This window comes from Otolemur garnettii, unplaced genomic scaffold (assembly GCF_000181295.1).
Source record: "Otolemur garnettii isolate 467f Iridium unplaced genomic scaffold, OtoGar3 scaffold00021, whole genome shotgun sequence".
Taxonomy (NCBI): domain Eukaryota; kingdom Metazoa; phylum Chordata; class Mammalia; order Primates; family Galagidae; genus Otolemur; species Otolemur garnettii.
In genome coordinates, this window is record NW_003852416.1 from 25,525,318 (window position 1) to 25,589,898 (window position 64,581).

Below are 64,581 nucleotides of genomic sequence, written 5' to 3' on the forward strand. Positions count from 1 at the left end.
ATGGCCAAAGTACTACCATACCTATCAATACTCTGAATTAATATGAATGGTTTAAATTGTCCTCTAAAGAGGCACAGGTTGAATGACTGGATACAAAAACTCAGACCAGGTATCTGTGCATAAAGAGATTAATCTTACCCTACAGGATAAAAAAAAGACTCAGGGTGAAAGTATGGACATCTATAATACAGGCAAATGGAAATCAGGAAAAAAGCAACAGTTGCAATTTTATTTCCAGGTACAATAGGATTTAAACCAGCAAAGATAAGGAAAGATAAGGATGGACACTACATATTTGTCAAGGGAAACACTCAAAATGAAGAGATTTCAATAATTAACATTTTGCAATCTACCTAAATGCTCCTCAGTTTTTAAAGCAAACCCTCACATAGGGTTGAGTTCTCCATAACTTATACAAACAATTTGATATCTTCCTGCACAATAAGAGTTGAAGATTTAAACACCCCTTAGTCTGCTCTGGATAGATCCTCCAAGAGGAAAATAAATAAAGAAATAATAGACTTCAACTAGACCCTAGAACAAGTGGACTTAACAGACATCTACAGAACATTTCATCTTACTAAAACTGAATACACATTCTTCTCATCAGTCCCCAGACCATACTCCAAAAATGATCATATCTTTGGACACAAGTCTAATCTCTACAAATTTAAAAGAATAGAAATTATTCCTTGTATATTCTTGGACCATCATGGAATAAAAGTTGAACTCAACAGCACCAGAAATCTTCATACCCAAACAAAGTCATGGAAACTAAATAACTTTAAGCTGAATGATAGCTGGGTCAAAGATGAGATTAAGAAGGAAATCATCAAATTTTTGGAACAAAATGGTAATGAAGACACAAATTATTAAAACCTGTGGGATATGCAAAGGTTGTCCTATGAGGGAAATTTATAGCTTTAGAATTCTTCATCAAGAAAACAGAAAAAGAAGAAGTCAGCAAACTAATGTGTCAACTCGAGCAACGGGAACTTTCTTTCTTTTTTTTTTTGTAGAGACAGAGTCTCACTTTGTGGCCCTTGGTAGAGTGCCATGGCGTCACACAGCTCACAGCAACCCCCAACTCCTGGGCTTAAGCGATTCTCTTGCCTCAGCCTCCAGAGTAGCTGGGACTACAGGCGCCCGCCACAACGCCCAGCTATTTTTTGGTTGCAGTTCAGCCAGGGCCGGGTTTGAACCCACCACCCTTGGTATATGGGGCCAGCACCCTACTCACTGAGCCATAGGCACTGCCCACCAAGACAGTTTCTTGAGAACAGGTGGTCCATACCAGCCTGAGCATAGCCAGACTTTTCCTCTGCCAAAACTAGAAAAGAAGGAAAAGAGCTAAAACCAAAAAAAAAAAAAAAAAAAAAAAAAAAAAAGAAAAAGAAAAAATTAAATAAGAATGAAAATGAAATAGAAAAGTTCTGCAGCGTGGTCTTGCCAATACTATCTTCCTAGACACAGAAGTATAAAGGACTCATAGTCCCTGTGAGCCATATCACTGCTGTGGCCTATCTGCCAGACCACAGCTGTGTCCCCCCAGCTCTCAGAAATATATATATATATATATAAAAGAAAAAAGAAATTATATTAAGATAAGAATAGATAAAGGAAATTAAAAATACCTTTGTCTCTAATACAGAAGAGAGAGGGAAATGGAGTGAAAAAAGAGAAAGATAAGAAAAAGGGAGGGGATAATTTAGCTGTTGCAGAGCTGATTAGCGTGGGAGAGATGAGAAAGGGAGAAGAGTCTCTATCCAAAGAGAGAACGTACTGCAGTGAAATATGGAGAGAGAAATGAGGATAAAATACTGTAACCAAAAAATACAGGAGCCCTTGCTCTTGTTGAAAGTGAAAATAGAAGTTAAGAAAAGAACCAACCATACAAATAAGCAGGAAACAAAACACATCAATATAAAATATTGAAAAGCTCTAAATAACCAAAAATAAGCAATCTCCATAACAAATAAATGAAAAACCAAAAAAAAAAAAAAGAAAGAAAGAAAATAAATGAAGAAAGAAAACAGAAAAGGAAAATACTAACAACAAGAAGAAAAAAATAAAATAAAAAAGTAATTATAGGGCAGCCCCAATGGCTCAGTGGTGGGGCATTAACCGCATATGTCAAGGATGGCCATTTCAAACCCAGCTCCAGCCAAACTGCAACAAAAAACAGCTGAGTGCTGTGGCCAGTGCCTATAGTCCCAACTACATGGCTGAGGCAAGAGAATCACCTAAGCTCAGGAGTTGGAGGTTGCCATGAGCTGTGATGCCACAGCACTCAACCAAGGGTGACAAAGTAAAACTCTCTCTCAAAAAAAAAAAGTTATAAATATGTATACATAAAGGCAAAAAAGTTTATATATATGTGTGTGTATATATATACATAAAAGCAAATGTATATATGATGGAAGAGTACAACTTTAGTAGAAATATATTTATGTTGAAATATTTTGCCGGAACATCAGGGGATGCTGTAGTTTTAGGAAGTGGACGACACAGCTGATAACCTCACTCTAGAACCCAGGTGTAAACCAGATCCCCAACTTAATTATCCACAGTGATCACCTGATTATTTCTTCAGCATTCAGGATCTGCCAGATTGGGAACTCAGATCTCTCCTGAATCCTTCAGATGCAGGGCTCACCATGCCTCTAGACAACAGTTCTCATGGGGTGCTGGAGTCCCTGAGCATATCACTACTAGAGGACAAATCCTAGCAGGTGGAGCTAAAATGGCTATGTTCCTGGAGGGAAGCTGGTCTCACAATCTTGCCATAATAGCTAACCCCTTCCTACTAGGACCTCCTAGGACGGCTGTGTCTATCGCTACCAAACAGTGGCAAATCTGCTTTATCCAGCCTTCAAGTCTGGCTGCTATATACTGTTCTGGTTTGCCCTCTCTTCCAGGCAATCCACTCAAGGCACTTCCCCTGAAAACACAAAACTGTAAAAAGGCTTCCTAGCATACCGTACCTCTATAGCTCCCAGTGGCAGCTGTGTCTCCACAGCTCCTGCCACTGGCCTGCACAAGACTTGCCTAGTATATCAGCCTTCCAGCAAACTGATCCAGTTCTTGTACAGCAACCAGCACCCTGCTGCCTTGCAGTACACCCTAAACTACAGCTCCAGGCAAAATCTCTTCTCCAAACATCACCCAACTAACTCTCGTTTTCAGTTGCTCTAGGAGAGCTCAGTTTGACAGTCTTCTTAATTTGCCATCTTGCTCCTCCGCTTCAGATGGGACATTTCTTAAACTGATAGAGGCCATCTACAGCAAACCTTCAACCAATAACATATTGAATGAAGTAAAATTGAAAACATTTCCACTCAGATCTGGAACTAGACAAGGATGCCCACTGTCTCCACTGCTATTCAACATAGTACTGGAAGTCCTAGCCATTGCAATCAGGCAAGAAATGGGAATCAAGAGCATTCAAATGGGGTCAGAGGAGGTCAAACTCTCATTGTTCATGGATGACATGGTTTTATATCTGAAAACCTTAGGGACTCAACTACACAGCTCTCAGAAGTGATCAAGTAATATAGCAGTGTCTCAGAATAAAAAAACAATACTTACAAATCAGTATCTTTTATATATGCCAACAATAGTCAAGCTGAAAATATAGTGAAGGACTCTATTCCTTTTACAGTAGTGCCAAAGAAGATGAAATACTAAAGAAATTATCTAACAAAGGAAGTGAAAGATCTCTATAATGAGAACTATGAAACTCTGAGAAAAGAAATAACTGAATATGTTAGCAAATAGAAAAACATACTACGCTCCATGGCTAGGAAGGATCAACATTGTTAAAATGTCTATGCTACCCAAAGCAATCTAAAGATTTAATGCAATCCCTATCAAAGCACTGTTGTCATACTTTAAAGAATTTGAAAAAATTTACTTCATTTTTTTGAGAATCAGAAAAAATCTTGAATAGACAATATATTACTTAGAAGTAAAAACAAATCAGGAGGCACCATGTTACCAGACTTCAGATTATACTATAAATCTATAGTGATTAGATTTGGTACTGACAGCATAGTACTGGCACAAAAATAGAGATGTGGATAAATGGAACAGAATAGAGAACCTAGAGATGCACCCAAGGACATATCATTATTTGATATTTGATAAGCCTAACCAAAACACACACTGGGGAAAAGATTCCTTATTTAACAAATCATGCTAGGTGAACTGGCTAGTGATGTGTAGAAGACTGAAACTGGAACCTCACCTTTCACTACTAACGAAGATTGATTCTCATTGGATAAAAGATTTAAACTTAAGACATGAAACTATAAAAATAGTAGAAGAGACTACAGGGAAAACACTTGAAGATACTGGCCTGGGAGAATATTGTATGAAGAGGACCTCCAGGCAATTGAAGCAACACCAAAAATGTATTACTGGCATCTGAGCAAGCTTTTGCACAGCTAAGGGCCCTGTAAGTAAGGCAAAGAGACAGCCTTCAGAATGGGAGAAGATTTTTACAGGATATGATTCCAACAAAGGTATGATTCCAACAGAGGCATGGTAACTAGAATCTACAGAGAACTGAACCTAATCAATGAGAAAAGAACAAACAACCCCATTTCTTTGTGGGCAAGAGACTTGAACAGAAACTTCTATGAAGACAACAGGCACATGGCCTACAAAAACATGAAATAATTTCCATCATCTTTAATCACCAGAGAAATGCAAAACAAAACCACTTTGAGATATCATCTAACTCCAGTAATACTAGCCCACATCACAAAATCCCGAAACTACAGATGCTGGCATAGATGCAGAGAGAAGGGAGCACTTCTACACTGCTGGTGGGAATGCAACCTAATACGACCTTTTTGGAAAGAAGTTTTTGGAAAGAAGTTTATTGCAGCTCAATTCACAATTCACAATAGCCAACTCATGGAAGCAGCCTAAATGCCCACCAAACCAGGAATGGATTAACCGATTGTGGTATAACATGGAATACTATGCAGACATAAAAAGAGGTAGATTTTACATCTTTTATATTTACCTGAATGGAGCTGGAACACACTCTTCTTAGTAAAGTATCTCAACAATGGAAAAAAATATCCAATGTATTGAATATCCAATAAATTAACACAATTTCACATGAATGATAAAAAGCAAAGATAGTCCAGAAAATGGAAAGAAGAGGGTGCAGGGAGGTGAAGAAGGAGGGCAAGTGGGAGGAAGGTATTTGGAGGGACATTACCTATTGAACACAATGCAAGGGTACATTTCAAAACAACTAAGAGTATATTATAAATGCCTTACCACAAAAGTAAGTGAGATGGCTATGTTAATTAGTTTGATTTAAGCATTCCACATTGTATATCAAATTATCATATTGTAGTCTATAAATGTATGCAGTTATGATTTAATAAAAATTAGGAAAAAAAGGAACAAAGACAAAAATAAAATTTGAGTAAGGTGAAGTGAAAATAAAAATAATGTGGAAAAAGAAAAATAAACTCAGTGGCTTGGTGCCTGTGGCTCAAGTGGCTAAGGTGCCAGCCACATACACCTAAGGTGGTGGGTGCGAATCCAGCCCGGGCCCGGCAAACAACAATGATGGCTGCAACCAAAAATTGGCCAGGCATTGTGGCAGGCACCTGTGGTCCCAGCTACTTGGGAGACTGAGGCAAGAGACTTGCTTGAACCCAGGAGTTGGAGGTTGCTGTGAGCTGTGATGCAACTGCACTCTACCCAGGGGGACAGCTTGAGGCTCTGTCTCAAAAATAAATAAATAAATATATATATAAAAATAAACTGAGCTTTGCGGCAGCTTAATAGAATGTATTTTCTTTTTTTTAGGACTATAAAGCTTTTTAAGAGGTCTTGATATCTGGCAGTGTGTGTTTTCCAAGTTGATTCTACTTCATTAATATTATTTTGTCTACTCTTAGGTGTTTATATTTTCAAATAAATATTAAAGGTATAATTTTTATCAATTTTCCGAAACACTCCTCTGGATTTTTTATTAGGGTAACATTAAATCTATAGTCAATTTGGAAAGAATTAACATCTTGAGGTGATGAATCTTTCAATTAATGCATATGGTCATACTCACATCTATTTGGATTTTCTCCTATTTTCTCAGTACTGATGTGTTTCCAGTGGAATGATTTGCAACCTCTTGCCAGGTTTTTCCTGGATAATTAATATTTTGTTGGTGCTGTACATTTTTTAAATGCCTTTCTCATTTCTTTACACCTGATAAATGGAAATATAATTGGTTTTGTCATTCTGATGCCCTTGTATCTACTAATCTTTGTAATCATTGCTAATAATTTGTTGGTAGATTCATTTGGAATTTCCATGTACATTATCCTGTTATGTGGGTTAACCTTTGTTCTATTTTTACCAAATACTACATTTTTATGGGGAAAGAATTAATGATATTGGGAATTTTGTGATTACTAATGGCATCTTCAGGAGGCAGAACTGAGAACTTTACCCAGAGATTATGAGGCTCACCCTGACCACTAATTTGGTGCAAGGATTAGGACTTCAATCCACTCTGTTCCACCAAAGACACAGCTTTTGTGTTTCAATTCTTGGGTCTAAGAATAATATTCATGAAACGTGTCCTTTCCCCGTACCTGTCTAAATGGGAAATAGAAAAATCAGACAGAGATTGTCAGTCTCCCCCATCCACTGCATCAGCTTTGGGATCCTCGCTGAGGGAAGCACTACATCTGTGGAGATCACCCATTTGCTATGCCTTAGGGTGGCTCATGCTGAGTTTTTTGGGTTTTTTTTTTAGAGACAGAGTCTCACTTTATTGCCCTTGGTAGAGTGCTGTGGAGTCACAGCTCACAGCAACCTCCAACTCTTGGGCTTAGGTGATTCTCCTGCCTCAGCCTCCCGAGTTGCTAGGACTACTGGTGTCCACAATGCCTGGCTATTTTTTTTTTTTGCAGTTTGGCCGGGGCTGGATTTGAACCCACCACCCTCAGTAGATGGGGCCGGTGCCCTACTCACTGAGCCACAATAGAGCCCAGATCTCCCTATTGACCTATTCACTCCTTTCTGCAAGGGATATGTAGCATATGAGGTGCTACACGGCAGATAAGTTTTCTCTTTGTCCCAGGCTGAAGCCATTGATCCAGAGGGGAGATAATGATCTAAGACCAGAGTTGGCAAACTTCTTCTGTAATGGGACTGAGAGTAAATATTTTAGACTTTGTAGGCTCAGGGTTTTGTGCTGCTCTCCTGAGCTCTGCCATTGTATCATGGAAGTAGTCAAAGATAACGTGTGAAAGAAGGAGGATGGATATGTGTCAATTTTTATGGAGAATGTGATTTAAATTTCATAATTTTTCATGTGTGAAAAATATTATTCCTTTCCATTTTCTCAACTTAAACATTCTTAGTTACTGGGATATGCAAAAGCAGCTGGTTGGCTGGCTGTATGCATGGGCTATTGTTTGTTCATGCCCAGTAGAAGACTTTTCTGTTCAAAGTTTAGGCATGGATGGGAGGTTGATTTGTGGTTTTTGTGCCTTATGTGTGAAGAATATTTGCCACAAAGTGGTCCAAAGGTATACCCTTTCCTTTCTGTAGAAGCTTTATTTTGTTTAACACTCTCATTAAGATATCGACACATTTCAAGTTAATTTTTATGTATGATTTATAATAATAGTCATGTTTCAATTTTTTCCTAAAGAATTTCCTATTGTTCGAGTTCCAGGGTTGAAAATAGATCTGCTTTATGTCTTATAAAAGCATTTTCTTGTTTTACTGACTTAAAATCCAGGGAAATAATCTTAAAATCAGAATTATAGGCATTTAATATTAAATATTTAGAGGATAGAGTTTTTCCCCATCATTATGTTTTTAAATAATTAAATCTAAATAAAAATAAAACACATTTATGTATATATATGCTTTTATATCTTTCCATACATCTGTCTACATTTTAGTACTCTCATATGTATGCCCCAGGAACAAAGATTTTTCTCCTCCATAATAAAAGTACTACCCATACTCTGGAAGTTATTGAATGTGAATACACACAGCCTATATACAAATTTTCCCAATTTTACTAAAACTTTTGAAGTTTTTATTTCTTTGCAATTTACTACCCAGTCAAGGAACACACAGTCTAATTATAGATTAGATTAGATTGCTGTTATGATTTTGGCAAGAATAAGGCATAGGTTCTTTGAATATCCCACAGAATCTCAGTGGTGAGACAGAAGCACCTGTATCACTTATGCTAGTATTGGTTACGTTAAGTTCCTCAGTAATAGGGTGTTATCTTGTGAGGATTTTGGTTTTTATATATAAGTAATAAAAATTCATGGCATGGTACTTTAAGACTGCATTAAAATCCTCTTTCCCAAATCACACACTGAACAGCTTTAGCATTAATTGATAATCCTTGTCTGAACTGATAATCCCGACTTAACTAGTCCCACTACAGTGATTTTTCTACTGTTATCATCCCTTCTGTCATTTTACTTTAGGGTTAATCTCTAATGGATATCTCCCTAACAATTTTAAATGAAGACAAACAAAGTGCATGGCAATGAAAAACACACTCTCTGGTTTTGTACTTGTTACTGACATTTTTGTTCTCATCTTAGACAACACCATTTTAAACTAGATAGTATGTTTATTTTAAAAAATCTTATGACACTGAATGTGTCACGTGCCAACAGAAATTTTTATTTTGCACCGTAATCTATACATAGCATTTGTGAAATCTAGCTGATGAAATAGAGCAGCCAATGGGCACAAACCCTGGTGTCCAAGCCTGATGATAAGGAGAACAGATTCAGAAGGTTTATCACGGGAGTAACCAAGTACTCAGGATTTCAAATGTGATTGGAGACCACTTTAGTAAGATCATTGCCATGGCCTTGAACTCATCTTGTTTTTAATTGGGTATGTCTATGGAAATATGACCTGTGTTTCTCATCTGTTAATAAAAAGATTTTTAGCTAGGTATTTACTATATTTTCTTCCAAATATATATCTTCTTTATAACTTGGTTTACCTATGTCTGTTGTCTCCAGGGAACAATGATAATGACATCCCTGACATCGGTGCTACATTATGACAATGAGTTCCCTGACCCAGAGACATTCAACCCTGCTCACTTTCTGGATGAAAGTGGCAACTTTAAGAAAAGTGACTTTTTCATGCCTTTCTCAACAGGTAATAGAAATTAATTTGACTTTTTATTTATGGACAAGATCACTTTGGGAGATTAGTTGGAACTCCTCGGGGCCTGGTAGAATGCTCCCTGGATATGATCTGGAACCCCACCACCAATGCCCCTGAGCTTCCTCCATCATTACCCATCCTTGCTATTGGATAGACTAGTGGTCTCTGGGGAGATGAAACAGATCTTTATGATTAGGAAAGCTGACGTATGGGTAAGTTGAATTCTGCCCTGGATACACCAGTGAGGAGCTTAAGAACTCTTCCTGGAAGGAAAAACTTATTTAGAAGTTTCTCGTCTGCCACTACAAATGTTTCTCACTCTCCAGTTTCACTGAGTATCTTTCACTTGGTGTCCTCACCGCCCAGATAAATTTTGGGAATTCACATATAAACAAGAAAGAATGGACGCCACAGTGTCTCACCCACAGTTGGAAAGGCAGATGTATAAACAGCCCATTGTAACTCAGTAAGACGGGGCTGTGAAGGAGGAAAGCAAGGTTGCTGAGTGTAGGGCACATGGGGAGCAGCAGCCTGCTTCTCACACTCTCATTCCCAACACTGAGACATAAGCTGGTGTAAGCAACATTCAAAGAGGACCTGCCTGAAAGGAGACAGAACATGGAATAAAGAGAAAGCAAGACATTTTTAAGGAGGTAATGAACCATGGGAGCAGAACATTTGCTCTAAATTGAGGATGTTTGAATCTTTGCCAACTAAGCATGGGGTCAGGGAAAACACTGGGAAGGAGGCCAGATCCTCTGCAACAATTCCACAACATCCTGCTCTTCTAGTCATCGCCAAACATCTTGGATATTGGCTCTCTGCTCTTGCAATGTGTGTGCTGAGTTTCTGGCCATGCCGTCTCCTTCCTCTATTCTGTGACCTTTTATGGCTCTTTTAAATTCTGGCCCTGTAGAGAGCAAGATGAAAAGGATAACCCTCTCTTCAAGAAGTCACATTTTAGCACAATAGAAAAATCAATAAATGAAATAATTAATAAATAGGCAATATTGATTCTATGTGATCCATGCTTGATTGAAAGTATGAATACGATGTTGAGGAAACCCAGAGGGCAAGATTTTATTACTTGAGGGGATGACAAAGAGAGCAAAGAGGAAATAAAATTTGACCTATATCCTGAAAAGTGCATCTTGGTCAAAAAGAACAGCTTAATACCTAAAAAACTTGAAACTCCGTGGTGTGTTGGAGACTAATGCAGAGTGTATATGGCCTGATTTGAGAATAGAAGATGTGAAGAATGGAAGGAAAGGTCATAGAATTTCAGACTAGGAACAGGAAACATAAAAATATGGATGTGTTTGTATCAAGACCGATTTAAACTCAAAACATAAAAGAGCAGTTACAATGTGAGAAATTTTAATGAAGTGCTTGGTGTGGAGCTGATACTTAGTGATGTATTAGTCCTATGACACATCCTTTTTAAGATCACATATTAGGTGGATGTGAGATCACGTATGAGGTGGATGGGAAGTGTGCCTAGTTTTGTTCATTTGTCTATCCACCTATCTTTCTATACATCCATTTATCCTTCCATCTATCCATCAATTCATTCTTCCATCCAAGCATTCATCAATGTGTTGCTGCATAATTTGTTTATGAGAGCCACAAACACAGTGTTTTAGTCACAGTTACATGTAAGTAGTAACTCCCCTTTGTATTTATTATTTTCAGGCAAAAGGATTTGTTTGGGAGAGGGACTGGCTCGCATGGAGCTTTTCTTATTCCTGACCAGCATTTTACAGAACTTCAACCTGAAATCTTCAATTGATACAAGGAAGATTGATATCACCTCAGTTCCCTCTGGGACTATTTCTTTGCCACCCTTATACAAGATCTGCTTTATTCCTGTGTGAAGAAGGGCAAATCATCTGGCTGCTGTGGCTGTTGTGGTACCTGTCCCTTATGGATGACACCCTCCACCTCCTTCCTACTATTAGGGATACTCTCTTTTACCATTATCTCATGTCTTCCTATTCCTTTAGGATGCAGTGAATAACAAATGTCCATTAAGGAGAGTTTCTGGAATTTTTCCACACAACTATATCTATTGCTCCCCACACACCATAACATAATATTTGCTACCACATATGATAATACTTGAATTGTTAATATGCTGTCACTAGAAAACAGAGAAAAATAATTAGTGTATGATAATGAAGAGCTGTTTCTCCTGTGCATGTTCTAAATAAAAAGTGCTATTAATTGCTGAGTCAGATTGTAGACTCTCCTTCTTGTGTGTATAATGCCAGTAAGAAATTAAAGACAACAGAGTCCCTGGAAGCCACATTGTTCCTCATAACAACAAGCACAGAGAGTGGGTGGGAGGATAGGGAAGCTCTCTTGGCTGAATGTCACCAAGAGTCACTGGAGGTTTGGATTTGAAAGAGAAAACCTGTGTCCAGGTGCAGCTCGAAACTTTAGAGAAATATTGATAGGATCAGTGACGAGAGTAAACGTTAAGTGTTGAAATTCATGCCCTGCTCAAGTATTATCATTAATAAAAAATAAAGATTTAGAATATTCTTCCAACTTCATGTTCCACTTACAACCATCTGATGATGCCTTTTATATTGCTACTCAAGTGTTCTGAGTGTGATTCCTCACTCCCCATACAAGAGAACAAAATCTCTGGAAAGCCTCCCAGATTTGATTCTGTTTTCCTGCTTTCTATCTCATTGGTTTAACCTAATATATAATTGATGGTAATTTGATGTTTTTTGGTAAAGTGATGAGACTCACACCATCTCTCCAGCATCAACAAATGAGCATGTATAGGCAACATGCTAGTCATATTCTCCCCTTTCTTCCATTTTGACATGTATAGGATGAGAAGTGACACCATCCATTAAACTTTTCTAAGCTCATTGACTAGAGAAAGCCATTATAATTTACTAAGACAAAACATGTGTATAGGTGTGTGTATGTATCTACACACATATGTGTGCATGGCCATATATTAAAGCATAGCATATATTATACACACACACATATAGGTGAGATTAAAAGTGGTTCTTTACAATATGGTGTTTATATTACACACGTTATGAAATAACTTGCTGGTTTGTATTAAACAGTATGCCAGATTTCCTGATAAACTTCTAAGGTAATATAAACATGGGCAAATGAACTGAGTGGCTAGGTTAGAGATGAGTAAATGGAAATGGCTGTTAAACTTATAAAAATAACTTAAAAATAAAAAGGTACAAATTAAACATACATTATTCTACTTTAAATTTTCTTGATTAGCAAGTGAAAAAATTTTATTGTGTTAGTAAGGTGTGGAAAATAGTCTGTCTTGCTTATTTTTGTAGTGTTTTATTTCTAATTTCATTGATTTCTCTTCTAATATTTTGTTTCCTCTGCTTACTGTGGGGAAAATTAACTATTTTCCACTTTCCTAAGATTGATTCTTAGTGTACTAATTTTATATTATTCCCCTTTTTGTGAAAGGAAGCATTTTCCTATGCATTCAATGCAATAATTTTCCTTGTAAGGGTTGCATTTATTTCAGAAACAGTCTACCACTCAAAACCTAGCAGGAATGTACTTTTTGCATTAGGTGACATTTATCAAGTCCTGGAAGTATCTTCTGCTTCTCTTACCACAATGGTTTAGAAAACTTTAAAAGAAGGAAGGGAGTTTAGGTATTTTACAGATTTGGGTGCCTAAGTGGATTAGAGAAAACACTGGATCTGGGGATATTAGATTAACCTTCTGAATAATAATTTACTACTTATAGAAAGGCTTCATAACGTTGGATTTGACAAAGACTTCTTGAATATGATACCAAAAGCATAGGCAATCAAAGAAAAGATAGATAAACTGGTCTTCGTCAAGTTAACTTTGTTCATCAAAGAACACTATCAAAAGAGTGTGAAGACAAACACAGACTCAGAGAAAATATTTGGATTCATAACTCCATTTAGAGTTAAATCCAAAACGTATAATGAATTCCCACAACTCAACAACATCACCCAAAAACAACAAACTGGTTAAAAAATGGGAAAGATTCAAATGAATGTTTGACTGAAGAAGGTAAAAAAATGGTGACTTAGCACTTAAAAACAAGCACAAATATCAGTGATCATTAGAATAATGCAAATGCAAACCACAGTGAGACCCTACCTTCCTACCCATTAGGATAGTTATTTTAAAAAAAATAGCAGTTGTTAAGTATAACAGAGGATGTGGAGAAATTGGGAGACTTGTGCTCTTCTTATGGGAATGTAAAATGATGCAGCCACTGTGAAAAATATTTAAAAGATAATTTACAATATGATCCAACAATTCCACCTCTGGATATGTACCCAAATGTAATTACAACTGGAAATGAAAGAGAGATTTGTCCCCACTGATCTTAGCAGCAGCAATCACAAAATCCAAAGGTAGAAGCACCCAAGTGTCCACTGAGGAACCAGTGGGAACCAAAATGTGCTTGATACATAAAATGGGATATTATTTATGCTTTAAAGGAATGAAAATTCTGACACATGCTGCAACATGAGTAAAATTTGAAGACATTATGCGGGTAAACTAAGCATTTCATAACTATATAAAAAACTATGATTCCACTATTATAAGGTATCTAGAAAACACAAACTCATAGTGGCAGAAAGTTTCTATGTGTTATCATATGGGTGGTTGTTAGGGACAGAAACTTGACGATGGGGAATTATTCTTTAGTGATACAAATTCCGGGTTTTTTTTTTAAATTAAATCATAACTATGTACATTAATGCAGTCATGGGGTACAATGTGCTGGTTTTATATACAATTGGAAATATTTTCATCAAACTAGTTAACATAAACTTCATGACATTTTCTTAGTTATTGTGTTAAGACATTTCTATTCTACATTTAGTAAATTTCACATGTACCCTTGTAAGATGCACCATAGGTGTGGTCCCACCAATTACCCTCCCTTCACCCATCCACAAATTCCAGTTTTGTAAGATGAAAAGTTCTGGTGATAATGGTATGGATTGTGTAATAATGTGATTATATTTAATGCCACTGAACTTCATTCTAAAGAACAATTACTAGTTAATTTTATGTTATCTATGTCTTACCACAATGAAATACTTCAAAACGTTAACATTAATATCATCTGGAAAGTAAAATAGAATGAGAATAATTTAAATAATGTTTATTGAATAAGGATATCCTGAAAACTATAATACAGGGAAACTTCAAAAGAGCCCCAGTGAAAGCATACATGGAGTATGGGGTAGTAAGAAGCTGTGTATTGAGAGACCTTAATCTGCGCAGGTTCTTTTCACTGGAGTCCCCTCTAGCATCTTCCTGATTTGGGTTATTCCCCAGTGACTTCCATGAACTGTTTTCTTGTGGAAAGATTCTCCAGATTAAAGCATGTAATCCATGGGAAATGAGACTGATTAAGCTAGTCCACCATCACCACAAGGAGGAGTTTCCCCACTACATCATTAACTTAGAAAAAGGACCCACTTCTGTCTAGCTCCAGAGCTCCTTTCCCAGAGTGTGTCACTAGAAGCAGGGATGGACAGATACTTTTCCTGATTTGAATGTGCTGACCTTAGTTTTTCTGAAAATCCTTGACACAATGAGGGATGAAGGACCTGACCACATCTGGGTCTGAGGATCCAGACAGAGACCTTTCTTCCTCAGGACCTACAACTGGACTCTGGACCTTCCAGAAACTGATTCTAAGAAGAGTAGAGATTAAAAGTGGGATTCTGGGGGAAAGGAGGACCCTCTCTTTTTTAAATTTCAGGTTAATATGCAGGAAGATACAATCAAGTTACATTGTTTGTATTTGTTAGGTAACATCCATGTTGTAGTTGAGTCCTTCCCCCAGTTGGCTTGGCATAAACCTCTACATTGTACCATTAAGGTGGGTGCTTATTGAGCCCTCTCTCTGCTTCCTCCTCTCCTCTTCTTGAATTTAATTGTGTACTCAATACTAACGTTTTCTTTTTCTTTCTTTCTTTTCTTTTTTTTTTTTTTTTTTGGCAGAAACAGAGTCTCACTTTATCACCCTCGGTAGAGTGCCGTGATGTCACACAGCTCACAGCAACCTCCAACTCCTGGGCTCAGGCGATTCTTGTGTCTCAGCCTCCCAAGTAGCTGGGATTACAGGTGCCCACCACAATGCCCTGCTATTTTTTTGTTGCAGTTTGGCCAGGGTCCGGTTTGAACCCGCTACCCTCAGTATATAGAGCCGGCCGGCACCTTACACACTGAACCACTGAACCACACTGAACCACCCTCAATACTAATTTAAAACTAGTAGATAAATAACTGCAGATCAACATGAGAAAGCTTCTCTTTTGTAATTTTAGAAATAGCTATTTTGGGTTCATGGGAAATGAACATGGAGGACAGCCTGTGTCCAAGGTGATTGTCTGAGGAGAGGAACCATACCCTATGCATAGAGATCAGGGAGCAAATGCTCCCTGACAAATGTTTCATCAGGATCACCATCTGCCTGAGGATTCCTATCTAGAAATAGACTCTTAATCATAGTTGGGAGATTATCTGCTTCATGTCTGTAAGCTCTTCTCTGCAGAAGATGAGGTTTCTTTTACCCTCATGGCTAAATGACTGTGGACTTTTGTTTCCAGGATCAGAATCTGCCTCTGAGAAGAAGAAAAGGCTCTTTCCAACATTTCTTGTAGATTTTTGATTCCCTTTATGTAAGTGTCCAGGTCTTTATTTTCACACATCTTGAAGTGTTGATACCTCTTTGTGTTGATAAAGAGAAGTGATTTCATTTTCTTTCTCATTAATATACACATTTTATCAACAATGATATGGAATTATAAATATTCCTTAGCTCTGTTCTCTGGGAAACCTGAGCCCTCTGGCACCATGCTAACAATGAGCATAACTAATGCACACATCTTGACTCTGAGCCTTGCTTTCAAATAAAATACTCAGAACTCCTCAGAGAAATGGTGGATTAGAGATCCCAGGCAGAAAATTTGCAAGGGGAGCTGAGAATATAACTGCTATTTTAAAAAAAACTGAAACAAGCAAATAAACAAAGAAAAAAGTTCTCAAGGATTGAATGGGTCATGGAAAGGGACATAGGATCTAGCCATTTAGGAGACACTTTGAGCACAAAATAAAGGATAATAGTATTGGATTATAACCTATTGGAAGCAATTGAATCCATGATTACTTATTGATATTAATGAATACATGAGTAACTTTAAATTTCATGAGGAATAGATAATTACCAAATTTCAAAGTATCTACCCACAACATAATTTTAAATGACACCATTGAAAAGAGTAACTTTCCAATGGAAGGTATAGCTAGCCAGTATCCAAATCTATTGACAGTAATCATATCAACTTCATTCACAATGGAACAAATTGAAAATGTATGTCACCCCAAAATGAGAAGAAGAGTGTTACGTGCTTGTATTCTGGTCGGAGGCACATATGCTGAACTTAATCATTAGGAAATATCAGACAAATTTAAATTGAGAGACACTTTATATATATTCAGCCTACACTCTGAAAAAGTGTCAAGAAATAGTTAAAGAAATGTTCCAGACTGAAGCCTACTAAGGAGACATGACAGCCAGTTGTACCACAGATCTGTGGATTCTGAAGAGAATTCTGGATGACACATAAAACATATTTTGGGCACAGAAAATCAACACCTTTACATAGTGAATTCAAAATAACACAATGAACACATAGGAAAAACCCAGAAAGAAGCTAAGGGAAAAAACACCTTAGTTCTAAAGAAAAAGAGTAAGAATGACATTGGACGCCTCTTCAGACTTTACACAAACAAGAGGAGTGTGAAGCAAAATATTTAAACTCTTGAAACCAAACCCACCCATCTTGATTGTGTGAGCAGAAAAAACAGTCTTTTTAAGTGAAAAAGAAATAAAAACTCACAAAAACAAATTACAAATTTTTTTTATTTCATCCTTGTAGGAAGTTCAAAAGGAATGTTTCTGAGACAAGAAAATTATATAAGTAGAGCAGTGATCTATTTATGTAAGAAGAAGAGGGGCGTTGGAGGAGCTACTGAAGGCAACATACTTTTATTTTCCTAGTCTTAGCTGACCTAATAGATTTTAGTTTGTTCAAAGTAACAACAACGTATTTGGTAATTATAGGTTTGGATAAGTATCAAAATATATTGAATGACATTAACTATGTAACAAATTGGAGGGACAAATTAGGATTACTTTATTACGAGAAGGTATAATTACCAAAAAAACAAGACAGTGTTATTTGAAAGTGAACTTGGATTCATAGAAAATGTATGTTGCGGACTCCGCGTGGCGAGGTCCCAGCGCAGCCAATGAGCTCCGGGTTGCGGTGCTGAAATGCGCCCGCCGCTCAGCCTCCTCCTGGAGGTGTGCACCGGCTGCACCTTTGCTCTGCACTTGCCATCCATGCGACTGCCCCACGGGCGGAGACTGGAGACAGCTGAGAAGGCTCTGCTGTTCGTGGGAGACATGCACGTACTAAGATAAACAGTCTCCTGTGAACTAAGAGGATGTGCTCATAATTGATTAGTGATGGAATCAAGGACTGCTCAGATGTGGGAGGCAAGGTCACTGGGGTTCCCCTCAGACCTGGAGCACAGCAGGAGTACCGGAAGGAACACCAGGCCTACGTGTTCCTGCTCTTCTGTAGGGCCTACCTCTACAAACAGGGCTTTGCTCTCCCTGGCTCCAGCTTCCTGAATGTTTTAGCTGGTGCCTCGTTTGGGCCAAGGCTGGGGCTTCTGCTGTGCTGTGTATTGACCTCAGTGGGCGCCACTTGCTGCTACCTGCCCTCCAGTAATTTTGGCAAACAGCTGGGGGTCTCCTACTTGCCTGATAAAGTGGTCTTGCTTCAGAGGAAGGTGGCAGAAAACAGAAACAGCTTTATTATTATTATTATTTTTTTATCGTTTTTGAGACTTTTCCCCCTGACACCAAACTGGTTCTTGAACTTCTCAGCCCCGATTCTGAACATGCCCGTTGTGCAGTTATTCTCCTTCTCAGTTCTTACTGGTTTGATACCATACAATTTCACCTGTGTACAGACAGGCTCCATCTTGTCCACCCTAACCTCCCTGGATGCTCTTTTGTCCTGGGAGACTGTCTTAAAGCTGTTGGCCATTACGCTGGTGGCATTAGTTCCTGGAACGCTCATTAAAAAATTTAACCAGAAACACTTACAATTTAATGCAACGAGCAGCACTAATATCAACAGCAGAAAAGACATGTGATCTGGATTTCCTGTTTGCCTTGTCCCTAGATTCTTAATTGTGTCATGGATGTGGTCTTCTAAAGGTCCTTATTTTTTAAATTACATTCCACAGGTGATTTGGACACTTGGTTCATCTGTGTGCAGCATGTTGTCATAGAGGATACTCTGTGCTCTTGCAGTGAATTGTATCAGGTTTTGAAACCAGTCCTGGTTTAGCCAGACACTCTGCAAACTGGATGGCCACCTAGAAAGTCCTGTTTATATTTTATTGTCTAACAAGGAGCTCAGGCCAGCCTGTTGTGTTTGCCTTTGGAGATGGTGTTCATTGTCCTTGTCCACACTCTTTTGCAAAGTGATAGGTTGTTTGTTAAGTCCCTGTAGATTTATGTGATTAGTGATGATGACATTATGATGACATGATGGTCATTATGTGACTCCACATCACTGACATCCCTCTCCATTTTCCGTTAGGCTCTTGAAGAATGATTCTTTTGTACTTTTCTGTGATGACCTTACCTCTTCCATAAGGCAAGGGAAAAAAGCCAACACACCTCCTAGGACTTCCATGTAGACCTCAAATACAACTTGGTTTCTGTGACACTCTTTTGTTTAGACACACCGATATTACCACATTATGTCAAATCTCATGCTTGCAAGGCCTGACAGTTAAGCTGACTGCAAACAGACTTAAATATGAATGGAGCAAATTCTATGTTATAGGTACATTCTAGAAAAATTCTTATCCATCTGAATAAGGGCAGGGCTTACCTGAATCAAATGTCCACCCATGCAGTTTTTTATTCATCTTTTCTACATGAGAATCCCTTCTGTGTGTTCCTGCTAAGAGAGTGGATTCAGAACCTAGGCTATCAGCCATTATACCCTCTGAATGTTTTTTATTTGCCAAGAATAACTAAGGAATAATTGTATTTTATCTTTTAGTTCATGGGGAAAAACTTGGTTTCTGATTGCACTGTCATATATGTATACCATGGAACAAGCTGTGGTGTGTGTATATCATGGAATACTATTTTGTCATTAAAAAAAATAGAGACTTTACATCTTGTGTATTAACTTGGATGGAGTTGAAACACACTCTTCTTAGTAAAGCATCAAAAGAATGGAGGAGCAGGTATCCAGTGTACTCATACTAATATGAAGACAGTAGATGATCTAATACATACCCTTATAAGAGAAAAATTCAAATCAATTCAAGCAGGGGCAGGGGAACAAGGGAACTGGTAAAGGGGAGGAAGGAGAGAGATGGATGTTCTTTCATTAATAGGCACAATTCTTAGGGTATATGGCGCACCTCTTTGGGCCGGGACACAACTATAAGAGGGAATCTAACTGACAAATGCCAAAATTGTAACCTCTTACTTTGTACCCTCAAATTAACCTGAAACAAAAATGAATCAAATAAAATAAAATAATTGAATAAATTAATGTTTTCATATTATTAGAATAGTGCTTGCCATTTATAACAAATACTACATCATGATATGACTATGAAAATCCTTTCTAAATACTGTATACATGTCCATTTGTAAAAGCCCACCACAATTCATTTACTATTTCCAACAGGTCTTTTCTTTATTTAAAATTATTTATTTATTTAAAATTTATTTACTTATGTATTTTATTTATTTAAAATTCATTTACTCTTTCCAACAGGTCTTTTCTTTATTTAAAACTTAGATCCTGCTCATATGGAACATGTGTGTTAGTGAAAACAATTAATTAAACCCAAAAGAAAGAATTAGCAAAGTTGTTAGCAACCTCTATTTATAGCCACATTACCCAAGTTCAACTCCTATGTTTGACACATAAAAACCTGTGTGGTCTAGAGCCGCAAGGTTCAACAATACTTCACTGAGCATCTGCTTAGTCATTTGGTTGTTAAAATGAGCATAATAATAGTATGGTGGGCTGAATAATGCCTTGATGTGGAGAGATCCAAGTTATTACGGTGGGCTCAATATAAATCACAAGAGTGCTCATAAAAGGGAGGGAAGAGGACAGTAGTAGGAAATGTGACAACAAGTAGGTGTGACAACAGGGGCATTGGTCTGTGGTGAAGCAAAGAAGAGTTCGTGAGCCCGAGAACGTAGGCAGCCCTCAGAAAAGGAAATAGAAAGAAAGTCGGGTTTTCCCATATGAGCCTCCAGAGGGAACTAGCATGCTACTCATTCATTTTACCTCATCTGTGGTTACACCTTTGCCACCACTACATTAAAGCATCTTCATTGGCCAATCAAGAAACTATATGATGCATAATGACTAGTTTTAAATTGGATTTTTCCATCTATGTAATAGCCATTTCCACTTTCTCACTGGTAAAATATCTGAATTATTTGCCTATGTTTTCTTGTTATAAATAGAAAAGCACCAAGTGGGAACACAGCATGTATGGTATGAGCTCAATATTGTAAATAACCAGTTAACTCTATGCCTAAGTATACATAAATTGTATTTTATATGTTGTGTGAATATATACTTTGGCACAAATATATGTATAGATGTACATGTATGTCCATACCTGTGTGTTATCTTTAAAATATATTCCAATGTTTAGGTAGCTTCTCCTGATAAAGGGGCTAGAAGAAGGGCAATGAGTGATATCAATTCTCAGGGCATACACTACATGCAGAAGACAGAAAAAGCCATGAGTATACTTTGACATAGGTTGTTCTATTGACTATGTTTTGGAGGAGACATGAAACTAACGATTTCAGAACCAAGCCATCAAATAACCATCACACTTACATCAAGTGTTAAAGAATGTACTGGAAACTGAAATTAATGAAACCTGGCAATTTCTCTCAGGGATTTCGTTTGTGTTTGTGTTAAAAAAAAAAAGAGTATCACTCAGAACACATGAGTAGCAATATGAAAGCATGTGTTTCCAAACTAAGGTTTGAAATAGAATTGATAAAAATAGTCTGTACATTTGTTTAGGAGAAATTAATTACACTTCATTGTGATACCACAGCAACACCAAAGGAACTACATAAATTCTAGTACACAGTGTTAATTTCTCCTTATCATTGATGTTACTAATATGTCCCTACAGGTTTGATTTACTTCTGATCACAGATTTTCCTTCAATAGAGTAACTTTAGGTGGCAGCAGCCAAGAGCGCTTCTCTACGCTTTTCCCCTATGTCCTTCTCTTTGCTTATCATTTTGAGCACCAGCCTGGCCTCCTGGGACTCTGTTTTCATTTATATTTTACTTGTTTTGTGCACAAAAGAAGGAAAGTCTGAGAACTCACCTAACAATTAATAACAGCATATATTTAAAACAGACAAGAGAAATAAGTCTGAATTATCACACACTAATCGTTTTCCCTCTTTTACAGTGAGAACATTAATGACTCAGTATTAGGTAAAGGTTAGTATATGTAGCGATCAATACAGGGGTTATAGAATATTCCTACTCTAGGAGTAGTAAGCATGTTTGAGTAAGGAAATCCTCCTAATATGAGCTATGATGCCCGCAGGATAGAGGGAATGTGGAGATGTGAGAAAGAGAAAGCATCTTTGATAGTGGAAAGGGGTTAAATGATGCCCTAGAGGAGAGGGAGATACATGGGCCAGCACAGCAGCAGCCACACCATCTGCCCTACTTTAAAAAGGAATAAAGCAGATCTGGTAAAAGGGTGGCAGAGAAATAAGTCCATTGAAAACTGGGGTGGTGTCAATATCCTTTGGGTCCACCAGAGATTTCAATTTAAAGTTCTGCAAAATGGAGGTCAGAAACAAAAACAGCTCCATGCGGGCCAGTCCTTCTCCTGCACAAATCCGTTTTCCTGAAAATAACAAACAGAAAGAGTAATTACTCCTTGCATGCAGCAGTGGCTATGACAAATACTGTGTTAGTAACGAGAACAAAGAGGATGCACAATAACTCTTTTGTGAATTCTTGGACAGCTGGAGGAGTGAACAGATGAATGGATGGATGGAAGGAATGAAGGAAGGAAGGAAGGAAAATTGGTAGACAAATGAACAAAAAGCATGGACAAATTTTCGGTTCATGTAAGATCTGATCTTAAGGGGCACCATTCATTTAACAAATATTTATTAAGTATCAACCCATGTTAAGCACTTTATTAAGGATTCTCCTATAAAACTCCTATTTTAATGTTTTGATTTTCCATTTATATTTTTCAAGAAATACACACACATTCTCATGATTCCTGACCCTAGTCTGACATTCCATGATCTTCTTTCCGCTCTTCCATACCCTCTCCTATTAGCTCTAGTCACACACAAGCTTCATCATTCTCCAACACAGATTCTGTGTCAAGTTTTATGTCATGCTGTTCCTTTGCCTAAGACGCACTTTTCTTATATTACATTTAGGACACAGGTCAAATTTCATTTCCTCTTTATGCCCTTTGCAATTCCCTCAAGCAATAAAGTTCTGTCTGCTCAGAGTTTCCTTAACATTATATTAATTCTTCCACTGAAGCATATGTTATGTTCTAAGTGATTCTCTCCCAAATTTATGTATTGAAATTTAATCCCCAATGCAACAGTATTGGTGTGGCCAACAGAAGAGGTATGGCCTTTATAAGACGAATAAGTCACAGGGGCTGTGCACTCCTTGGCCTAATGATGCTGTCATTAGGAAAAGAGATGCAACGGAGACATTTCTCCCTTTTGCTTTTTTTGTCCTCCCACCATGGGACACGAAGAGAGCATTATCTACAGGAACAAGCTCTCACCACATACCATCACGACTTATGCCTGGATCATGGACTAACCTGCCTCTAGAACTGTGAGTAATAAATCTCACAGTTCTTCTGTTCTTTATAAATTACCCAGTCTTGGGAACTTCATTAGGTCATCACAAAGAGTTGAAAACAGCAGGGGTCATCTGGAATCATACATCTCTGTTTATTTTTGACTGCACTAAAATATGAATTTTAAAGTGAAGCCAAGTTCCTTGTCATCTTGGAATCTACAGTGCTAGATATAAAGCAGACATCAAAAGCCACAGAATGGCCAACAAACACATGAAAAATGTTAAAACCACCTTGTGATATCACCTAATCCAAGTGAAAATAGCCCACATCACAAAGCCAAAGCTGTAGCTGCTAGTACAGATGTGGAGAGAAGGGAACACTTTTATACTGTTGGTGGGATTGCAAACCAATATGCTTCTTTGGAAAGAAGTATGGAGAATACTCAAAGAACTCAAAGTAGAGCTCTCCTTCAATCCTGTAATCCCATCACTAGGTATCTACCCAGAAGGAAAAAAATGATTTTACCATGTGGACATATGCACTAGATTCACAGTTCAATTCAAATTGGCAAGATGTGGAAGCAACCCAAGTGCACATCAACTCATGAATGGATTAATAAACTGTGGTGTACATACACCATGGAATCCTATTTGGCCATAAAAATAGATGGAGACTTTCCATCTTTTGTATTAACCTGGATGGAACTGGAGAACATTCCACTTAGTAAAGTATCACAAGATTGGACAAGCAAGTATCTAATGTACTCAATACTAATATAAAACCAGTAGATGAACAAATACACACCTGCACAAGAGAACAACACAACTAAAGTCAAATTGGGGGTGGAGGAAGGAAGGAGGAAGAGGGAAGTATGGAGAAGGGGGGGGGGATTGTTAGGTGCTCTCATCTACCAGGCATAATGTAAGGGTATATGGCACACCTCTTGGTTAAGGGACACAGCTACAACTTAGGCTTTACTTAACAAATACCAATAATGTAACTTAATTGTCTTTAACCTCACATTAAACTGAAATATTTTAAAAGGCCACAAAATATACAATGGGGGTTCCATGTGCAGAGACTTGGCATTAACATCACAGCTATGGAAATCCAGTATCCAAAATACCTGATCATGACCAGACAAGGAACAGATGCTCTAGAACCACTTCAGAGTATCCATCCACATTCCTAATATTTCCCTTCCTCCATGATTATTAGGCAGAACTATCTTTAATTTAGAGAAATGTCCTGCTCCTGTGGTTGATTAACTCCTTTAAAATGTCCTGCATTCTCCCCATTCTGTTTTTTTCTGCCTCTTTTGGGGAAACTCAAATGTAATTTCTACTATGAGAACAGAATTCTTACTCCACTTTATACCTCAGTGTGGGATTTGAGAGGGCAGGGCAGGCATCTTCTCTCTCGGTCTGCTACACCTGCAACCTGTGCATTTTCCTCTCACATCTCTAGTCATACTGAATTATAATGAGCACAGTTACTCATCTACTTCCCTAATGTAGGAGTGACTTCTTAAGACTCCTTCCTTGTGCCTGATGTTATTTGTATTCCCAGAGCTCAACTTGGGGTATGAGAAACACCACATAGAAGATAATGAATGAAGATTTGGGGTTAGAGACCTTTCTTATGGTTAGTAAGGAAAGGATAAATTAGTTTTTCTCTTTTTTTCAGATTAATATGAGGTTACATAGGATTAGGTTACATTGTTTGCACTTATAAAGTTAACTCCAAGTCATAGTTGTATTCTTCACCCAGGATGTGTGCCATACACTCCTACATTGCACCTGTTAAGTAGGAACTTACTAAACCTCCTCTCCCCCTTCCTCCTTCTTGAATTGTATTGTGTTTTTCTCCCAGGCGGGCCTGTAGTTGTTTATCTACTAGTTTCAACTTAGTATCGAGTACATGGGATGCTTGCTTTTCCAATCTTGAGATACTTCACTTAGGAGAATGCTCTCCAAATACTTTTTTTTTAAAAAAAAGATGGTAACTCTGCATCTTTTATAATTACCTGGAAGGGTAAGTGAGTTCTAAGTTCTAGTAGGAGTTCTTAGGAACTTCAGTTATGCACCCAGTGGCAGAATTCAACCAACATTTACTTTAACTTTCTTGATTTGGAAAAACTGGGTTAATTCCTAAAGCCTCTCTAATCTGGCCCAACAGCAAGGAAATATAACAGGAGAAAGACATGGGCACTGGAAGTGGTGCTCTGATCACATACAAGGATCAATAGATTATGCCAAATCCAGAAGAGACGTCAGAGAAGTTCCAACTGATCCCCCAAAACAATCTTGTTCTCTGAAATATAAATATAAGTGAATACCCATTACCTGTTGAGAAAGGCATGAAGTAGTCACTTTTCTTAAAATTGCCACTGTCGTCCAGAAAGTGGCTAGGGTCAAACGTTTCTGGGTTGGGGAATTCCTTGCAGTCATGCAGCACAGATGTTAGGGATGTTAATATTGTTGTGCCCTGGAAACGACAAACATAAATGAACCAAGATATAAAGAAGTTATGGAACTGGAAGAAATAATGGTACCTGACTTTTGAATTCTCTTGAGCTATATATGAGGAATTAGTGGTCCAAGGAGAACAATAACATTTCCACCCAGACAGACTTAGTAATAAAAGACATGAAGTTAAGGCAGATGCCAGTGATCCTGCTAAAGTGGCAAGATAAATCACATTTGAAGTATTGGGTGCTCTGGTACTTTAGTGCTAAACCTTCTGAATTTTTCCACCTTATAATAAACCTTGGACATCAGTGTCTGCCTCCACTTGCTGCTCTATGTCATCATTTTAGTTTTCACAGAAATCTCATGTCAAAGTATGGTTTAAAATGAAAGCCTCTGTTGGCAGTTGAAATGTCTGCAGTATCTGTTCAGAGGGCACTTATTTATTTTTTTATATATTTTTAAAGTGTTTATTTAGGTCCTCCTTGATTTTTTTATTAAATCATAAAGAGGTAGATCATGTACACATTGATGCATTTATGGGATACAATGTGCTGATTTCATATACAATTTGGAATGCTTACATCAGACTGGTTAACATATCCCTCCTCTCATTTCCTTAATTATTGTGTTAAGACATTTATCATCATATGCTCTAATTTAAAAAATCATCTTCTGGGATAGTGACAACAAATACGGTAACAAGTGTAAAATGATTGTGTTCATCACTGGCATATAGTTTGTTTGTCTCCATTAAAAGTATGGGGGAGACATTCATTACAGATTAATCTTAGCTTTAAAATGCAGGTCAGCATCATCAGTTCAGTGAATGATTTGGGAAGCAGAACTTTTACATAGTCTTATGGACCTTGTCATAGATTTTTATTAATTATACATAAAAAGCAGAACAACTGCAAAGGAGAGATCTTTTGATGACACTTTATTACTGAGGAACTTTGCATAAACTAATAATGGCATAAGACTTTACAAATCTCATTTATTCTTTTCCCCTTGAAAATACAACTTTGGGTTATACTATTTTTAATTTTAGTAATAATATGACTTGGCTTCAATGGAATAGATTATCTGATAGCATAGCCACTAGAACATCTGGATGAATATGGACACCATGTGCATTGTACAGCTTCTAAGATAAAATTTGGTCTCAAGATTCCAGACATGGGAAAACATGAGAAAGGTAAGCCAATGGCTATAGTTACTTTCCAACTATGTTCACATCATGTCCAATTCTGGATCAGGGGAAAGGTCTTACATTATTATGACTGTCTATGGGAGATGGACGAATCCTTTCCAGGAGATAAATACTTCTGATACTCTGCATGTTTCCATTTAACCAAAAATTGTTAGGCATTTCAAAGATATAGCTAATTGGTCACAAGAAAAAAAATGAGGATAGGAAGGCAATAAAAATAGGCCCGCATATTGGAAGATTTCTACCTAATTATATTAGGCCAGCATTATCTTTACATCAGAAATGTGACCAGAAAATTATGAGGATATAAAATCACAGATCAAAATATATTACAAACATAAATACAGAAGTCCTGAATAATATGAAGCACTTCAAATCCAGCTGTGTGTGTAGACATGTGTATATTTAGAAAGGAAGGTGAAGCCAATATGTGTTATCATGCCAATAGAGGTGGAAAATCAATTTGATAAAATTAAACACAAATTTATGACAAAAATTCATACATAAATAAGGGAAGTTTTTCTAATCTGATAAAGAATATACACCTAAATCAACTTTTCTCAGCAGTGAGATGTTAAACCTCCATCCTTTCTTGCCAATGATAAATAAAACAGGGCTGCCCACTATCACCAGTTCTGTTCAACATGATCCTGGAAATCCTAGCCAGTGCGATAAGAGAACATAGAGAAATTAAGGACACAAGAATTGGAAAATGAGAACTAAGTGTAATATACATACTAGTATTAGCCCATATATAAAATAATGTAAATTTTTTTTACATTCCTCATGAAATCTACAGTCAAATTAGCAATGATTTGTCAATTTAGAAAAGTTGTTAGATTTATGTAAGAAGAATGATAAATTCAATTATGTAATATTGCCACTCACAAATAATAGGCACAAAGAAGTAGAAAAGTATAAATTTTATAAATTTATGACAAAAAATAATAATTATCTAGAAAAAAATTCAACAAAATATTTGCCAACCATTATACTGAAAACAAAATATTACTAAGAAAATAGAAGATTACCTAAATAAATTAGAGGAATAAATATATTCATTCACTGAAAGATTCAGTGTGTCAAGATATCATTTTTTTCTGAATTGATCCGTACAATATCACCCTGATAGAAATTCCACCAAAGTATCTGGGTAATTGGTAAAGTGTAATTTATAAAATATTTTATTTAGAAACATGTACACCTAAGGGTAGCCAAAATAATCTTATAGAAGCATAATAAATTTGGAAGAAACAACTGCCAGGTACTAAGACCTGTTCATTCTAAAGTATTATAGCTTCAAACTAAAACAACACAAAGTCCATCAAGCTGCCACACATCTGAGTTTTGCACTTCTCTCATCTTGTGGTGGTACAGGATTGGGGATTTTACGACTACTGCAGTCCCATATAGGAGAAAGAAACAGACCTTACTTGATTCTTCAAACAGACCTTACTTAGTCTGAGCGATATGATATCCTATAACACCATAATGACAGGGGACTTTAACACTCTTCTCACAGAGCTAGACAGATGCTATAAATGAAATTAAACAAGAGACTTAAATGAGACCCTAGAACAACCGTGCTAAACAGACGTATATCAAACACTCTATCCTAAAGATAAAGAATATACATGCTTCTCATTGTCCCATGGAACATTCTCCAAAATTGATCATCTTCTAGGACACAAAACAAGCCTCAACAGAATCAAAAGTATTGAAATTTTACCTTCCATCTTCTCAGACCACAAGGCACTAAAGGTGGAATTCAACTCCAACAAAAATGTTCAACCCCACACAAAGGCATGGAAATTAAACAACCTTATGCTGAATGACAGTTTGGTGCAGGGAGAAATAAAAAAGGAAATTATTAATTTCCTCGCGTGTAATAGTAATGAGGACACAAGCTGCCAAAACCTGTGGGATACAGCAAAAGCAGTCCTGAGAGGGAAATTTATCGCTTTAGAAGCCTACATTTTAAAAAAAGAAAGAGACCACATTAACAAACTCAGAAGCCATCTTATGGAATTGGAAAAAGAACAATCTAAGCCTAAACCCAGCAGAAGAAAAGAAATAGCCAAAATTAAATCAGAGATTAATGAAATTGAGAACAAAAGAATCATTCAGAAAATTAATAAATGAGGAATTGATTTTTTGAAAAAATAAATTAAATTGATAAATCTTTGGTTGACTAACTAGAAATAAAAAAGTAAAATCTCTCAATCAGAAATGATAAAGGGGAAATAACAACCAATGCCAGAGATGCAAGAGACTATCTCTGAATATTACCAGAAACTCTATGTCCAGAAATTTGACAATGTGGAGGAAATGGATCAATATTTCGAATAACACCCTCTCCCTAGACTTAGCCTGGAAGAAATAGATTTCCTGAACAGAACAATTTCAAGCACTGAGATCAAAGTAACAATAAAAAATCTCCCAACAAAAAAATGTCCTGGTGCAGATGGTTTCATACCAGAATTCTATCAAACCTTCAAAGAAGAGCTTATTCCCATACTGCAGAAATAATTCTAAAAAATTAAGAAAGAAAGAATCTTCCCCAACACATTCTATGAAGGAAACATCACCCGGATACCAAGACCAGAAAAAGACCCAACTAAAAAGGAGAACTTCAGACCAATTTTACTAACAGATATAGATGTAAAAATTTTCAACAAAATCCTAGCCATTAGATTACAGCTTATCATCAAAAAAGTCATACATCATGATCAAGTAGGTTTCATTCCAAGGATGCAAGGCTGGCTTAATATACACGAGTCCATAAACATTATTCACCATATCAACAGAAGCAAAAACAAAGACCATATGATCTTCTCAATTGATGCAGAAAAAGCATTCAATGAAATCCAGCATCCTTTTCTAATAGCATACAGGCATAGGTGGCACATTTCTTAAACTGATCAAAGCTATCTATGACAAACCCACAGCTAATATCTTACTGAATGGAGCAAAACTGAAAGCTTTTCCACTTAGAACTGGAACCAGACAAGGTTGTCCTTTGTTGCCATTACTATTCAACATAGTGCTGGAAGTTCTAGCCAATACAATTAAAGGTAAAACAAGGAAATAAAGGCATCCACATGGGAGCAGAGGAGGTCAAACTCTCCCTCTTTGCTGATGATATGATCTTATACTTAGAGAACCCTAAAGACTCAACCACAAGACTCCTGGAAGTCATCAAAAAATACAGTAATGTCTCAGGATATAAAAATCAATGTCCACAAGTCAGTAGTCTTTGTATATGCCAATGACAGCCAAGATGAGAAGCTAATTAAAGACACAGCTCCCTTCACCATAGTTTCAAAGACAATGAAATACCTAGGAATATACCTAACAAAGGAGGTGAAAGACCTCTATAAAGAAAAGTATGAAACCCTAAGAAAGAAAATAGCAGAGGACATTAACAAACGGAGGAAGATACCATGTTCATGGCTGGGAAGAATCAACATTGTTAAAATGTCTATACTTCCCAAAGCAATCTACCAATTCAATGCCATCCCTATTAAAATACCAGTATTGTACTTTTGAGACTTAGAAAAAATGATTCTGCATTTTGTATGGAACCAGAAAAAAAAAAAAAAACATATATCTAAGGCAGTTCTCAGTAATAAAAATAAAGCCGGCAGCATCAGCATGCCAGATTTTAGGCTGTACTACAAGGCCATAGTGGTCAAGACAGCATGGTACTGGCACAAAAATAGAGACATAGACATTTGGAATTCAATAGAAAACCATGAAATGAAACTAACAACTTATAGCCATCTAATCTTCAATAAAAGAACATATACTGGGAGAAAGAATCCCTATTCAATAAATGGTGCTGGGAGAACTGGATATTCACATGTACATGCAAAAAACTGAAACTGTACACACACCTCTCTCCACTCCCCAAAATTTATTCAATATGAATAAAGGACTTAAATTTAAGGCACGAAGTGATAAAAATCCTCAAAGAAAGAATAGGGAAAACACTGGAAGATATGGCCTAGGTAAAGACCTTATGACGAAGACTGCCATGCCAATTGCAGTAACAACCAAAATAAACAAATGGGACTTAATTAAACTGAAAAGCTTCTGTACAGCTAAGGAGACAACAACCAAAGCAAATAGATAGCCTATGCAATGGGAATGGATATTTGCATATTTTGAATCAGACAAAAGCTTAATATCTAGAATCTATAAAGAACTCAAATTAATCCACATGAAAAAAGCCAACAATCCTATATATCAACGGGCAAGAGAGATGAACAGAATCTTCTCTCAAGAAGAGAAGAATGGCTAGCAAACATATGAAAAAATGCTCATCATCCTTAATTATTAGAGAAATGCAAACCAAAACCACCCTAAGATGTTATTAACCCAAGTGAAAATGGCCCACATCACAAAATCTCAAAACTGCAGATGCTGGCACGGATGTGGAGAGAAAGGAACACTTTTACACTGCTGGTGGGACTGTAAACTAATACAAACCTTTTGGAAGGAAATTTGGAGAACCCTTGAAGAACTCAAGCTAGACCTTCCATTTGATCCTGCAATCCCATTACTAGGCATCTATCCAGAAGTAAAACAAAACCTTTTATCATAAGGACACTTGCACTAGACTGTTTATTGCAGCTCAATTTACAATCGCCAAAATGTAGAAACAGTGTAAATGCCCCCCAACCCAGGAATGGATTAACAAGCTGTGATATATGCACACCATGGAATACTATTCAGCCATTTAAAAAATGGAGACTTTACAGCATTTGCACTAACCTGGATTGAAGTGGAACACATTATTCTTAGTAAAGCATCACAAGAATGGAGAAGCATGAATACTATATATTGAATCTTGATATGTGGAAAATTAATGACAATAACACGGTGGGGGTAGGGAAAGAGAAGAGCAGAGAGAGAGAGAGAAGGAGGGAGGGGGTGGGGAAAAGGAAGAGCAGAGAGAGGGAAGGAGGGAGGGGGGTGAGGTCTCAGTGCATGACACATCTTGTACCCTCAATGAATCCCCAACAATAGAAAAAAAAAGTTCCTAACCTGAGATTCATCAACTCTTGTAAGCAATAAAATAATTTGAAAAAAATTAAAATAACAAAATAACTAACTAACTAAATAAATAAAGTATTATAGCTCCAAACTAAAACAACACAAAGTCCATCAAGCTGCCACACATCTGAGTTTTGCACTTCTCTCATCTTGTGTTGGTATAGGATTGGGGATTTTAAGAGTACTGAAGTCCCATGTAGGAGAAAGAAGTTTACCTTGGGGATCAGGTAATTTCTGAATTTAATATCATAGGTCATTGCACGAGGGAGGTTGTTGGGGACAAGGTCAATGTATCTCTGGACCTCATGCACCATGGCATCCGTGTAGGGCATGCGGCTCCTGTCCCGCATGCAGGGGCTCCGGTGTCTGCCAACCACGTGGTTGATTTCTTTCTGACTTTAGCTGATAAGATACAAGTCAGAGTTGATGAAAAAGGAGAGAACTGGACATTTGTCATAAGAATCAGGGTTATGCTTATGAAAGTAACCCAAAGTCATTATCAACTAAAATGATAGAGGTAGAATTACCTATAGACTCAGAGACATATTATAATACAAATGCATAAACTATAAGCTAGGCATTAAACTAAATCTTTATATATGTATGTGTATTGACATACATAATAAGTACTACAAAAAATGATAAAATGTTTGATTACATAAAGTATGAATGTAGCCATCATGAAATTACTATATTGCAAGTATAAAAAGAGAAATCAAATATTAATTTCATATCAAAATATGAGGTTTTAAAAATTAAAATGTACTAAATGAGTTATATGTAGTTATTTGGCTGTGTGTGTGTGTCTGTACCATGTGCAATTGTACTCTCTTGAACTTCCCACTTCTGAAATGTAAATGTGGGCACTTTGGACATTCCCCAGCTCCTTTGGAAAAATATTTTCATTTTGCTAAGTAAAGATTGTTTCTATCTTATCCATTTGTGGATAATATTTAATGATTTCTCACTTTGGGAGATGAAAACTTTAGTCTCTATCTCCACCTCATATTTGGACACACTCTCAAATATATACACAAAAACACACTTCTTTCACTCCACTCATTATCCAGAAAATTTAGACTACAATTTAAAGAATTAATTATATTCATATTCCTTCATTTTCTATGCCATTCATTTTTTTTCAGAGTAAAAAAGAGAGATTTTACTAGGAAGAATAAGGAGAAAGTCAGTGCTCTTCTAAAGATAGTGAAAATGGGTCCCTCGTAGGAAGAAGAAAAGGTGAGAGAAAACTGTTTACATTATTCTAACTACATAAATGTTCATCCCTGGTAAGATAGCTATGATCGCCTTCCATTTTTGTTACATCCTTGAACTTACAGGTCTCTCTTTACTTGAATTCATAATTTCAAGTAAAACAATCTCAGAATTGTTTTACTTGAAATTATTTTCAGGTTTTGTTTTACTTCGGGAAAAAAATTTCAATTTTTTTTTCAATTTTTTTCAATTTTTTTATTTCCCTAGTTAGAATTATTTCCATATTCTCGAGTAGTGGTTTCAAACCACCACTAATAATTTCCTACCTATTGGGAACCTCAGACTATCAATCACTTCTCTGTTGGAGGTATCCTGTACTCTATTCTTCCGACTTTAAAGACACTAATTCTCATTTATAAGTTAGTGGCATTTTAGTGTGATCTTGACACATAAAAAAGCATCTGTTGTAAATACACAATTTGTTAAAGGCAAATTTCTAAAGTATTATAAAAGATATAATTAGTGCCCCACACCTCAAAAATATTTTTATTTTGTCAAACACCCATTTTATGGAACAGACTTCTGGAATAATAAGCTTCTTTAAGGTACATCTTTTACCTATATAGAGACATCTTACTTATGGAGCTTTTTAAAATCATTTCCAGCCTGGAAATTATCTCAGGTAGCCTCATGAAATGTCTAGGTTTTCCAGTTTGATTCAGTAAGGAGAGTTTCCACTTTCCCTACTTCAATATTAGAACATGGAATTTTCATACTTAGGAAAGGTATTTTTAAAAATATACTTGCTGTTCAAAGTTTCTTTTTCATAATAAAGCCAATATGTACTCCTAGGCCAATTTTGGTTGCCTGACTGTTATAAATTACCACCCAGGAAATCCAGACACTGTACCAGAGCTCTATTGCTACTCCTACTGCCAAGACGTCTTCACTTCCCTCAGTCAATGTCTTCTGTTATGCCAAGATGTCCCATTTTAATCACATCACTAAATTTGGACTGATTGTCAACCCAGGAATGGATTAACAAGTTGTGGTGTATATATACCATGGAATACTATTCAGCCACTAAAGTAGAAGGAGATTTTACATCTTTTGTATTAACCTGGATGGAGGTGGAACACATTTTCTTATGAAACTTACTAAATGTAGAATATAAATGTCTTAGCACAATAACTAAGAAAATGCCATGAAGGCTATGTTAATCAGTTTGATGAAAATATTTCAAATTGTATATAAAACCAGCACATTGTACCCCATGACTATATCATTGTACACAGCTATGATTTAATAATAATAATAAAAAAAGAATGGAGAAGCAAGAATACAATGTACTCGATTCTCATATGAAAACAGTAGATGACCTAATACGTGGGGGGAATAGGGGAATGAGGGAGCAGGAAGAGAGGAGGAGAGGGGGCTTAGGGTGTCATGGTATATGACACACCTCTTGGGGATGGGACACAATTATAAGAGGGAATTTACTTAACAAATGCAATCAGTGTAACCTAATTCTTCATACCCTCAATGAATCCGAAACAACTATAAAAAATTGAACTGATGCCAGCTGGTGGTACAGAATTTCAAATAATGTCACTTTCTAAGTGAAACAGGATGGAGGACACCAGCTGTGTCTTCCCAACATTACTTCTCATCACACACTGCTCATATCTGTGCTCATACCTGTGACTTCTGGATGCTTCAGCAGGAGCAAAAGGGCATATCTCAGGGTTGTGCTTGTTGTCTCTAGCCCAGCTCCAAAAAAGTCAAGTGCAGTGCTTACTAAGTTTTCAAAAGTAAACTCCGACTGTTCGTTGTACTTTTCCTAGGAATAATTGAATGGAATCATCTTATAAATTCATATGCCGACATATTTAATCACAGTGAATCCATAATAACTCACATTGTTGCAAAATTATCAAATAAAGAGAGAAGAAAGTATAATATTAGGAAAAACTACTGTATGGTTTACCACAGGCTGTAGATCAGTTAATCCAAACATCACTTACTCCCCCCTTATACCACACTGGCCAAAAATGCCATTCATCAAACTCTGCAGTTAGCTAGTCAGGGAGCATGGTTTTGCCAAAATTATCTATTCAGCCACTAAAAGAGAATGCATTCCACTTCCATCCAGGTCAATACAAAAGATGTAAAGTCTTTTTCCCTTAGAAAAAAACATACAGAGGAACCTACAACTATTACTGCACAACCAGTTCCTAGGCCAGAATTAAATTATTAATGCCTTTATAGTTCCCAGGTTACCTGCAGCACATCTAATATTATGGAATCAACACATAAAAATAGACTAGACCCTCTCAACATGTGTACTTGTTATGCAAAGACAGCCATCTCCCTTGATAACATCAGTTTCACACAGTTTTCTAAGCTTCTCAAGTTAAAATTACTCAGAAATCAATCAAAAGAAATCTACTCAAAACCCAGTATTAGTATTTCCATCTGTTGAGATAAATTTGGTTATTTAGCAGTTATATACACATAGCCTCATGATTAATCTAGATTATACAAATTGATATTGACAGAAAGTTTTAAAAATTTGAATCGGTGGAAAAATATTCCATGTCATAGATGAAAATGCTAATATTGTTATGAAAATATTATAGAATACTGTCATACAGTAGATCAAAAAATTCGGGAATTAATCCCCTCATCAAAATCAAAGTCAATACTGACTTGATATAACTGGTATATATTCATCATGAATTAACCATTTTCCAATATATACTGTCCTTATATGCTTCTTTTAACAATTTTGGTTGAAATGTCTTTTATGTGATATTAGTATGGCCATCCTAGCTCTCTTTGGCTACTACTTATGTGAAAAATCATCTCCATCATCTTTCACTTTCAGAATGTTTGTGAATGTGGATAAAAAGTGCATCTCTAGCTCATACTTGTAATCCTACCACTCTGAAAGACTGAGGAGGGTGGATTGTCTGAGCTCACAAATTAGAGACCAGCCTAAGCCAGAGTGAGACCCTGTCTCTAAAAATAGTCAGGTGTGGTGAGTGCCTGTAATCTCAGCTACTTGGGAGGCTGAGGCAAGAGAATCACTGAAACCCAAGAATTTGAGGTTACTGTGAGCTGTGACGCCATGGCACTCTACCAAGGATGACGAAGTGAGACTGTCTCAAAAAAAAAAAAAATTGTATGTCTTTTATAGAAACCATATGGTTTTTTAAATTTTTCAATACTTCACTTTTAATGGTAAGTTAATCCATTTACAGTTAGAATGACTAGCCTTATTAATATACTCACTTCTGGTATAATGCTGTTTTTTTCTATATGCTTTATATCATTTTTGTTGCTCTGTTCCTACAATTTACCTATTTTTAATCTGTTTTTCTAGTGAAACTTTTTGATTCCCTCTTGATAACTTTTTCTTTATATTTTGAAATGACTTTCTTAGTAGTTATGTTGGGGATTTACTGTTAATATATCAAAGTTGTAACTACCCACTTTGAATAGATACCAAATTAGATTCATATTGTATACATTACCTGCTATTATCTAACTCTATCTTCCTTAAGTTGTTGTCATAAACTATACTTATATATAGTGTGTCCAGTAACATAGATTTATAATTGTTATTTTATGCACTTTTTAAAATCTTAGAAATAAAAAAAAGTAGAGCTATATGCAAAATAAAATACGTTTGTACATGTAATTATCCAGTTGCTCTTAATGGGGATACATATTTCTTTGTATGGCTTTCATTATCATCTAATGCCCTTTTGTTTCAACATGAAGCTGCGATCCTTTCACATTTCTTATATGGCAGATCAATTTGTGAGGAATCTCCTCTAAGATTTTGTTATGTATTAGAATGTCTTTATTTCTCCTTTAATTCAGAAGGGTAATTTTGCCATCTATGGGATTCTTGGTTAATAGTACTTTTTCCTGTCAGCACTTTCAATATATTATTTCACTCATTTCTGTCCTCCATAGTTTCTGAAGAAAAATCAGCTGCCTTTTATTGGGGATCCTTTCTATATGATAAGTAATTTCCCTCCTACTGCTTTCAACATATTCTCTTTATCTTTGTTTCAGAACAATGTGATTAAATATGTATTGTATGAATCTTTCTGGTTTTATACTTTTTAACATTTTCTTAGGTATGTATGTTAGTTTCTTTCATAAAAATTGGAAGGTTTTTGGCCACTATTTCTGGACACTTTTTTCATCTTCCCTTTCTGGGACTACTGCAGTGGGTATATTGGTAAACTTGCTTATAGTACTGTAGCTTCCTTACCTATATTCATCTTTCTTCATACCTTTTCCTTTCTGCTACTCAGAAAGGGAAATTTAACTTGTCCTACTTGATGTTTGCTGTTTATTTCTTCTGCCTATGAAAGTCTACTATTGAAACCGTCTGGAGAATCTCTGTTTTCTTTCAGCTATTGTATTTTAGCCCTAGAATGTCTATTTGGTTCCTTTTACTAATTTCTTTCCAATTATTGCTATTACATATATTTTTACAGGTTGTTCTCTTTATTTTCCTTAGCTCTTCATACATGATTTCCTTAAACTCTCTGAAGATACTTAAAACATTTAATGTAAAGGCCTTATCTAGTAAGTACAAACTTTGTGCTTCTTGAGATTATTTTCTGCCACTTTCTTTTTTAAGATATTAATAGTTCATATTCTGTGCCATTTTGGGTTAAGAATTGGACATTTAAGGGTGGCACCTGTGGCTCCCCATATGCTGGATTGGGGTTCAAACCCAGCCCTAGCCAAAGAATGCAAAACAGAAAAAAAAAAAAAAGAATTGGACACTTAAAATATTGTAATATATTAACTCTGGAAGTAAGAATTTTTCTGCTTCTAGTAATTACTCTTGTTACTTTGTAAAGGTTGAATTCATCCATTTGCTTAGTGTCTTTTCCTCCATGTGAGATGCCAAACTACAAAAATTGGCCAGATGCTTCCTTCAGCAAGGACTCCTCAAATGCTACAAGTTTTTGACTAGACTCCAGGGTGCCAACATAGTTTCTTCAGACAGTTTATACCAGGTCAATATTTGTTTTGGTTTTGGTGGAAGAACTAATTCCTGAACTTTCTGATCTTCTATTTTTGTGGCATTTTTCTAGTAATTTCCTCATAACAATATTACCATTTCCATCTATGACATGAAATATATTTCCATTCATTCAAGCTTTCTTTAATTTTTGTCAACACTGTTTTATATAGCCTAACATAGTTGTGAATTGGTATATCTATAGCCATAAAGAACCCAATTATAAATACATATGCACTAGTCAAGAAAGCCCCAAATATTTTAAGGCAAACATTAATGGAATTAAAGGGACAAATAGACAGTTCCACAATTATAGTAGGAGACTTAAATACCCAATGTTTAATAATAAATAGAACATCTACACAAAAATATCAACAAAGAAATAGAATATTTGAAACACACTAGTTATTGACTACACCTAACAGCCATACAGGAACCCTTCATATAACAAACAGCAGAGTATACATGCTTCTCAAATTTACATAAAACTTTCCCCCAAAAGAACCCCAATATGTTTGATTATAAACAATTCTCAATGAATTCACAAATATAAAAATCACATAATATCTTTTCTGACCACAATGTAATGAACTTAGAAATCAGTAACAGAGGGGAAAGCAGATGATAAAGAATTTGAACAACCAATAGGTTAAAGAAGAAATTAATAGGGAAATTTGAAATATATTAAGAGGTAAATAAAATTGAAAATATATCAAAATAATGACATTACTGTCATACTGGTTTTAATTCTTTTAAATTTATTTGGTAGATTATAGCAGTGAAATCACATCTTGTCTTGGATTTTTCATTTTAAAAAATTTGTGGTTGCTATGATCTAATAAAAAATAAATAAAATAAATAAAATAAAATAAAATAAAAACAGTATGACTCAACTTTGTCCAAAGTTAAAAAAAAGAAAAGGGTGGAATCCTTAATGTACTCTATGAAGCCAGTATTACCCTAAGACCAAAGTCAGACAAAGATACCACAACAAAACACCAATATCTCTTGTGAATATAGATACAAAAATTCACAACAAAATACTAGTAACCTGAACCTAACAGCCCATTAAAAGTATTGCACACACACCCATAAGCTAACTTAAAAATGGGGTGGCACCTGTGGCTCAGTGAGTAGGGCAATTGCCCTGTATGCCGAGGGTGGCAGGTTCACACCCAGCCCCGGCCAAAACTCCAACAAAAAATAGCCGGGCATTGTGGTGGGTGCCTGTAGTCCTGGCTACTCAGGAGGCTGAGGCAATATAACTGCCTAAGCCCAAGAGCTGGAGGTTGCTGTGAGCTGTGTGATGGCACAGCACTCTACCGAGGGTGATAAAGTGAGACTCTGTCTCTAAAAAAAAGAAAAAAAAATGGGTACAGAACTTGAGTAGACTTTTCCCCTAACAGGTATATAAGTGGCCTATGAGTACATGAAGAAATGTTCAACATCACTAACCATTAGGGAAATGTACATAAAAACCACAATAAGATGCCATTAGAAGGGCTACCACCAAAAAATAAGAAAGAGAGCAATGTCAGTCAAATGGCCATATAGATACCCCTGGCACTCATTGTCTTTTCAAACACAGCCAAAACAATGAGCATACAACTACATTTTAAAGAAAATAACTAAAACAAGAGTACATCAAAGAAATACCAGAAATGCCAGAACTCAGGATAGACATATAGAGAGTAGAAAGAAACACTAGGGAGAAAAGAAAGAAGGAAGGTAGGAAGGCAAGGAGGAAGGAAGGAAGGAAAGAAGGCAGGAAGGAAGGAAAGGAGGGTGGGAGGGAGGGAAGAAGAAAGGAGGAAGGAAGGAAAAGTAAGAAACATTAGGCCTGCACAACCTCATCCTGCAACTAGGACCAGCTGGAAACCAGGAGGAACTTCTCCCTAAAATAAAAAGATAAGAAAAAGAATCCCTGAAACCCCATCAATACTCTGCATCCTTACAGTCCCCAACATTGAAAACCACTGCAGTTCTCACAATCATGAAGCCCAGTTGAGGGAGCTTCCTGAAATACACATAGTTGCACTAGTCACAGGAAAGAAGCTAAAACTGCCCTACCGTCTGTGCCCTGCATGGCCATTGAGATACACTATCTTGGAACAGGAAACAAGAGCTGGAGATAATCTTGCTCCAGGGTTGAGAGACCATGGCTCCCCTTCATCTCTAAAGCTAAGCCACTGCCAAACTACACCCACATTCCCATGCCAAGCTGCATGCAGCTGTTAACAGTCTTCCCCATTAGGACAAGCAGAGGTGGAGTCATTACACCTACCTCTCTCCCCACAATCTCAGACGGGAGCTGAAATTGTGTACTTCACCAGGGAATCATTTTGGAACCTTGTTGGAATTGCTCCAAAAACTATCAGTTGATGCTGTGCCCTGCTCTATGGGACTCACACTGAAGGTACACACAGTCACTCAAGGGAATAGTGCTTTGGTGTAGCCTTTCCATATAAGTCTCCAAGTTTCTGCTGCATCCTGTCCCCCAATACCACAGCAGAAGCAATGCCAGGTATCTAGGGAAACAGTGCCTCTGCCACCAGAGCAGTCACATTCCTTCCCTGCCTCCTGGGAATAAAATACCTTGCCTGTTCAGAAAGGGCAACACTGCCCTGGTACCTAAGTTGAAGAAGTTCCCTACATCCCAGGAAGCAGTGTCTTCACTATGTACAGCAGTCACGCACCCCACATTTAACCTAAAGTGGTGTCCTGCGTCAAAGTAAAATGGTGCCTGGAATGCCCAAAACAGTACATGTCTCCCAACTCCAGCCTGCACTGAGGCAGTGCAATGTGCTGTGGAATCAGTGCCCTGGTAGAGGAGAGCAACTACTTACCCAGGGATGAGCTGACATAGTCACCTGAATCCTTGAGAAAAAGGGAAGGGATTGAGTTGAGACATCCAACACTGTAGCTCAAACAACTCTCACACCCTGCTTCTCTGGAGCTAGGCTGGCCTTTAGCTTCTGAGCTACTGCAACACTACTATCGCTGGAAAGAGGATTCATCACTGTGCTGCTCCCTACCCTCCATGGTTTAAATAACAGCAATGCTCTGCCATCCTAGGTTACTTGCTACTGCTATACACAGCATCACAGAGTCTGCAATATGACTGAACTAAAGTTTAGAGTCACTACTACATGGTGCCTCATACTCTGGGTCTAAAATTGTCAGTAAGCCCTATTGACTCAGGTTGTTCAATTACAACCATACATTTGTCCCTTGGCCCAAGCCTCTAGAATACCTCTTTCACCCCAGAGTTAAGCCAGAGCTGTGGCCTACCCCTTGAGCACCCCAGAGTTAGAATCAAAACTATCATATACCCTCTGAGCATGAGCTACTCAAGGGTGCCACAGAGTCAAAGATTGTGACTCTGTGGGCAATATATATCCAATCCTGCTACAGAGAATGAGCCTGTACCCCAAGACCCAGTTGCCACAATACGTTAATGAAACCCTGAGCCTAAAACCCTAACCCCACAATGAGTTCAAGTACCTGTACCTGGAAGCCAACAACACTGAAGTCCCTGTGAGTAAGGTCAGGATTGACATCAACAGGAATTGCCAAAACTAAGTCTTACCCTTTTGGAAAAATGATTAATAGGAGAACCTCAAAACACTTTAACATCAAGGATATTAACAAACTGCACTGCTGCCCACCCTGCCACAGACTTCTGTAGCTTGAGCCATTGAGGTGTTTAAAGTTATTGCTGATGTTCACTTCAGGTCAAGAGGCTGCACAGAGACTATTCCACTGCACTTAACCATAAACAGAGTCACCACACCTCTTGTCAGTACTTGCATACAAACACTCATCTTCAGGTGACCCTCTTTCTCCATGAAAGGCACTCTAGAAAGTTTGGAAGAGGTGATTGTTCCACCAGATGCACAGATATCAATGCAGGGAAACAAGAAACATGAAAAATCAAGGAAATATTACATCACACACACAAAAAACCCATAACTCTCCTGTAACAGATTCCAATGAAATGGAAATCAATATATTGTCAGAAAAACATTCAAAATAAAAACTTAAGGAAACCCAATGAGATGAAAGAAAATAAAAATAAGATGACCCCATATAACCATGAAAACAATTCACAATACATATATGAAATTCAACAAAGGCATAGAAATCATAGAAAAGAATGAAACAAATCTTAGTGCTAAAGAATTCAATGAGTAAAATTAAAAGTGCTATATACATTTTTAAAGATGTTTTGTGTTTATTTAGTTTCTATTTTGTTTAGTTCTGCTCTGACCTTTATTATTTCTTTTCTTCTACAAATTTGGGGGTTGATATGTTCTTGCTTTTCTAGTTCCTTAGAGTGCATTATTAGGTTGTTTATTTGAAATGGTCCTACTTTTTTTTTTTTTTTTTGGCCAGGGCTGGGTTTGAACCCACCACCTCCGGCACATGGAGCCAGCACCCTACCCTGCTGAGCCATAGGCACCACCCAGTCCTACTTTTTTGATGTTAGTATTTATTACTATAAGCTATCCCCTTAATATTATTTTGCTATATCCCATAGATTTTGATATGTTCTGTTTTTACATTCATTTTTTTTCCAGAAATGTTTTGGTTTTCTTCTTCATTTCTTCATTCACTCAATGGTTGCTCAGAAACATGTTGTTTAATTTCTGTATATTTGTATAAACTCTAAAGTTGCTCTTTTGATGGTTTTCTAGTTTTATTTCATTATAGTCTGAGAAAAGATTTCATATAATTTCTTATTTTCTTAAATGTCTTGCAACTTGTGGCCTTACATACAATCTATCACAAAGAATATTCCACATACTAATGAGAAGAATGTGCATTCTCCAGACACTGGCTAAAGTGTTCTGTAGATGTTTTTTAGGTCCATTTGGTCTAAAGTGACAGTTAAAATCCAATGTTTCCTTGTTAATTTTATGCAAAGAAGGTCTGTCTAATGCTGAGAGTGGGGTGTTGAAGTCTCCAACTATTATAGTATTGGAGTCTATTTCTCCCTGTATATCTAATATTTGCTGTCTATATTTTAATGCTCTGGTTTGGAGTTCATATAAACTTAAAATGGTAATATACTGTTGCTAAATTAGTCCCTCTATAATTATATCATGGCCTCCTTTGTCTCATTTTACTGTTCTTGATTTATAATCTGTTTTATCTAATATAAGTATGGCTACTCCTACTTGCTTTTAGATTCTGTTTCCCTAAAATATCTTTCCCCACTGAATCACTTTTAGTCTATAAGCACCTTTACAGGTAAACTGAGTTTCTTGTAGCTAGTATTTAGTTTAGTTATTTTCTAATCCATTCAGCCGGTCTATAACATAAAATCATTGGCATTCAAGGTTATAATGACATGTGAGAACTCATTCTTTGCATTTGGTTGTTTTCTGATTGTTTTGTATATTCTTTCTTCCACTCTTTACCTCTTATTTATCATTGTCATTTGGTGGTTTTCTATAGTGCTAGTATTTAAATCCTTCAGTCTATTCCTCATTGATGTACTTGCTTTACCAATGATTTTTTCACATTAATGATTTTCAAAATGATAGATACCATCCATTGACTTCCATGAATAGGACTCCCATAAGAAATTTTGTAGTGCTAGTCTAATGAAGATTAATTCCCTTAGCTTCCCTTAGTTTGTCTTAGAAATATTTGATTTCTCCTTCATTTATGAAGGCTAATTTACTGGGTATATTATCAGTGGCTGATATTGTTTTTCTTTCAGCACTTTGAAAATGCCACTCTATTCTTTCTTGGCTTGTTAGGTGCCTGCTGGTAAATGCACTTTTTGTCTGTTTAGGGTTTCCTTATATTTGACTAGTCATCAATCCAACTCTTGATGCTGTTAAAATGTTCTTATTGCCCATAACTATTGAGAATTTGGCTGAAATGGGGCCTAGAGACATTCTTCGGTTATATTTCTTTAAGGTTCTCTGAGCTTCCTATAACTGGATGTCTCAATCAATCAGTAGACTTAAAAAGTTTTCAGCCATTCTCTCATTAAATAGGTCTGGGTTCCCTTACCATCTAGAACACAAAATATTTAAATATGTGGCTGCTTTATGATGTCTGTATGGAACATAGTTCTTGTTCATTCTTTTCTATTCATGTGTCTTATGTTTTTTCTGTCTGGCTTATTTAAAAAACTTGAGTGCCAGTTTGAACTTTTTTCTTCAAAAGACAAATGTACTGGAAGAGTGAGGTAAATTGGCTAACTAGAGACATTAGTCCTCAGATCATCCCAGAATAACTTTTTTGTTTCATGTGAAAAAGCATAGCCAGGTGGAATACTGATGGGAAAAGGACAGAACTACTGAACATCCCACAGGAAGAAGTTTCAGAGCAGAACAAAAGGAGAAAGATTTTGCTTGAGTCAATCCCCAGGGAATTTGTACTCCCACAATAAGGGTAAATTAGAAGATACATGTTTATTCTCTTCACACCTGTAGCAGACTGCTGGCTCCTGAACTGGTAAGAATCTCCTGTCTCATGAGTCTGAACAATGCTTCCATTGTTGAACTGAGAACTTCTTAAAGACTGAATATTCGGCTGCCAAACCACATGGGGTTGCTTCCCCCCACCATAAACCTCAGCCACGATGGCAATGGATGCTAGTGCATCCACTATGAGCCTCTATCTTGTACAGGAGTCCCGTTGTCACTGGCACACAAACAACTGTTGGTCAGCATGCCTCTGACTGTGACAAGCTCAAGTGCTCTGCAGAATTCCCAGAATTCTGCCTCCTAGGATCGGCTGCCCTAGTAGATGAGAATGAGTGCCATGAGCCACATGACTTAGGGGACAAATGAAAGTGGAACACCTGGTCTCCTTCGCCTGAGAACCCCATGGCTTCTGGAACACATGTCTCCTCACCCACCTCAATGGAGATGTGAGTGCAGAGTGGAGTCCATATGTTCTTAACAGATTACCTGCTCCATTTTGATAAGGAAGCAATCAATAAAGTCCCGAGGGTTGTTAACATCCAATGATTCTTGGTGTTCCTTTACTTTCTCCAAAATATAACTTTTCAGAAAAGCAACATTTTTAAAAAATTTGTTATGACTCCCCGGGAAATAATCAATAAGAGCAGGAAAGTTATTGCAGATCTGAAAGACAAACAATAATTTATTAAATAAAAAATACTAATTGAAGACATATGCCATAATTCAAGCCTGATTAGAAATGACAGTTATTAAAGTGAACATACGCTACCCATCTTGAGGGAGAAGTTTTATTACAGGATAGTAATTCTCTCTATATCAAAAGATTTGTGGGAGAAAATTCTGCCCTGAAAATCAAACATGTTAATCATTTCCTAGATTTATACATTATATTTATAATGTAAAAGCACCTTTATAGTCTCTCACTTTTATACCAATTATTCCCCACAACCTTGAAATGTAAGATAGAATCAACTACAATTGATATTTTATTAATGACAATACATTTTAAGTGAGTTTGGGAAACTTGATTGAGAGCACAAACTCGTCTATGCTTTATTTATTTCTATCAGGTAGTCTCAAAAATGGAACCCACATCTTTAGAAGCAGAAGAAGCTCAAAGATACCTTGAAAGCAACTGTACCAGAGGAGTCAAGTAACTTCCCCAAGATCCCACAATTATTTAGGTAAAGTGTGGGAAATGCCAATTCAGCACAGGGTAAAATTGTGATTGTTGTTTCTGGTTCATAAACCATAAAACCAATCATTTGGTCACTCCTAACTCAGATACCTTGTAAGGTAGGATGACTTCTAAGGCACCAAACACCACTATGCAATATTGCCTAGAAGTTTGCTGACAGATTATTTCTACGGTCTCAAATACTCTCTTTCCTTGGGGAAATATGATATTCTCAAATTAGGATATTTCTGTCAGATAATATGACAAACAAATCTCTAAGTCTCGATTGGGAGGCAAACATTGTGGGTAACAAAAGCATTCAGAAGGGCCCAGTAAAATACGCACATTTTGTTCGGACAGTTACCAAGTACTTCACAGAAACAGGACTTTGGATTCAGTGAAAAAATCCCTATACTGGAAGCTCATGGACTTGAAAGCCAGTGCTATATTTGGGCATTCATTTCCCATGTGTAATATAAAGGGTCCAGGGATTCTTTCAAGATATTCACCTCATGATGTTCGGGATAAGACAGCAGAATTCAAACATGCACTTCATAGCTAGGTCCATATGGAATTTTGGACTTGTGAGAGAAAAGAGCATACGTGGTTTCTCAGAAGGAAAGAATCATAGTCCCACCTGTGCCCATGAAGAGCTCAGAATTCTGGTGTTTTCCTCTGATTTTTCCATCAAGTTAAGGAAATTCTAATCTTTATAATCAAAACGATTCTGGAAAATAATGGAGCAGATCACATTGCAGGGTGCACAGCTGAGCATAAAAGTAGGATCACAAGGTGAGGCTAAAAAATAGAAATAATTTTAAAATACATTAAAATATAAACTGAAAATAATTTGTCTTTATTGACAGATAAAGGTAATTTTAGAATTATAAAGACTCTATCTTACATGTAAATTTCTTTAATAGCAGAAAAGAATTGCATACATAAAATCAATGCATTTCTTTGGCTTTAAACCTGAAGTGACCATTATAAACTAGCTAGTTAAATAATGGTTTTGCAAATTCTCAGTTCATACCCACTGTCGTTCTTCATACCCTTTTAACCCAAGCTGTCTGTTAATTTAGTAAGATAGAAAATATATTATTTAAAAATCCTAATAATTCAAGTTTTCAGAACAGAATCATCTGTTTGCAAATGTTGTAGACAATAAAGCACTGAGATAGAAAGGTAGAGAATAGGTGGGGACCTGGAAACTTTTGATGTGTAACACATAGCTGAAGGAATCATGTGTTGAACCAATAGAGAGGAATTAGACAGAGTATAATCATGGATGAATTCATGTATTTAGAGGACGAAATTTATAGAGCAGGATGCATCTGTGGTATGTGAGAAGAGAAACTAATAAAGATGAACAGTAAGTATTCATTACCTTTAGGGAAATACCCAGTAGTAGGATTGCTGGATTAAATGATAGGGCTACTTGGACTTCTTTGAGAAATCTCCTTACTGTTTTCCATGAACAGGACTTTTAAGAGGGAAAAAAAAGACACCTGCACTCAAATGATTATTGCAGTGCATTTCAGTTACAAAGATGTGAAATCAAGTTAAGTGTGAAGCAATTCATGAGCGATTTCAATAAAATGTGGTATATGCATACCATGGAGTACTACCTAGACATAAAAAGTGTGAATTAATAATTTTTGCAACAATCTGGATGGAACTAGAGACCTTTCTGCTAAATGAAGCATCTCAAACATAGAAAAACAAACACCACATGAACTTTGTATTAAAATAAAACCTATGAGTGCCCATGTACACAGAGGGAAACAAAACCCAATGGAAATCAATAAGCAGGAAAGGAAGCAGGAAGGGAAGGGAGGAAAAGGGCAAAAACCTACCTAATGAGTACAATGAATACTATTTGGGTGATGCTAAGACCTATAGCCAGGACTCAAGCATTACAAAAGCAATCAATGTAACCCAAAATCTTTGCACTCCCTTAATATTTAAAATAAAGTACAAATAAACAAACTTTTAATAATATTTCTTTAAAAACCTATATTCGTGATTTATTATTTGAAAACAAAGAAACAAAGTTTAGGAGATGAGAGGATTAAATGACCTTTTATGCCAGCACTGTATAGACAATCATGCCTGTACACACAGGACAGACACGCACAAGCTCCCTGGGCTCTCTGCATCTAACATTGTCTACTTGAAGGCTGACAAGCAGAACTCATAATGAAATATCAGGTTGCCCCTGAATATGTTCAAGGATGTTACCAAAGAACACCGCAGTCTTTTCAGGGCAGTGATACTGAGTGAGAGTCACTCACCCTTGGTTTTTCTCAACTCCTCCACAAGGCAGCGGGCCTCCTCTTGGACACGTTCCTCAATGCTCCTCTTGCCCATCCCAAAATTCCGCAGGGTCATAAGGGAGAAGCGCCGTATCTCCTTCCACCTATTTCCATTGCTGAAAGCAATTCCTACAAGAATAGGAAAAAGAAAATAGCAGGGAAATCCCAGCCAAGGAGGAGGGATGTGACACATCACAGCCATGTAGGTGGGCCAAGCTCTGCCCTGGGAGTTCTTTAAGACTCTGGTTCCATTCTCCCCACCCTTTTTACTACTGATGACTCAGGAACATGTACACCTACCATGTCCTCTAGCAAATCTTTCAATCAGTAGGGTACTACCTCTTCCAGAAAACTCCTCTCCATGATCAACCAGTGCTTCCTTCACTGCTTTATATCCATGCAACACCACAGCGGGCTTCATGCCCAAATACACAGTGAACACAGGGCCATAGGTTTTTGAGAGCTAAGGAAGAGAATACAGAGAATAGCAAAAGAAGCCACTATTTGATCCATATATTGTGCCTAACCTGGACTGATATCATTATGGTTTTGATGCTTTTATTATGCTACACACAGCTTCAAACATTACTGAATTTTATACATAGGTGGATTACACTGTGCTGTACCATTTAGCTGAGCCAAATGGTATACAGGTTACATTAATCCTCATATCAACACATTCAGCATGTTTATTTTCTCTGTTTTAAATAAACAAGTTCAGAGAACTCTAAATTCATTTCAAGTGTTGCACAGCTAATATTTAAAAAAAACAAAACTGGAACTTCAGTTTATGCAAATTGTGACACTTGAGCAATTTTTTTGCATCTCCACATCTACTTCCAGATAAACACTCACGTCTCATGAAGATCTTGACCAAATAGCCATGTGATGAACACTAGAAAGCTGTTTTTAAATGTCACCCAGGTGATCTGAATACCCACACCAGTTTGGGACCTGCTGCTATTACACTGCAAGGCTTCACTAGGACATGTGACATCTCCTGGAAAAACAATCTACTAGAATTCTTAGTCACACATTGCAATTTTTGCACAACCAAAAAGAATTCTAATGCCACCAATTGAGCTTTGATTGATTTTCTTCATTAATGTATGCTAATCTGGAACACATATTTCCTTTACATAAGGAATAAATGGATTTTTTCACAGAAGTTCAGCTTTCATGACTGCTCTAGAAACACATGGCCAATATTATAGATGATTCTTTGAATGAACTCTCTAATCACACATGCTTCCCTTGTCAGTTTTATCCTGGGACAAAAATCATACAAAATGACTACAAAACAAAGTAGGGACACAAAACTCCAAACTTTTGCCACTTTATCATTTGGATTCTACTGCAGAAAGATGTAAATGTTTCTCTATGCACAAAATGCGCTATTTCATTTTACTATGTCCAGCAATGACAAACTGAAAAAGGCAACAGAAACATCAAAGTATTTGGCTGTACAACAATCCGTTGTAGGCTTTGCACCTGTGGCTCAAGTGGCTAAGGTGCCAGCCACATACACCTGAGCTGGCGGTTGGAATCCAGTCCAGCCCTCCAACCAACAATGACCATAGCGACCAAAAGATAGCTTGGTGTTGTGGCAGGCAACTGCAGTCCCAGATACTTGGGAGGCGGAGGCAGGAGAATCGCTTGAGCCCAGGGGTTGGAGGCTGCTGTGAGCCCACAGTACTCTACCCAGGGTGACAGTGTGAGGCACTCTCTCAAAAAACAAACAAAAACAAACAAACAAACAAAAAACCCAATCTGTTGTAATAGTATACTTTTAGGAATATATTTTACACTTATTTTTTTTAAAAGGCATCAATTTTCTCACCCATTGTTTAAGAGCATAAAATATACTTACATTAGTTAAAGATTTGCCGATGTTCTTAATATCTAACTGTAGGATATTTCCAAATATAGGGAGAGGAGTGGGGCCAGGTGGGAGCTTCCTTCTCCCAGAGCTCTGCCTCCAGAGGGAAAGGAGAAGTAAACAGGAGAGACAGAGCACCAGGGCTACAGCTGGGTCCATTGCAACCTTCTCTTGCAGGTAAGACAACAGTGAGTTTGCACTCCAGGCCTTTTATAATGCTCCCTGCTAATTTACTTGTGTCCTTTTTGGCATGAACATTGGCTAATCAGCTAGATGCACCTTCTACTCACTGCTAAGTGGAATTTGGCCCACTGATAGAGATAGAGTGTAAAATGTTGTTTACGCTAGTTCTCCTTCTTTGTAATACCAACTCTGCTGATTCTGGATTAATTGAATTATGTTGAGTTCCAAGTATTAGTAATGAAAACAAATTAGTCAAGTGGTTCCAATGTGCAACCATAATTGAGAAATATTCAAGTCAATGATTCACTCCCAAAATTTACTCAAAATTCTGAAGCATCAGACTAATGGTGGCACCTGTGGCTCAGAGGAGTAGGTCACTGGACCCGTTTACCAGAGGTAGTTGGTTCAAAACCAGGACTGGCCAAAAACTGCAAAAATAAATAAATAAATAAATAAATGTATTCTATGTCTGGTGTGCCAAAGGTCCATCAAAGAACAATAGACTTTGTCCATGATAATGAAATCATTTCAAATATTTAATATGCTTTACCAGCAAGAGACTAGCCTAAGCACATAACTCATACATCTTTTTTATCTTTTATTATTGGAGATTCTCTGAGGGTACAAAGAACCAGGTTACAATGATTACATGAGCAAATATATATCAGGTAATTGGCTCAGCAAATATACATGACTTTTCACCTTAAAACATCTAGGAAAACACATGATAGCAGGGATCATATATATATTTTCAAATAGAAAAAGAGTTTGGGAGAACAGGAGATCTGTCAGTGATCCCAGCTGATAGGTGGCAGGAAAGGACTTTAGCTGAGACTTCCTGATTTCCATTGTGGTGCATTATCATTTACACCATAGCTGCCTTCAGGGCAATTTCAGCAAAATAAAACACAATTGCAAATATTTGTTACTCTGAGTGTACACAATATAAACACTTCCAGGAATGCAAGAAGATTCATATAAAATTGAGCCCTTTTGTGACTCCAAGGATAACAGAACCGAATGTGGGGAAATGAAGAAATAAAAGAGAGTTCTTCCACTCTCCATCACTACAAAGCCAATAGTTGCTCAGTGCAACTGACATGAGAGCCAGTCTCAGAGAATTTAGTGGGGAGGGCTTGAGAAAGTATGGCTTCTTCCCCTCCAGTTACCTCCAGACACAGCTTCCTCCAGGCTTTTGGATCTGTCAGTGTTGGAAATTATAGAATGAAATAATGCACAGTAAAGAAGAACAATTATGGATAGAACATCACTGTGGATTCAATAAGGGTGGAAGATAGGAAATCATTAAATGGTCCCACCACACAGAACCGCCACAAAGTTCAAACCTAAGTAGGGGCTTATATTCAGTAGTTAAGAGAATCTAAGCATAATCAGAGAATCTATACATTACTAAATCACTAATGACATTATTTTTGCAAAGGTGTTGTCTGTAACGTTATCATCATATTCGTTCTAAATGATGAGTACAGTTATTTCCAGGTCTTTTATTAAGAAAAAATATGTCAAGACACAGTTAGTTGCACAGTGTTGTATCAGACATGTTAACAGTGATTGTGAAAACATACAGAAAATTTTTGCACCATTATATACCTTTTGAATCTCTTAATACCTAAAGTAAAATTAACATATTTAAGAGATGAGTAAACTGGGTCTCAGAGATTCAGTAATTTGTTATAAAACTTGGTGTCTGAAGTGCTGAATCTGAGGCTAAAACCCCTATGCTCCGTGCCTTGCACCCTTCCCTATGAAGAAAACATTGAGTTCAACTGAGTTTCCTAACATTGGCTGATAGTGTACCGTAATTCAATATTTTCTTATTCAGCTTCATTGCTTGTTTTCAGAATAAATATTAATATAGTTAATAATTATTGCAATAGTTTATTTAAATTGGAGTCAGAGAGATTTTTTTATACCCCGTAGAACTACAGTGAGTCCAGGTCTTGCTATACTCTTTATCTGGAACAAAGAGGAGCAGTAATTCAGTGCCTGACTCACATAGCACCAAACTCAAGAAAACCACACTACTGTGATTTTTTGGTTTGTAGTTTTTGGGAGGGGTTGTTTGTTTTTTGAGACAGAGTCTTACTGTCACACTGGGTAGAGTGCCATTATAACTCAAAAATGATCTCAAACTCTTAGGCTCAAGAAATTGTCTTGCTTCAGCCTCCCGAGTAGGTGGGACTACAGGCCCCCACTACGACACCTATGTTTCTTTTATATTTAGTACAGACAATGTTTTGCTCTTTCTCAGGCTGATATAGATCTCCTGAGCTCAGGCAATCCACCCACCTTAGCCTACCAGAGGGCTAGGATTACAAATGTGAACCACAATGCCTGGCCAAATGAACGTGATTTGAATAAAAGAAGCTTGGTTTCACTTTTTAACATAGCTAACTTTTTCTTTTATGATCTTTTTCTATCTTTTTTCTATAAAAGTATGTAAATTTAAGGAATATAATTGTAATTTTATTACATTGATATGTTTCACTGTGGTACAGTCAGGGCTTTTAGTGTATCCATCAGTGGAGTAATGTATGTTTTGCCAATTATTTCTCATCATCCCCCCCCCATTTCTCCCATATTTTCAAATCTCCAATGTCTATCATACTATGCTAAAGGTCTGTGTGTACACATTATTAAGCTCCCACTTATAAATGAGAACAAACAGTATTTGTCTTTCTGTGTCTGAGTTTTTTACTTAAGAAAATGGCCTCCAGTTCTATTTGAGTTGAAGCAAAAGATATAATTTCATTCTTTTATGGCTAAATAGTATTCCACTTTGTATACAAACTACATTGTCTTTATACAATTCTTTACACATTTTCTTTATACAATTCTCCATCAGTAGTCATCAGAGAAATGTAAATTAAAACCTCAGGGAGAGGTCAGTACCTGTGGCTCAAAGGAGTAGGGCACCAGCCCCATATGCTGGAGGTAGCTGGTTCAAACCCAGCCCTGCCCAAAAAAAATCTCAGGGAGAGATTGTCTTACAACAAGAATGGCTTTTATCAAAAACACAAAAAATAACAGATGTTGGTAAGTGTCCACAGGAAAGGAGACTCCTATACATTGTTGTGGGAATGTCAATTAGTACAATCTCTAGGGAGAATAGGATGGATTGAAAGATATTTTATGAATGTTAGCTTAACAGTGGAAATGTTATAGGAGTCAACCAGGAACTGAATGCAGAGTGAAATTCACTAAAGAGACATGACAACCAGTTGCACTATGTCATTCTGGATTCTGAATTGAATTCTTAATGACACATGAGGCACATCTTTGTGCTATATTAGGGGAGAACAGTAAGTCCCAGTACATGAATATTAAGTTCTGATTTTGATTGTTTTACTGTACTTAGGTAAGATAATCACCTTGTTCTAGGGAAATGCATGCCAAAATATTCCAGCTTTTGGAATTAGGGAAAAAATTTACCCTTTAATAGTTCAAAATATAATAAAATAATTCTTAGCACATGCTACCAAATTTTATACATACCTTTGATTGTTTAAATAATGTAGTATACTATGGTCTCATATACACAAAATAAACTAGCCTTTAAAAAATGAAGGATCACATATAATTAACTGAAATGTTGTTGTGCCATTTTTCACAAGTAAAATTGAACATATTTAAGGTATGCTACACAAAGATTTGATGTATGATTTGATTAATGTATATATTATCAAATAATTACCACAATCAAGTTAATTAACACACCCATCACTTACATAATTATCTTTTTGGCTTTGTGGTGAGAACACTAAAGACTTACTCTACCTATTTTTTTCAAGATGGCTGACTAGACTCATGACTCATTCACTTAGAAGAATCAAAATAATGTGTACTTAAACAATCATGGTTTAAACACATTATCTAAGAGGAACATGAGATCTGAAAAGAAAAGTGAAAGGAAAACCAAAAACTAGGAAGGATAAGAACAACAAGAGGCAACCCTTTTGGGCCAGGACTATCTGGAAACCAGAAGGGACCCCCTAATATGAGAGAGGACGAATTCTTTCCACAGTACACTTTCCTACTGGAGAATTATACATTCCAGGCCACAGACCAGCATATTGATCTGAATCTAATTTAACTAGTGTCTAGGAGGCTGTAAGAAGGAATTATTTCAGGAAAGGAAAGTTCCATGTGTCCAATGGACTTCTGCAATCTGAGGAGCTACAGCAAGATATCATTCTTGATTCCAGTGCTCGACATACAGCATGTGGTCTTCAAAACCAGTGGCTCAGGTCCTAGGCATTAGGAAAACTTGGGATGCTGCTTGAGGAACCAGAGCATAAGCAGGGTGTAAGGTTTTGCTATTGAGATGCCAGTGTAGTGTGGGCTACAGCCACCAGTGCTAAATGTGGGTACAGTCTCTGAAATTTGAGAGGGAAAAGCATTGTTATGGAGGCTTGGTCTAGACCTGAGCTTGGGCTTTTATGACCTTGGCTTAGTGTATGCTAGACATGAACTGCAGCATCTGATGCAACAGCCACGTTAGCTAAACAGCTGGGACTAGAAGTCAAGCCTTGCCAGGACCATGGCATGAAAGGGACACAAGGCCCTCACCTGATAGCCAAGGCTTTTAGATATTGGCACTGGCCCCACCTTCTCTATACAAGAACTCAACACACTGGCAGCAACCCCTCACCCAAACATTCTACTAGAGGCCTAAGAATTGCCCAAGTCTGACCAATCATAGTTGGTGCATGCACTTACCACTATAGGGGTACCTGAATACAAGCTTGCCTTGTCTGGCTCTACCTGGATTTTGTATCCTCTCTGAATCAGAGTGTGGGATCCAGGATGTTGAGGGTTGTATAACCCAATCCACCACCTGGAACACCTGAGCATTCCTTGTGGGAGACTGAGATTGGACATAAACACCCTACTGCTACCACCTGATTAGGATCCTACCTGCAAGCACCACCTGCTAGCCTTACAGGCTGACCCACACAGTCAAGTACAACCATTTTCTATATTAGCACCCAGAAGAGCATCTCAAAGCTACTACTGCCATTACCCACACTACACTGCCTGTCCAAGGGCTCAAGAGTCTACTTAACTGGCCCACTATACCAACATCCAAGAAAGCTACCCGGAAGCCCAAGAATCACCACCTTGGAACTGACAACACAGATGCCAGCTTACACCACCCTGGGAAACAAGGATAGACACAACTGACTCATCACCATTACCACTGAAACTTGAAGATGAGACCATCTGGCACTTCATTACCCAGCACAACTCCACAACAACCCAAACCAGTAATTTCACCCTAAGCCACAAGAAAACCACAAATACCAGTACTATTTCTAGCAAAAGTTATATAGAGAAGGAAATATATTTGCAAGCTCCAACAATAGAATAAATCACACAGAAGAAAGAATTTCAGAAAATGGAGATAGAACTTTTGAATTAATCCAGTCAGACCAAAATTAAGATAAAAGGATTAAAAAAAGAAGAAGAATGAAAAATCTGGACATGGTGGCTCATGACTGTGATCCTAGACTCTGGGAGGCCAAAGCAGGTAGATTGTTTAAGCTCAGGAATTTAAGGCCAGCTTGAGCAAGAGTGAGACCCTGTGTCTACTAAAAATAGGAGTAACTAGCCACACATTGTGGCAATACCTGTAGCCCCAGATCCTCTGGGAGACCAGGCTAAAGAATCACTAAAACCCAGGAATTTGTGGTTGCTGTGAGCCATAACACCATGCCACTCTACCCAGGATGACACAGTGAAATTCTTTCTCAGAGGAATTTTGGAAAGATGGATGACTAGAAGCAGCTTTTGCCAGAGGCTCATGCCCAAAGGGACTGAAATGGATAGAAGCCAAATGTGAGAACCTTTCCACTGAGAGGACTATGTGAAGTACACGTCACCCAGGGTGAATCAAGCAGCAGAAACAAGGAAGTAGAAGAAAAACAACAGGTATGAGCCCAGCTCCCAGAGGAAGGGAGAACCCTCCCCCCAAAACGGAGCTCTATGGTAGACAACCAGCCTGCCAGCAAACAGGGACCAAAAGTCTGCTCACCTTATCCCCTGGGAGAGCAGTCTCTAAGTCCCAGTCCTCCTTCATTATTGAGGTCTCACCAATGACCTAGGTCCCATTCTGTCTGGCCTAAAAGACCAAATATTTTTCCTGCAATCCTGAGCATCCAGATCACCCTTCCCACACCCTATTGCCAGAAAGACTGCCCCTTGTAGAGTCTGAAGTGTTACCCCTTGTAGAGTCCTGAAATCACTGAGAAGCTCAGAAAGTCTGCCAGAGGCTATAATGTGAAAATAGTAGCAGGCAGTCCAAACTTTGGTGGGGGGGAGGGTGAACTACCCATCTCCTGCTCCTCAGGAATTCTCAGGCAGATCTGACTTCTGCCCTTCAGGACAACTTCTGAGCTCTATTGGGTGGACATGGCTAGTGTTTAAATGACTTTGACTGAACTTTGAACCTGCCCCTTCCAACAGGCACAGCTCTCTGAGATTGATTGGGTGAGCTGGCCAGTGTCTAAGTGACTTTCGACTGAACTTTGGACCACTGGTCTCTGCCAGGGCAAGGCTCTCTGAGCTTGTTTATGTAGGCAGAGCCAGAGTTTAGCTGACTTTGGACCTCTGGCCTCCACCAGGCGGGGCTCTCTAAGCTCAAACGGGTGTGTGGGGCCAAGGTTTAAGTGACTTTGGACTCAACTTTTTAACTCTGGCCTCCACCAAGTGGGTTCTCTGAACTAAATTGGGTGGAGAGGACTGAGGTTTAAGTGACTTTGTACTGAACATTGGATTAGTACCCTGTACTGGGTGGAGGCTCTCTGAGCTGAGTGAGGTGGGCAGGACCTGGTGCTTGAGTGACTCTTATCTGAGATTTAGACCTATGGCCCCACCCCCCTGAGCTTGACTGGGCAGGCAGTGCCTAGTGCCTGAACAGCTTAGTCTGAACTTTGGGCCTACGATGTCCACAGAGCTACAGCCCTCAGTGCTCTATTGGCTGGATGCCGCCCAGTACATAAGCATTTATCCTGAACTCTGGACCAGTGCTATCAGCTGGGCAGCCTCATGACCTTGATTTGGTGGGCAGAGCCAGCAGTGGCATAGTGACTTTGACTGGCACTCTGGGCCAGTTTCTAGTCCCTCTGGAGACACTGTCTGGGGCTATGGATTCACCACTTGCCTGCCTTTGTTAGTGTAGTGGAGGCACTGCAACAGTGAGGAGTGGACTCATCACATCAGGGACAACCTATCAATTCAACTAAAAAAGTATAATTAGCATATTTAAAAAAGAGAAAAAGAGGAAGAAGCTGAAAATACTCATGAGGAGGAATCACAAGAACTCTGGCAACATAAAAAATCATAGCAAATCAACACCTCCTGGGGACATCAAAGAAAATACATCAGAAAATCATCCACAGAGAAATTGCTGAAATGTCAGAAATAGAATTAGAATATGGATAGCAAATAAAATAACTGGAATGGAGGAAAAGATGGAAACAGAGAACCAAAAAATAGTTCAGAAGTTGTGTCAAGAAATTAATGAATTCAAAGGCAAAATCACCAAGGATATGGACATAATGAGGAAAGATGTAGCAGAGCTTAAGGAATTGAAAAAGGTATTTGAGGAGCTTCAAAATACAGTAGAAGCAGAGTCCCTGAGAAATACATTTGCTCAGTGTGAAGAAAGAATCTCAGATAAAAAAGACAAAACTTTTGAACTATTCCAAGCATTTGAAGAGGCAAAAAAATGGAGAAAAAGGACAGAATATTCCCTGACAGAGTTATGGGATCATTCAAAGGAAGCAAACATCTTAATTATAGAGATTCCTGTAGGAGAAGAGGATGGTCCCAAAGGCACAAATTCACTGCTCCAAGACATTATGGGGGAAGATTTCCCAAGTATTGCAAGAGACACAGAAATTCAGATAGGAAATAGTTTCTGAATCCCAGCATAATTCAATCCAAAGAAAGCATCTCCTTGACACATTGTAATTAATTTTGTCAATGTTAATATGAAGGAGAACCTTCTGAAGCAGCCAGGCATAAGAAAAGTATTACTTACAAAGGGAAAATTATAAGGATGACTGCAGATCTTTCAGCTGAAATTTTCCAAGCCAGAAAAGGATGGTTATCAACCTTCCACCTTCTTAAACAAAACAATTTCCAGCCCAGGATCCTATACCCTGCTAAAGTGAGCTTCATCAGTGATGGAGAAATCAAATACCTCACTGACATCCACAAGCTAAAGAAATTTGCCATGGCTAGAGAAGCTATACAGGAAATACTCAGACCCATTCTTTATAATAATGAATAGAAAGGTACACCACCAAAGTAAACCTACTCAGAAATTAAAGAACAAAGCCTAACTTCCACAATGGTAAGAGGCATAAAATTAAGCTCTGGACTTCTGAAAAACAAGATGACCAAAACTCTGCCACATCTATCAATTCTCTCAATTAATATGAATGGATTGAACTCTCCTTTAAAGAGGTATAGGCTGGCTGACTGGACACAAAAACTCAGGCTGGATTTCTGTTGCTTACAATAAACTCGTCTTGCCTCAAAGGATACAACAAGACTCAGGAAGGGATGAACAATGGTATTCCAGGCAAATAGAAAGGAGAAAAAAGCTGGGGTTGCAATCTTGTATGCAGATACAATTGGGTTCAAACCAACAAAATAATGAAAGAAAAAGATGGACACTACATACTGCTCAAGAGAAACACACAATAAGAGATTTAAATAGTTAACATCTATGAACCCTATCTGAATGCTCCTCAAATATATAAAGCAAGCCCTAACTGATCTGAACAATAGGATATCTTCCTGCACTGTAATAGTTGGAGATTTTAGCACCCCATAGGCAGTACTGGATAGATCCTCCAAGCAGAAACTAAACAAATAAATAATGGACTTAAACAAGACCCTAGAACAAATGGACTCAACAGACATTTATAGAACACTTTATCCTAACAAAACTGAATACACATTCATCTTGTCAGCCCAAAGATCATCTTCAAAAATGGATCATAACTTAGGTCACAAGGCTAACCTCAACAAATTCAAAAAAAAAGAGAAATTATCCCTTGCATCTTCTCAGACCATCATGGAATAAAAGTTGAACTCAACAGCAACAGAAATCTTCATACTCAGTTAAAACAATTGACACTAAATAACCTTATACTGAATGATAGTTGGTCATAGATAAGATCAAGAAGCAGATTGTTAGACTTCTGGAACAAACAATAATGAAGTCACAAACTATCAAAACCTGGGGGATACTGAAAAGGCAGTCCTTAGAGGGAAATCTATAGCATTAGATGCCTTCATCAAGAAAACAGAAAGAGAGCAAGTCAGCAATCTAATTTCTAATCCCAAATCCAGCAGAAGAAAAGAAATAACCAAAATTACAGCAGAACTAAATGAAATTGAAAATAAAAGAATTATTCAGAAGATCAGTGAAACAAAAAGTTGATTCTTCAAAAATATCAATAAAGTTGATAAACCCTTGGCTAGACTAACCAGAAAGAGAAAAATAAGATTTCTAATAACTGCAATCAGAAATAATAAAGAGGAAATAACAACAGATGCCACAGGAATACAAAAGATTGTCAAAAGTTACTACAAAAAACTCTATTCCTGTTTTCTAGACAAGGCAGTTGAGGAGGGAGCATTTGGAGTGGGGGGTGGGTTGGTCTGGTGTGCACCCTGTACCTCAGCAACGCTATTGTGAGTGGAACAGTTGCTTTTGGTAGACTTGCCAAGAAGAAAAGATATTTGGTTTTCACAAGCCAAAGATGTACCAAAGTATAGAGGGCTGCTGTATTTGCAGAGTTAATTCCTCCAGTTCTCGATTCACTGACAGTAAACACTACGAAAAGGACTTCCAGAGCTGTTTTGGGGTTGCATGAAACTCGTTTGGGAGACATCTGCAATGCCTGTGTCCTGCTTGTGAAAAGATGGAAGAAGTTGCCAGAAGGATCGAAAAAGAACTGGAATCATGTGGTAGATGCAAGGGTAGAACCCAGTCTAAGGACCACATTGAACCCAAAGAAAGTGGAAACTCTGTCTGGAAACAGGATAAAAAGTAACTGGATCAGTAAACTGCAGAAGGAATTTAAAGGTCATAATTCTGATGCTCACACTACTACCCTCCCCAGCTCAATCTTGTTACAGTAACCAGTCAGATGATGGCTCAGATACAGAGATGGCTTCTGGTTCTAATAGAACACTGTTTTTTTCCTTTTTAGATCTCACATACTGGAAAAGACAGAAAATATGTTGTCGGATTATCTATAAAGGTCGTTTGGGGGAAGTCCTCATGGAGATACATCTGTTCAAGCCTTGCTGCAGCAACAAGAAAGCTGCTGCTGAGAAGCCAGAGGAGCAGGGCCCAGAGCCTCTGCCCATCTCCACTCAGGAGTAGTGACTGAGGTTCTCATGTAGAAGGGGAGCAAAAATGATTTAAATTTTGAAAAGACCACAAAGCAACAAACTGACCCTCCTATTTTTAACTTGGATACCTGCTATTCTGCCAAAAGACAACTTTTAGAATAGTTTTGAGTGGGTTATTTTCCCCCCCCCAGTTCCATAAACTCTGAAGCCAGTATCTAGGTGACTAAACAAGAATTTTACATAATATTTAAGATGCTGAGTATTTCATAGGAAAGCTGAATACTGTTGTTAAGTACTCTTTAAGTCTTCTTCTTTTTTTAATCCCCTTCTAATGAATGAAACTAAGGGGAATTTCAGGGAACAGAGATGGGATTTGTTGTATGATAAACAGTATGTAGTTTTAGCCTTTCTATTTGAGAAACAGTGGTTGGGGCTGCTTCTTAAAGATGGCTGGCTACACTTGTTTTCCCTCATGATAATAATTTTGTCATAATATAGTAACATAGACTTTCTCCTAGATAATTGTCAATAATTTTGAATCTTAAGGTCTTGCCAAGGTTGTGATGATTCAAACTGTACTACTGATTATTAAGCAGGACAGACTGAGCTTTCTGTTACAGATACCTTGAAGGAAAATGTACAGAGAGGTAACTGTATATTTTGCATCCTGTGCCAAATCCTTTCATATTAATATTTGATAAAGCTTTTAATTTATGGGGCAGCACCTGTGGCTCAAAGGAGAAGAGCACTGGCCCCATATACCAGAGGTGGTGGGTTCAAACCTGACCCCAGCCAAAAAAAATTGCAAAAATATATATGTATATATATTTTAATTTATGTGGAATTTTTAAAGCAGAATGAAAGCTCCTCTTAAGGAAATGACAAGTCTTTAAGAGAGGCGAGACCCCATACAAATAGTACCAAAGTGTTACCACATGGTAGACAGCATGAAAAAAAAATGTTTATCTGAAAAATAAAATGTTCAAGCCTTCAGATGGCACAAAACAAAGGTCAATGCTTTGGGGGGCATATTTCTTAGAGGGCTTGCTGAGTATGTAAATAATTGACTTTTGTTTATGTTATATGACTGATGACTTCACTGAAAATCTGCACAATTCAGTTTTAGCTCTGGATTACTTCAGTTGACATTTGTGAACGTTTTATCTGTGTAGAGTGGATGTTTAACTTATTTTAACCTGTTAGAGTTTTCTTTTTTTTCTTCACTCTATATTTAAAGTAAATTTTACTAAAAGAAAAGAGGTGTGTTTTAGTGGTAAGTGGGTTGGTTTTGGTTTGTCTTCTTTTAGTCAGGCTTTCAGGGTATTGAGATACCTTGCTTGGATTTCTTCAATTCTAAAATCCTCATTCAAAGCGTCTCACTTGAACCCAAACCAAAGTGTTTTTATTGCCTCTTTTCTGAAAGTTCAGGAGAAAAATATTACCAGTTAAGACTTTTCATGAGGGAGGAGTATTTGCTTGCCTTATAATGACATGACTTAGTTTTTATTTTTTGAACTGGATTTTAAATAGTATAACAATAAGGAGTCAGCCACTTTTTATGGACTCCCTATAGCTTTGTAGTTCTTAATCTAAACATTTTATATTACCTCCTCTTGGAAAAAACTTACATGTTATAAGCCACCATATGCACAGACTACACAGTTAATTGGGCCAGCTTTCATGGCCTTTGAGGTTAATTACAGGAGTCCAGCCATTACCATCCTCCTGAGTTATTTTGAAATGTTTTTTATTTCTTTTCTTTCTTTTTTTTTTTTTTTTTTTTTTTTGTACATTTTGGCTACAGTATTGGTGGTAGAGTATACTATGATACGGATCATCTTTACTTCTGTATTTATTTATTCCTAGACTTCCCACATGTCCCCATTTTCTCAAGATCCAGTAAACATCCCACATCCATCAAGGAGAGTTTCCTGAGTTTCTCCACAGAAATGTATGTGCTACTCTCCACATTCTGCTACTCTTTCCAGTCTCAGGTCCTCATCTGTAATGTGTATATGATAATTCCTGAAAACAAATGACATGTGGAGTGAATGAATCAATGGATGAAAGAGACATATAAATATTAACACAAGATTTTCTTAGATATCTATGTATCTATATGATTATTCATTTAGCTTCTGGTGTGTATGTGTTGGAATAGTAAGGCATGAGAAAAGAGATTTCAGAATATGGCTAGAGAAATCATTGAGAACAAGGATGATGAGAACAAGATAATGGCTTTCTTTTTTGTGTGTCAATAAGTTTTTTCTCTTGCATGGGTGTACCTCTTTATAATTCCTTATTTGGGAGAAATTACTTGGTATTCTTTTCTCTATCACTTCTCTGCCTTTTGGCTAAGATCAGGTGTGTATTCTTTTCTCTGGCCAAAATTCTTATTTAATAATAGAGAGAAAAGGAAGTAAATTCAGCACTCTTCTGTGATGACCCTGTGGAATCGTAGAAGGAGGAAGGGAATCATGGGAAACTGAGTTCAAGAGAAAGCTGGAGACTGGAAATGAAATTTAAAATAATGGAAGATATTTTTAGGTAACTTTTTCTTATTCCTTTCTCATCTCAACCTTGTTTATGATATAGCATTATTTGAGTTAGTCAACTAAGGTTTGGATTCATAGACACCCAAGGAACACATCTTTTTTTAACCTATCCAGAAGAGAACTTGGTTATCTTGCAGAGTTTCAACTTTCTCAGATCTTTTCAGAGACAAAATTGTAACTAAAAAATCATCTGTCATTCCCTGAAAAGATTAGTTTCTAAGAGAGGACACAAGTGGAGCTAATTCTATAGAATGCATATAGAATGTATGATGTACCCATTAGGCTTCTAGAAGGTAGTTCAAAATAAAAGTAAAGCCACTCTCTTAAGTCAATACTCTAAGATTCTTTTCCATATAAACAAAATATGCATTTACTACAGAGTAACATTTTAAAAACAAAAACATTAACAACTTACTACTAAAGATAATAAAAGCTAATATTTTTGATATAGCTTCTTTCTTTCAATTATCAGTTTGAATATGTATATGAATATAAAATGAATTATAAATAATTTCATTTTTTAAAAAATTCCCTTTCACTTAATGTTCTATAAATATGATTCACTCTTTTCTTGTCCTATCTTTAGATTTTCAGTCTATGTCTTTTCTATGAGTAGTATGTTCAATTTGTCCCCTGTCTTCATAAATATGTGGAATCTATGTATTCTGTTTAATATTTCTTATCATGAATTGAATCATATCAATAACTTATAGGTCTGATTCTAATTGATTACCCTCTCATTACTGACCAAATTTCTCACTTGCTAGCATGCCTGGTAAGTTTTGTTTGGATGCAAACCATTGCAATTTTAGGTCAAGGAAGCAGAATATATGTATGTTCTTATCAATATTTCTGTGTGTTCTTCAAGATGTAGTTAAGTGACCTGAAAGCAGTTACATCCTTCTAAGGATTGTGTTTAAGCTTTGTCAGAGGGTACTAGAGTAGCTGCTAGCCTGGGGCTTATTTTCCCCAGCTGCTGAGGCAATATGCTTCTGCATACTACACTCAATGTCCCATGAATTATGAGATTTTTCATTGTGGAGCATGATGACAGAGACTAATCCTAGCACTGTGTCAGCCCTGGCATTATTTCTTGTGTTCCTTTCAGGTGATTATTTCTTTGACCTCAGAGAATTTCCTCACGCACATAAACTCATCAATACTCAGCTGAAGACATGAGTGTAGTCTCTGAAAACCCCCAGAATTCTCTTTGTGCAACTCCCTGATCTTCTCTAACGTCATCTGTGAACTCCAGCTGCCTGAACCTCCCCAACTTTCCAACCCTTTGATTTCCTCAACTCACTGAAGCCACCAGGTTATGTAGGAAATTTCCTCTCTGCTTTGAGGCTGAGAAACTCTCTGTAGACTGTAAGCTAGGACAATAATGGCTTCAGCGAGTTTCTTTCCTTCTTTCTTTCTTTCTTTCTTTCTTTCTTTCTCTTTCTTTCTT

The 64,581-nt window shown here is 37.2% G+C and overlaps 3 protein-coding genes and 1 pseudogene across 3 annotated transcripts in view; 3 read left to right on the plus strand and 1 right to left on the minus strand.

Annotated features, from left to right (window-relative positions):
- Nucleotides 1-11,425, plus strand: part of LOC100942590 (cytochrome P450 2C20-like) — a 43,331-nt gene extending 31,906 nt beyond the window's left edge. Inside the window, exons 8-9 of the mRNA XM_003787322.2 lie at nucleotides 9,045-9,186; nucleotides 10,888-11,425. Coding sequence (XP_003787370.1) covers nucleotides 9,045-9,186; nucleotides 10,888-11,069 — 324 coding nt within the window. The 3' untranslated portion in view covers nucleotides 11,070-11,425. The remainder of the gene's footprint in view (nucleotides 1-9,044; nucleotides 9,187-10,887) is intronic.
- A 6,123-nt stretch (nucleotides 11,426-17,548) lies between these two features.
- LOC100944609 (transmembrane protein 41A-like) lies at nucleotides 17,549-18,462 on the plus strand. Its single transcript, XM_012803587.2, is given in 2 exon segments — nucleotides 17,549-17,708; nucleotides 17,807-18,462. Coding segments are annotated over 2 exon segments (795 nt in total). The 3' UTR covers nucleotides 18,442-18,462.
- A 3,023-nt stretch (nucleotides 18,463-21,485) lies between these two features.
- LOC100944925 (cytochrome P450 2C19-like) lies at nucleotides 21,486-50,154 on the minus strand. Its single transcript, XM_012803565.2, is given in 10 exon segments — nucleotides 21,486-22,232; nucleotides 25,517-25,658; nucleotides 32,126-32,306; nucleotides 34,068-34,074; nucleotides 34,824-34,965; nucleotides 45,111-45,287; nucleotides 46,439-46,599; nucleotides 48,096-48,245; nucleotides 48,417-48,579; nucleotides 49,987-50,154. Coding segments are annotated over 10 exon segments (1,473 nt in total). The 3' UTR covers nucleotides 21,486-22,050.
- Nucleotides 50,155-57,142: 6,988 nt separating this feature from the next.
- On the plus strand, nucleotides 57,143-60,747 carry LOC100945246 (annotated as a pseudogene).
- Nucleotides 60,748-64,581: the final 3,834 nt, after the last annotated feature.